This window comes from Sander lucioperca, chromosome 18 (genome assembly GCF_008315115.2).
Source record: "Sander lucioperca isolate FBNREF2018 chromosome 18, SLUC_FBN_1.2, whole genome shotgun sequence".
Lineage (NCBI taxonomy): Eukaryota > Metazoa > Chordata > Actinopteri > Perciformes > Percidae > Sander > Sander lucioperca.
Genome location: NC_050190.1, coordinates 7,909,536 through 7,981,624, shown reverse-complemented (window position 1 = coordinate 7,981,624; position 72,089 = coordinate 7,909,536). Strand labels below are relative to the sequence as shown.

At 40.6% G+C, this 72,089-nt stretch overlaps 2 protein-coding genes and 1 non-coding gene across 9 annotated transcripts in view; 1 reads left to right on the top strand and 2 right to left on the bottom strand.

Moving 5' to 3' along the window:
* Positions 1–11,247, bottom strand: part of numb (NUMB endocytic adaptor protein) — a 53,092-nt gene extending 41,845 nt beyond the window's left edge. For all 7 annotated transcript variants that reach the window (XM_031310246.2, XM_031310251.2, XM_031310253.2 and 4 more), the window contains exon 1: positions 11,051–11,247. The gene's annotated coding sequence lies outside the window, so the exon portion shown is untranslated. The remainder of the gene's footprint in view (positions 1–11,050) is intronic.
* Positions 11,248–13,824: 2,577 nt separating this feature from the next.
* On the bottom strand, positions 13,825–69,902 carry galnt16 (UDP-N-acetyl-alpha-D-galactosamine:polypeptide N-acetylgalactosaminyltransferase 16). Its single transcript, XM_031310009.2, has 15 exons — positions 69,535–69,902; positions 56,915–57,096; positions 54,575–54,673; positions 54,414–54,481; positions 48,737–48,802; positions 41,286–41,407; positions 32,743–32,830; positions 32,315–32,399; positions 30,888–30,991; positions 28,608–28,734; positions 24,682–24,774; positions 24,111–24,194; positions 22,955–23,081; positions 21,292–21,408; positions 13,825–14,714 (listed from the first exon to the last, which is right to left on the bottom strand). The coding sequence occupies exons 1-15, from the start codon at positions 69,736–69,738 to the stop codon at positions 14,571–14,573; spliced, it is 1,710 nt and encodes a 569-aa protein (XP_031165869.1). The 5' UTR covers positions 69,739–69,902; the 3' UTR covers positions 13,825–14,570.
* On the top strand, positions 40,672–40,742 carry trnag-gcc. The gene has a single exon. It is a non-coding gene; the product is annotated as a tRNA-Gly (tRNA).
* Positions 69,903–72,089: the final 2,187 nt, after the last annotated feature.

The window sequence follows — 72,089 nt, the reverse complement described above, 5'->3', positions numbered from 1 at the left end:
CAATATATCAATATTATATAAATATCGACATATGAGGCTAGATCTCGTCTTAGATTTTGGATATCGTAATATGACATAATGTATGTGCTACATTACAGTAAAGTGATGTCATTTTATTTACTAACCAGACTGTTCTAGCTGTTCTTTTATTTGCCTTTACCCACTTAGTTATTACATCCACATTACTAATGATTATAAAAAATCTCATTGTGTAAATATTTTGTTAAAGCACCCATAGTCAAACCTACAATATCAAAATTGAAATTGTCGCATTCTGTCTCCATCTTCAAGAAAGGAAAAATAGCTTATAACATATGATTGTTAAATATTCTTTGTGTGTTATATTTGTACTTGGGTCATCTGTATTTTGTGGTATTTGTCTGTGTTGAGTTTTTAGTGTCTGTATATTCTCTGTTGTATGTTTATTGTTATCGGGCCCCCTCCGAAAAGCTTTTTTTTTTTTTTTTTTTTTACTTATTTGGGGTTCCCCATTTAAAGCGGCCTACCTATAATCATTGTACTTTCTGAAATTGTGTTTTAATGATACAATGATGACGTGTGAATAAAAACATAAAAAAATAAATAAACGCAATATCGACATCGCCGCAATATTGAGCTCTAATTCCTGTGACCACACAGTTTTAAGAGTATCTTCATTCACCTTCAAAAAGGAAGGTGATGCAAAGGGGGTTGTATTGACGTCAGGAACCATCCAACCAAACTGGTCTTGTGAGCATGAATGTGAATGGACCTGTAGTATTCAGTGCGGCGGTTGAGCCGCTTGCTCATTTCAGGAATTCCTTTCACGTACCTGACCTCCGCTCTTTGTACCCTGGTTGGGCAGTCAGGCCGAGGCTGACTGTAGAATACCAAGTTACACAACAGAATAAGTCAAACTGATTGTGCTACCTGGCTATTTAACCTCCAGATTCATGAACAGGACTTCCACGGCAACTTTAATCCTAGGGGAAGTCTTAATGGCTAATGTTGTGTTAGCGCTTAGCGGTGTGGTTAAATTATATTAGTGAACACAGCACTGCCTCTGGAAATACAGGGGACATTTCAAAAAGGTGTAGGAAAATCTCTTTCTGTAGTTCTGTAGTGTGTGTGAAACTAGCCTGGAAAGCACCTGTGAAGGTGTGAGGCTGGACTATGAACTCATGTCAGTAAGAAAGAGATAATATCAAGTTTCACTTTAAAAACACCATGAGTCTTCTGACCTCATAGAGACTAGTGTTTATGTAAGCAATGCTCTCTAAATGGCAGGCAACTTATTCCATGGTGTACTGTTATATCAGTGCCAGGAATAATTCAGCAGTCTTAGACGGCTTCTTTTTTCCAAAAACGTTAGATGACTTTTTGTGAAAGAGTCCAAAAGTAGAAGGCTGTAATATGAACATAAGAAGTGATTTCACTATGTCCATTCACACACAGCCAAGGAGCCGGCCAATTAAGCGCTTTCTCTGCAGCCAAAGATCGAACTCAGGCAGGCAAAAAAAACATTTTACATTTTAGGGCTTGGGCGACTTTTAATGAGGGAGCATGTCAGGCAGTATCATTTAATCATGCTTGAGCTAGTATGACGGTTGTGAGCACATAGGTTTATATTCCCACCAAGAACTAAACCACATGATGTCACTGACCACCACACCTACGAGCAGAGAACAGACACTAATCGGTGAGTATAGAGTTCAGATGAACGGAAAACCTGCATGGCACATGACCAAGGTGTAGGTGTCACACTCAAGGAAGCTTTTCCAAGTCCCATGGCTGTAGGAAACACAATGGCTGCAGGGCTTGAACTTGTGACCTTAGCATTATTGATTTAAAAAAAAAAAAAAAAAAAACTGAGCTCTACCCAGAAACCTAATTTAACAAGGAAGATTGTTTTTTTAGTGGGCAAGGAAAGGGCTGCCCTGCCCTGTCATGTCATGTCTTGAGAAAAGCAGGTATAATAAAGCCAACAGACGCCTTTTCCCTCCTTGGCCAAAAGACGGGGTTGGGGGCAAGCAGGAAGATGCAAAGAGGACTGCAGAGCATCAGAGGATGGAAAATTACCAGGGCTCTACAGTCAGCTGGGCACCTTTGATCAGCCAGAGCCCAGGCGCCAATTACTGTGGGATAATCGGCAGCCCTCAGAGGCCTGACGAGCTGCAGGCACTGTGGGCACAACGGGTCAGTGACCAGCAGGCAAAGGCCTGGTCAACAAGGCTCACAGAGCCAAAAGCCGGCGGTGCCCCTTGCTGAAACGGCCAAACGGACATGCAGCACAGCGAGGCAATTGTTCCCCTCCTGTCGACTCAGCACAGTGGCACTCTCACAAGCCAGACATCCCTCTCCGCAGACCGCTTGGTGGTGGAGGAATGGTGCAATGGTGGGGAGTGAGTAAATCCGCGACTGCATGTGTCTCAGATTCTTCACACACACTCTCCCTCTCTCTGCAATGAAACATATGCAACATACGTAGAACAAATGTGCACACGCATGCTGCTGACACAACTGTCCCTGTAATTATGTGGTAAACAAAAAGCTGCAGCGCTCAAGGCAGTACTTGCTGCACAGTGATGCAACACACAGGAAACACGTTCCTCGCCGCCTGTCTCCACTGATAACCCCTTCGTACCCAGGAAGAAAGGCTTAACTACCTGTCCAAATGTACTTCACATTATCTGAGAGGAATGTGGACTGACAACGCAAAGTAAATGTAACTGTGTGACCTCTCCAACAACAAAAATGTTTTCCCTCTGACTTTTTTCTCACCAATAGTCTGGCATGTGACACAAAGGCGAGCCGGCAGCAATGATTAATAGGCAAAAACTTAGCCCCTCTACGTGAGGCTGAACATGATAGTCAGCTCATTAATAATTGACATCTTTCTTGTGCTGGGGAACGTTCATCATCGATTAGGCGGCTGCGCTGCTCTTCCCTCCGCTGTCAACAATACAGCGATCTGAAAGAGTTTACAGACCTCTACACACAATTTCTCCTTAGTCACTTCTGCAATAATGAAATAACTCTTGAATCGGTTTGCCTACTCATACCGTGCAGTTATCTAACAGAAACGCAGTAGCCAGTGGACTTTGGATCAGAAACACTGCAGTTACACAACAGCCAGTGCCGGTCCAAGTAGACCCATATGGGCAGCATACAGCTTCCCTGAAAGCCACAAGTCAGCAGAAGAGTCGGATCTCTTCTCAAAGCAGTGAGAAACAAGAGACGTTACACTAGAGGGGAGAGAGCTTGTGTATGAGACCATTTTGATAAAAAGATGGATGTCAATTGAAATTTTCAGACTGGGTTAGGGTTAGGGTTTTTTCTGAATCATGCACCCCTAGTAACTAAACATGCTTGCTGTCTGGGAGTTCCGGGTGAACTCATGAAAGACGGTACCGTACGCTGGCTGTGTGAAAGACGGTACCGTACGCTGGCTGTGTGAAAGACGGTACCGTACGCTGGCTGTGTGGTGATGTCAGGCTTCAAAGCAACGGGCCGTGAGGTCCAGAAGACTGACGTTTTCGTTTTTGTAAATCACGCTCTCCTTGCCCCCTCCACTCCACACCATAACAGAAAGTAGAAACTAAAAGAAAACACTGAAAGAAGAGTGACATGACGCTCAGCATGCCACCAGAGGATTATCTTGAAACGTGTACCTAAACTGCACATTTTGGTACAGTTCTGATGTTCGTCTATTGGCATCAGAATCTTTAAACAATTTGCAAGCGAGGAGGGTGGCGATAGTAGGTGGGGCTAAGAAAGGCCAGGAGGAAGCAACAGGCCAGGAGGAAGCAACAGACAGACTGTCTGCTCAGCCATGTAAAGGGGGTAATGGTATCATGGTCATCCATGCTATGGACAGGGAGTTATTAGACATAAACACAGACGTAACTTAGTTTGGAGACAGGGAGTTATTACACCAACAACACACTGAGATGTTAACAGTAGGGCATACAGGGGAACTGAGAAGTGAGATACACCAACATGGTTTTAGAAAGCCAATACCAAAAATCTGATTGTGTGTCACCCACATCAGACAAAGCTTTCAGTCATACTACAAATGCAGCGGCAGGATAAGCCTTGCACATGTTTAGGTAATATGTGGTAAAACATTTTTTTTTTTTTTATCAGCCATTTGGTCAAACAACATAAAAAAACCTCAAGACGAGATCACAAATCTCTCAATTCTATACTCAAACATTGGTGGTAAATATACAGTAGGCCTAGTATTGGTGGACCTGAGAAGCCAGAAAGAGAGAACCAAGAGAACAAGGAAGGGTGGAAAACGTTTTTACTCACAAGCAAAATCCAAAACTGATTCTTCCCTAGTTTTATACCCAATTCAAGGTATTTGTAACCTATTGGTGAGTTTTTGAGTCAATCATACTGTATGCTTTTGGTTAAGGATAGTGTCTTGGTGAGGTGATAAACATACCTCGGCCAAAAGTCTTACATGTCTAACACAGTTACTAGGTTCCCACCCTGTGAGATCCAGCACCGGTCAGCCTGTCCTGGGTCACTCCTAATTAAAGCAGAGATCACAGGACTGAATAAAGTATGAGCTGTTCCAGCACAGGAGGCTCAGGTATCACTCTATATAGGGGCCCAGAGAGACAAAAGGAGTCCCTGAGCCCTACACCATACCCAGGGAGGGGTGATATTGATGCAAACCCGAAAGGCAACTCCTTGCATACAGTGACGCCCCCCCCCCCAACCCTCCCTAATCCACACTTTAAACCGCCAGGGCAAAATAAGGAGCTCAATGCCCCTTGGACCCAATTAAGAACTAAAGATATTGTCCCAAATGGGGACGCTCAAAGAACACCCACTGTTTTTTTTTAAATGAGCACTGACAAAGCCAAATACTGCAAATAAGAAACAACCTACAGATACAAATACTGCATGGTTTGTGTAAAACAGGGAGATTGAGTGCACTGTGGTAACATAACTACTCTTATCTGACAGTAGAAGCATGATTTCAAAAACATCAACACGAGCTATTTGTCCGTGGAATAATGTAAGTCTAAGCACACACTATGGAGACTAAAGTTTAAGCATAAAAAAAAAAAATTTGTTTGGTTCTGGTTGGTTGTCAGTTGAGGTCATGGGTCGATAGGGAATTTATTTTATTTTTATTTTTTTTCCCCAGTGGCAGCAAGGGATAGGTAGGAATTTTTTTTTTTTTCTTTTACAGTAGCGATGGATTTTTTTCATAACATAGCCTACCTACATGTACAGTTGTCGCTTAGTAAATTGAAAACATGTGTGTTGAAAACAACACTAAGTTTACAAGAGTAAACATTGCTGCTTAAGATAAACCAGACTACAAACTGACATCTTTCATTTTAGCTTGTTTGTATAAAGTCGCTATTTGCAGAGTAGAGCTGTGTTTGCACAGCGCGGTGGACAAGAGTGGACAGCGCAGACAGAGCAGACTGAAATATGGGTTCCTACATGTTTATACCTGTAGAACAGGTAGGTGGGTATTGATAAGTATTGACTTTTTAATCATGGAGGGTTTATTGTAGGCTACTTACAGTAACGAGTGTAGCGTTAGTTCATCTGCGCCAGTGGCAGTAAATAATGTATAATCTGTATCGTTTCCAATCAGTTACATGTGCTGCGTGAAGTAACACACACACACATCGGCTCTGGTGTGTGCGTGTGCGTGTGTGTGTGTGTGTGTGTGTGCAGCGTGCGCATCGCTGTTCAGAATCCCGTCTATCTTCCATAATGCAACGCTTGCATCCAAATGAATTGTGTTGCAAAGTTGTCATTAGCTTCACTGCTGTTAGCCACCTCCATTGAGCCACAGGGACTTGCTGTAACGTTAGAGCACTCTAAAGGGTGTTTACCTTTCATTTGATCGTGTTTGCTTGCTACGTTGCCATCCTCTTGAACGACATTAAACGCAACATGTAGTTCATGAGTGGTTTCATCCGCCCTGTTTAACGTGTTGAGGCTCCCCGGCGGCGCAGTAGCGCTGTAGCTGGCCGGTGAGGGCTGCTTGAAGGCGCCGTCCTCACGCTGCTGCCGTAAAACTGGACACGGCAACGTTAAGTGCCGCTGCGGCGACATCGGGTCCTCTTCCGCCATTGCTGGAGGACAACAGGCATCTTGCATCGCAAGAGTGCTGTACAAAAATGGAATTATAGTTCGTCTCAAACTTTTTATTTGGGTATTTATTTAATTCGTTATCATTTCTTCCCCAAGCTCATAAAATAAATTTGGGTCGCACATGAATTGACAGGGTCGGTCGGAAACCGGAACCAAACAATTATTTTTGTTAGGCCTTAGGAGCAGTCAGAACAGTGCAACGAATAGAACCATGTCCGGTTTCCTAACATCCTAACCTAAAAACATGGCCAAAGATGCTCCTTAGTCTTCATTTTGTGTACGTCTGGGTTTGTGTACAATCAGCTTTTAAAACAGACGTTCCATTATGTGAAAAGGTCATGACCAACAGCAAGAATGCCCCTCTGTAGAAGACGATAGGGCTTAGGGTTGGTTGGTAAGCAGTACCAACAAACACATCAAACAAGTTCAGTCCAACTCGGCAGTTCCAGCGGACCTATTTTAGGCTACTTATGTTGAAATGGGGTCAACTGCACATTTGAGATCCTGATTCTAAAACCTCCCCTCTGGTTGAATCTTCTCAGAGTGTCTCTGTTGGATCCAGTCCCAATCAGCTCAGCATATGGAGCCCTAACAAGTGCAGACAGTACGCCTTCTTTCTATTGAGGCAAAGGATACCAATTCCTACATGGAACCGGGTGTTAATGATGCTTACATGTACATTTGTCCTCTGAAGGTATCGTCTTAGATTTTGGATATCGTAATATGCCATAAGTGGTGTCTTTTACTGGTTTTAAAGGCTGCATTACAGTAAAGTGATGTCATTTCTGAACTTACCAGACTGTTGTAACTGTTCTATTATCTGCCTTTACCCACTTAGTCATTGTATCCACATTACTGATGATTATTTATCTAAAATCTCATTGTGTAAAGATTTTGTGAAACCACCAATAGTCAACAATACAATATCGTTGCGGTATCGATATCGAGGTATTTCGTCAAAATTATTGTGATATTTGATTTTCTCTATATCGTCCAGCCCTAGCAGAAATGTTTATTTTGGTGCATTTGTGTACACATTTCATATTGAGTCACACTGTGCACTAGCTTGTGGCTTGCAAGTAGACTGCAGGCAGCTATTTGTTTTTTTTTTTTTTTGTTTTTTTTTTTTTACTAAGCAGTGTTTTGGTGACTTATCATCCCAAAAGGTTAGAGTTTTTGGCAGAGCAGTGTCAAAACAAATCACAGCCTAGTTCCTGTAACTTGTCTGCATTCTTTGTCACAACCCCTGACATTCACGCCATCAAAAACACACACAAACACACACACACACACACACACATCTGGATTACATTCTCACTCCTAATGAACGATAACACTCAACTTGGACGAGAATCTTACTTTCAGGCATCTCACCTGAGTTTACGTGTCCTTATTCTCACCTTCCCCCACTAACCAAACTGAATAAGCAAACAATTGAGCATTGTATTAAATCACTCCGAATGTGCCTAGTGGGCCCTCACTTCTGTTGAGCTGTGATGTTGACAAAAACCACAAGTTGTGGATGACAACATCAGCCAGCACATTCAATGGCCCGCATCGTAACTACGTACATTTACTCAAGTACTGTACTGGGGGTTGGTAATCAGTGGTGGTAATGAGAGGGGGACAAGCACTGCTCTTCCCCACCCAGATTTGATCCTGTTGGTCTGGGGATTGAACCAACGACCTCCCGGTCACAAGCTCGCTTCTCTAAACTTCAGGCCACCACTGCCCCTTGGAAATAAATGTCAGACTGGCTGACGTGTGACGTGCATTCTTCTTAGAAAACAATTTCGTTTGTAGAAATGTCTCATGATGTATTGTCTCTAGAAGTGTATTATTCAACAAGAAGGAAAAGAAAATTGCAATACTCAATACTATCGAATCCCAAGAAATGAAAATCGCAATGCAAGTCCAATCGGCGCCCACATATCGTGAAAGAATCGAATCGGTACAAAAGCATATCCCTAGCCCTAGCGCCATGGCAGAGTGTGTAGATGAAGGGTGTGTGGCTTATAAATAAAAATGTAACAGGATGCGCGTGCAGTCAAGAGCTGGACACAGACAAATTGTCCCGATCCAGACCGTTTGGTGTTGTAAAAGAACTCTCCCGTTCTTGTCCACTCATATCTATTTAGTTACCGCTGGACTGAAAGCTAAGCTGACATTGATGCTCACTCTGCTTACACCCTAAGTGGCAAGAAGCTGGACTATCTCGCTGCTATCAGGGGACAAAAGTGAAGCCCTTTGATTGCGTCGTCATCGCACAGCAAGTTTATCTACCCATGTTGCATCGCTACTCAGTATTCACATGTACAGCTCACTGCCAAGAAAGGGCCTCTCCTCTGAGAACAGTGTGAGCCGCTGAGAGTAATGCTGGTTTCTCCCACAGACTGAATCACAAAGCTTTAGATAGAGACTAGCTAGCTCTTGCATTCGCCTGCTCTCTCAAACAGCTGACAGACTTGCACAGTGGGTTTGGTGGCAGATAGCCAATCTTGCCTCCCTCATTCTGTTAGATGAGTCAAGCCACGAGTTACTTTTTCAAATTTGGGGTAGAACGAAATCACTCTTATCTCTTTGTATGGGAGAGACGTCAAATTCCCTTCCAGAAGACATGTATACAATTTCCAAATGGTCCGAAACACTTTGTACTAGGGGTGCACGATTCAGAAAATGTCACGATTCAATATCGATTTTCAGGCTCAAGATTCGATTCAAAATCGATTGGAGACATAAAATAAAAAAAATAAAAAATATGACTCGATTTTTGGAATTCTATGAATCGATAGCGCTTGAATCGCGATTTGAATGTGAATCGATTTTTTTGCGCACTACTTTGTACTATAACCGTAAATACTTAGCGACATTAGAGAACTAGTCATTTCACCCATTAGTAGATCACCAAAAAATGTATCTGCAACTATTTTGGTACGTAATTGATACGTAATTTTCCAAGCGTAAATGCCAAATATTTGATGGATCGAGGCTTTCCAATGTATGGATTTTATGCTTTTCGTTGTCATATCTGGTAGGAAATTAAATATATTCGGGGTTAGGACTGTTGGTAGGATTATATAACAAGCGATATGAACACCTCATACCTGGCTCTGGGACAACGTAATGTGCAATTTTTCACAATTTTCTGACATTTCCCAGCCAAAGCAATTAGAGAAAATAATTGGCAGATTAGTCGATAATGAAAATAATTTTTGGTTGCAGCCCTATAAAACTGTACCATCAGTTTAATAAAGATTAAAACTTTCAGATTTTCTCCTCACAATGGAAAGAACAAAACAGTGGCGCGTACCTAGTGTTTTACATACCTTACGATGTCAAACGGATAACTCAGATTGTGTTATGTAGGTCACAAACATCACCTCCACCCCATTAAAAAAACAATAAAGTAATGACTCGACAATTATGGCTAATGAGAGCATCCGAATGTGGTTGCTGTCCAAAAAGCGGGATGTTTCAGTCAAACGGGCGAGCTGCTGTGGCTAATACACAATCCATCACAGAGCTATCTTTGTAAAGTCTGCATGTGGAAGGTAATCTGACCAGTGATGTTTATCTGATCAGGGATGGCAAACCAGATGGGAAATCTCTTGCTCTGTAGTTGTGCTAAGAAGTAAACTCCCATAAAAGGTATGATATCATTACCATATAAGAGTATCTGGGGCACATGATCACACTTTACAAAAATTCAGAGTGTTATAAACTGTGAGTCACAGTTTATATCTTCGGGGCAATCAACCTGTCTGATGGCTACATGCTGAACATATGAGCAGCTGTCTTTTCTTTTTAACCTTACGTTTCCATTGTAACTGCGTTGTTGTGACACATTTTTACAAACGTACCATGTCACGAAACTTAACTGCAAATGAATACACCTTGTTAACGCCAGCCTGCATTAGTGACGATGATATTACACAAGTGGTCCGTGTAACAATCTAAGAATGATGTGACGAATGATGTGCTAGCTCGGTGGTTCCCAAAGTGGGGTCCGGGGACCCCCCAGGGGCCCTTTAGGGGGTTCAAAGCAAAAAAAAGAGGAAACATTTATTTTCACTATAAATTCCATCCATAAGTAAACCAATGACAGAATGTATTACTAGTATGGCCATGGTTTTCATATAGACTTGCTAGCTGAGAATGAGGTTTAGTTGTTGTTGAATTGTCCTGGTTACGGGGACATAAGGAATGTACTTTTTTACTACAATGACTGATTTTTTTGCCAAGCTTGGAAGAGAAAACGGGATACTTTAAGAACGAGCTGTGCAATAACATATCATTTCGTGAAATGTAATAAAATGTTTAACTGCAACTGAAATGTTGGCGTCTTATAAGCAAAGGGCTGGGCACTTCGTATGCATGACACAGAAATAAACAAAAACAAATCTAATCGATCATACACTTTCTGTAATAAAACATCTTACAAAAATCCTATCAGATGGGGGGGTCCGTAGTCTTTATTTGTGACAATTTAGGGGTCCCCTGACGTGAAAAAGTTTGGGAACCACTGCGCTAGCTGATAGCTAGTTCATCATTTTAGTCTGAGTTCGGTTCATTATTTTTTGCTGAGTAACGTTCACCTCTCAAAGTTAAACAGGTAAGTGTAGCTACTCAACTACCTAACCTTAGCTAGCGAAATAACCTCTTAGCTCATTCGGTAGCGCAGAGGCAGACCTTTTCCACCCCCCGTGAAGGATGGTAAACACCCTTACAGCTTACATTTAGCTCATTCTTTTTTTTCTACTCAGGTTAGCAAGCCAGCTCAAAGCCATGTAATTGGGTCTACGGGGAGCTAAGAGCCGTGGAGCTAACATAGCTGCGTGTGCCGCATCCGAAAAAACACACAAGCTAGTGCTGCTTAGCTCGGCGAGCTAACAAGCATTACCGGGGCAGGCTAATACAAATATACATTTTTCAAACCTACCTGTGATCACCGCTGCGACCCAGAAGATGCACCGTCAATGCCGTCACCTATGTATCACGAACCGTGCAGTGCCGAAATAATTCAAATTCCACAGAAAGAGTCGGGAGAGACGCTCGCAGTCCAATCGCTTCAGCCACTGCCGCTGAATGGCTGCTACACGGAGACTCAACCAAACTTCCTCCTTAGCAACGGACCGCCTCCGCGCGACCTCATTGGCCGGCGCGTGCAGATTAGAGATGATCGATAGTCGGCGGCTCCTCCTGTATCAAACAGGACTTTTACTGCATTTTTGAGCCCAGTAGACTTATTACTGCAAGGGAGACATTAGCTCAGCTGCTAGATTGGGCAAATACCTCAAATGAAATTACTCCACTTAGTGTAGGCCTACTAACTGTGACCTGCTGAGTCCAGATCAAAACCACTATTTGATGCTCCATAAAAACAACTTATCAAGGTGCTTCCTAACAGGTTGTCCAATTTTGGAAGTGGGAACAATGTCACTTAAAAGATATCTGGAAGTTATCGTCTGGGTCCTAGCTCCATGCACATTTCAAAGTACATAGATAATGTAATACCATGCAACCAGTGTACGAGGACTGAGTCACCAGAGCAGTGTTAGAACCAGTGGTTAGAACAAGTGTTCACATATCTTAGATCAGTTGTTGAAGAAGTATTCAGATAAATACCACAGTGTACAAACGTTCAAGTCCTGCAGTAAAAATGCAACAGAAAAGTACATAAATATGAGTATTATCAGCTAAAAGTTGCCTACTTAAAGTATCAAAAGTAAAAGTAGGCCAACTCATGATGAAAAATGCCCCCCCTATGAGTGTTAATGTGTAAGTAGTATGCTACTTTTTGAAGATTATTTTTTTGGGCATTTCCACCTTTAATTGATAGGACAGCTAGGTGAGAGAGAGGGGGAAGACATGCAGGAAATAGTCACAGGTTGGACTTGAACCTTGGGCCTCTGCGTCAAGGCATAAGCCTCTCAGTATATGTGCGCCTGCTCTACCCACTGACCCAACCCAGCCACAATTAGCATGCTACTTTTGTATTTGGTTGAGGTGGAGCTAATTTGAATGGCATACTGTACGGTAGTTTTAATCTATAATGCATCAACTCTTATGCTTAAGTTGATATGAAGTCGATCTTTGCACGTAACATCGAAATGCACAGAGTAACTTGTAACTAAACGCTGTCTTTTCTCCACCTACTGCCATGTTTGCCTCCACAGCTTCGTCCCCTGATGATGAAACCTCGGCCCCTTCAAAGGGCCAGAGCTTTATCAGCATTAACTTGCATTCCTCGCATAGCTAAGAAGCCTACTAAGCTGCAGTGTGACGTGTTTTGTGGCCTTGAAGGTTACAAAACCAACAAAGAAAAGACAAACTAACAAAGTTGTCAAGCCTGTTATGCTAATGATTCTCATGTATTTCTTTGGAGGCGTGAATATCTCTCTCTCATAGGCCTACACACACACACACACACACACACACACAGTTGATGTCTCTATCTTCTTTTCACTATCACTTTCTTTTTATTCTTTATTATCTTGAATCCATTCTTCTTTATGACTCTTTCTTTTATACGAAGCCTTCACACATCAACCTGTCAGTGATAAAATGTTGTTGGAGCGCCTCTTACATATCTGTGAGGATATTCTGCTCCCTTGTGGTCACTTTATGTAAATTCAGCTACACAACTGCTTAATCATTTTTTTCTTTTCTTTTTTGTAACCCTGTCTACACTGAATGTGTCACTTTATCATGTGTACTTCATCGGAAATCTGTTTTCATGGTGTTTGAACTGCAGAGGAGTACTCAGATCTTTCACTTTAGTACCAAGTGTAGAAATACTCTGTTAGAAGTAAAAGCCCTGCATTCAAACTTTTACTCGAGTAGAAGAACAAAACGTTTGTAACAAAAGAACCCCAAAATACTCATAATGCAGAATGACTCATTTCTGAATAATACACTGCAGATGGTAAAGGTGGAGCTCATTTTAACTGCTTTACACACTGCTGGGTAGCTTAAACCTATAATAATAATATATCAGAATGTATTTGTTGATTGGATTTTCTATTAATAAGCTAAATTTGCAAAGTACCTAGTATCTAAAGCTGTCAAGTAAACGTAGGAGTAGGAGTAGAAAGTACAATATTTCCTCCTGAAATGTAGTGGAGTAGAAGTATAAAATGGCATAAAATGGAAATACTCAAGTAAAGTACAAGTACCTCACAATTGTAGTAGAGTACAGGACTTATGTAAATGTACTTAATTACTTTCCACCACTGGAACTTGTGAAATAAATGTCTAAATGTAGACACACACACAGTAGTGTACAGACGACGATGGCAGATTCACGTCCATCACTCTTCTGTTAGTTTTATTGAGCGGTGAAAAAAAATGTACACGGTCTTTCATGACACAACAGCACTGCTCAAATTGTAAAGATAATTTGTTTGGCATTTTAGGCCTTTATTATAATATAGGACAGCTTAGACATGAAGGGCCACAGGTTGGAATTGAATCTGCAACTGCTGCGGCAAAGACCTCTGTACATGCGGCCAACGCTCTACCAGGTGAGATATTCAGGCGCCCGAGCTTATGTTGATTTTATGTCGATTTTAGAATGGTTTCTTTGTTACATGTTTGTATTGTGAAGCAACAGATTGTAGCACTATGCCTTAAGACAGATTTCCCCTCGGAGACAATAAAGTGTTTTCTATTCTATAATATTCCAACTTATTTTGCAAAGAACTAGAACAATAATTCCTTTGTTACCACATTTTATTTTTCAAACAACATATAGAGTACTTGACACAAAAACCAAGCCATTATCTGCTTCAAATATTTACATACAATTTTGTAGAGAGACAGAAAAGAAAAACATTCTTTGGGTCTGACCATGCAAAACAATAAATAATGTTCCTGACAGTGCTTTGCATGGTGCTTTCAAGACTGCTATTTAGCAATTAAAAAAAAGAAAAAAAAGAAAATGATTTTACTTGGCTATACATAAAGCTGCCCTGGTCTACACAGTCATAACAAATGCCTCGACCTAAGACTAGGCAACAAGACAAGCACTTACTATGACTCAGAGTCAGGTCCACCTCAACACATTTGCTACAGTACAGTATGCACTTGTTAGTGTTAAGGGCAACCCACACTACTCCAATTTTAAGCAAATTGTTTACCAGGATATAATGTAGATACAGAAATGGAAAAAGTCAGATGTGCAACAGTTTTTCGGTGAAAAGCTTAGATTACGTAGAACTGCAGCATCCTGGAAGGATGAAGCACTGTACAGAAAAGACCTCAGATGTATTTGCTCGACGAGGACTTGAAATGTTTTCAGCGATGCTCTTGTGTCCCCATGGACCAGGAGCTCCAAGTTGACATCACAAAAGTACAGTTCCTTTCATCCCTCAGCACGGCGACAAGACTGTGCAGATGATGATGATCCCAATGAGTCCTTCTGCAGGCCGGGTCCCTCTTCCCCCCTCGTCCACTGTGGCTCAGGTGATGATTTGTGGCTCCCAGGACTGGCTGGCCACCTGGGGGCGACACTGAGTGACGACCAGAGGGCCCGTCGGGGTCTGACTGTCCAGGCACAGGCCACTGACCATGTGCTGCAGAGCCGTGCCTTTAGGCTTCCACTTCTAAAAGAGATTAAAAAAAATAATAAGAGGTAAAAACACATCTGTCACGTCATTTCACAGAATCAAGATTCCAGATTAACTTTATTGTCCCACAAGGTGGGAAATTTGTCTTGGGCACTTAACCCAATGCTGCAGCTGTTAAAAAACAACATATACAACATGATACAAATACAACAAAACAAGCAATAAAATGACCCCAATGGTGTGTAACAAGGAACTGTAAACCTCCTCCTGCCAGAGGGACGCAGCTCATACTCTGTGTGCACAACGTGAGACGTGTCACTGACCATTCTATAGGCTTGTCTCAAAGTAGCCTGTTCATAAATACTCGGCATCAGAGATGTATAGTAATGAAGTAGAACTACTTCACTACTGTACTTAATACTAAAAGGCTGCATCTGTACTGTACTGGAGTATTATTTTTTTTCTCCTACTTCAGTACATATTTTCAATGAGTTTAATACATTTATACATTAACATTAATACATACTCGAGATGGAAGAACCGTGTACATTCCTGTCCTTGTACTGCTGCTACAGCCAAAGGAATTGTGAGTGTCCTTTGGGCTAAACATTTGAAATAATATAAACAATATGATATTCAAACTTTTGACTGCTTTCTCTAATAACTACAAAACACATACTTGTACTTTTACTTTCAGTACTTGAGTGGTACATTTTAAAATAAACTACTTGCAATACTTAAGTACAAAAAATGTTGAATACTTTAGTACTTCCACTTAAGTGTGGCGCTTGAAGAGCACATCAACTTCTACTCAAGTCACTTTTTTGATAGAGCACTTGTACTTTTACTCAAGTCTGGGTCTCTAGTACTTTATACATGTCTGCTCTGCATGGATAAGTGCTCTTTAACACCAATCATTTTCCATGCAGTATGAATCAATCAATCAGAACGGTTTATTCTTTAACTGTACAGAGAGGTTGTAAAACCAAGCTGCGGTACTGCACCTGATTCGGCTCTCTAGGACTGCCTGATAAAATATCAACATACTTTTTTTTTTATCGGCACCATATACTCGCAGACGACGGAAAAAAATGCAACCGTTGCTGTGGTCTGCAACAGAGGCTATCGACACGTGTGCTTATAGAAAGCATACGCGTCCTTCTCTGGTTTTATTATTCCCTGATTATAAATGATGGATATCAGCACAGCACGTTCATGTTAGTCGTGAGGAATGGGCCGAGTCAGACCTGGATAACAGTAGTCAGAGGAACGATTGATTTGTTGAACTCACAGTGGAAAAATCATAGCAGAGCCAGCTGTAGTCACAGCAGCCTGAAGAAACTATTTTTTTCACTGATAAAATGTTCTGTAGGCCATTTGTTACTGAGTTCAGCAGTGGTAGAACGCAACTCAGTACATCTACTCAAGGTATGACAGTACAGTAAAATACAAATGTGTAATACTTTATTTCATATTCCTTTATAATTCTGTCTCACTACATTTATTTTGTTTTAGTTTCTTCACAAATTAAGATTCTTAGATTGAAAACAAAAGATGCACTCTAATAGATTAAACTACCCAATAGTATATCAAATAGTTCAAATAAGCACCACCTGGACCAACAACACCTTCAACATCAGTAATGATCTAATATATAATAGTACAACACTCACAGAGGCCATTTTTCTGTTGTGTACTTTTACTTTTGACTTTTACTTTGAAATAATTCATATATGTAAGTTTATGTAAGTGTAAGAGTGTCTGTATTGTAGCTTAAACAATATGAGATGTTTGAGACCCATAGCGATATGGATATTTGGGAGTTTAAAAAAAATGAATAATATACCAGCTGATGTGTGACCGTGATACGTACCAAGTGGGACATTTGACAGTTGAAAAAAAATCCGCTTGTCGATGCACTCTGGTGGACAAACTACGCGATAGAGACACTGTTTCTGAATGACCTAGAACCAGTTTGGCATTTCTGACTATGTTCTCACACATTATTTATTCATTTGTTTATTTACATTATAGTGGTAGTATTAAATACATATTTGCTTCTTCCCATTCTTTTTTGGACATGTTAAGTTAATATATATATTTTTTTACATGTTCAAAATAAAAGCATTCATTCATTTATCAGTAATAATAAAATATACCGGCCGATATATATTGGCCTGAATTATTTATCACTCAAGCTGTATTCTGTATATGTACAGTATGTGAATATTTGTGTGTATGTATATATAATAGTTGTATTTTTTATGTGCAAACAAATACATGAATACTTGTAATAGAGTATTTTTACTCTCAGTTGTCAGTTTATTAGGTACAGCCTTGTAGAAGGAATCTAGTTTAATATAATGCAACAGCCATTAAAAATCCTCCCTTCAGGTGTTGGCGTTGACTGGAGATTGTGGTATTACACAGAGAAGTGTTTCTGTTATGTATTCCACCCTCACTGATATGAAAGGGTTTGACAGAATATTAGAAACACTTCTCAGTATGACGCAACATAAATCAAAAGCACCACAAACGGCAGCCTCCGAAATGACCATGAAGTTGAATCAACACCTGTCTTAAATGGGTCCAAACTAAAACTGAACATTATAACCTTCATGAAGGGAGGATTTAGGGGCTGGGGGGTTCTGCATGACGCTCCCTGTCTCAGCTTAGCATGCTGCTTGGCTGGCCCAGGGAGCATTATCAAGAGCGTAGCCATCAGCGCCAAGCATAACTGTTTCCATTTGTGATGAATGGTTAAATCTACGACGGGAGTGCTCCTGACTGAACTTCAGTTAAGGATCTGATGAGACGTGCTGAAGCCAACAGGAGTCAGAGTATCACCAAAAGGCCACAGACTCATGGCTGGGGGGGGAAATGGTGTTGTATTTATTTTTTTTATTGTTGTACTTTCCTCTAATATCTATATATGGTCATTATTACATCAGGTACACAGATTCACCCTATCTACAAACCACTCACAGGATACTGTCATGACAGGGATTCAGACTCCAGTTCATGTTATGATTTTATATTGTAACAGGAGTAACAAGTCGGGCCGGATTTCTTTAATTCTCCATATATTTTCAAGAGAGATTCCTCAGGGTCTCTAGTCTAGAAATCTAGACGCACCGTAGCGGCAGCAAATGTAATTTGCAGCCAGGGTCAGTCTGGCTTGCTTGCTGGAAAAACCAAATTCTGGTCAGGCCAATCACATCGTATATAAAGTCGGTGGGCGGGCTTAACATAATGACGGCAGAGTTGTGACGGTTCCGCGTGAATTCCCTGCTACTTGAAACAAAGAGATGGCTGCTGGCGAACAGCGGTCTTTCGAATCGGCTTTGGCCGCGACTCTGGAAGATTTTCTTTGAGAAAAGAACAAAGCACGGCACTGAAGTCATTCTTAAAAAAGTTTTGCCGACCGGATACGGCAAAAGTTTAATCTATCAACTAGCGTTGCTCTGGTTGGCTATGAGTGCAGAGGGGATTTGAAAGACAACCGTTTATCCCGCCCCTCGGATTGAGCCCTGCCAATGGTGAGTTCCCAGACCCAACATCTTGATGTGGGTCTGGCTTGTCAGGCTACAGGGTCTCATCACCGTCTGTAAATGTGCCGGAGCAAGTTCAACAAGAAACTTGAGACTGAAGTGAAGAGAGAGAGAGAGAGAGAGAGAGAGAGAAAGAAAGACAGAGAGAGAAAGAGAAAGAGAAAGAGAAAGAGAGAGAGAGAGAGAGAAAGAAAAAAACAGAGAGAGCGAGAAAGACAGAGAGAGAGAAAGAAAGAGAGAGAGAGAGAAAGAGAGAGAAAAAGACAGAGAGAGAAAGAGAGAGAGAGAGAGAAAGACAGCGAGAGAAAGAGAGAGATAAAGAGAAAGAGAGAGAAAGAGAGAGCGAGAGAGAGAAAGAGAGAGCGAGAGAGAGAAAGAGAGAGAGAAAGAGAGAGAGAGAGAGAGAGAGAGAGAAAGAGAGAGAGAGAGAAAGAGAGAGAGAGAGAAAGAGAGAAAGAGAGAGAGAGAAAGAGAGAGAGAGAAAGAAAGAGAGAGAGAGAGAGAGAGAGAGAGAGAAAGAGAGAGAGAGAGAAAGAAAGAGAGAAAGAGAGAGAGAGAGAGAGAGAAAGAAAGAGAGAAAGAGAGAGAGAGAGAGAGAGAGAGAGAGAGAGCTCCCCATAAACAGGCTGTCCATAAATCAGCAGGTAGAAGTGATTCCTTGATTAGCCTGCTGATTAAATAGTTACAGCTCAACTTAAAGCAGCAGATTTCCATATGGAGGCTTAATGAAGTGTGGAGGTGAATGGGAGGTTCATCTTAAAATCCCAGAGGGAGAATGTGTGTGTGTGTGTGTGTGTGTGTGTGTGTGTGTGTGTGTGTGTGTGTGTGTGTCGCATACTGTAAACATGTATTGTCAAAAATGTTACTTAAGTAAAAGTATGTGTCATCAGGAAAATGTACTTAAAGTATTAAAAGTAAAAATAAGCAGAAAAATCCTGACGTTTACTGGAAACAATCAAAACCATTCATTTCAGCTGTACCTGTAGGCCTGTATATTGTTGGGTAGTTTAATTCATTAAAAAAAAACATTGTATTTTATAAACTACATGTTTTTATGTGCAAAAGTCTTAATTTGTAAAGTAACTAGTAACTAAAGCTGTCAGATGAATGTAGTGGAGTAAAAAGTACAATATATCTCTCTGAAATGTAGCGGAGTAGAAGTAGAAAGTAGCATGAAAAGAAAAGACTCAAGTACAAGTACCTCAACATTTGTACTTAAATACAGTACTTGAGTAAGTCTACTCAGTTAAATTCCACCTCTGGTGGTGTGTATGTTTGTGCAACAAAGACAAGGAGGAAATTAAAAATGAAGTGAAAACGTTAAAGAATTTAGTAGCAACGATGAGTACTCTGTTTTTTGTTGTGTGACATGAAGTGCCGTTCACGTGAGGTTCAACTGATAATGATTTGTGATAAAGTTACAGAGTTTTCTGTGTCCTGAAATATGGCTCATTCATGCTAAAGAAATTCCAAGTATTCCGTTACATTTATCCATATTGGACAGGCTTCTAAATCAACGTTTAGACCAGCATTGGGCATAATCTCTCCAGTGAAACCCTAACTAATGAAAATTCTTTCAGGATTATATCAAGAATTTCTAAATAAAAAACCCAGAAACTTTCAAAACAATAATGCTGAGAAAATAAAACGTCGCGAAGCTGTTCCAGACTGTTTTAATGCATCAGTGATCAGGGAAAAGCCTCGGTCATATTGATGATGGATCGGAAAAACTCTATCCTTCTAACCTTAGTTTTGGTTTGATATCATACGTATTTACATTTTTTAAAAATGGTGCCAGCCTCACTTGTTGCTCCAAGAGTTAATCACTTCAGTACTCTTTCATTTAGAGAGCAAAGTCAAAAACACATGTATTTTTTTTCCTTCAGGGGATTGAACACTCAGGACAAAGAGGCCAAATGTCTCCCACAGCCAGAAGTGGTTGCTTGTTGATGGGCAGGTTTCCAACAAACTCTCAAAGGATGGCGACGGGGCCTGCAGAGAGATGAGAGGATGGCCTGGCAAGAGTCCCGCGCACTCATACACATGGTTCGAGTTAATAACTCCCTCTTCGATGTCATAAATCAACTGTGCAGCCAGCACGGGTCCACATGGGACGTGCGTGTTCGACATTCACAAAGGGGAGATCTAGGAAAGAACAGGGTGGGGTCTGAAGCTAGGGGAGCGCTTGTTCTACTGCATCTATAAAATCAACTGCTCTTGCAACAAGGCCACTCAGATGGTCTTCTGGCAGCAGCAGCAGCAGCAGGCGGGCTGCTCTGCATCTGTCCTGGAACCACCTCTTATCTCCAAATCTTCCAAGTCTGACTTTCAACATGTGAGTGGCACATTAAGGACAAATGATTCCAAAATGAGATAATCATTTGGAAAAAGTAGTCCTACTGTTGAAAATGACTGATAGTGCAAGATTAAAGCAAATTCCATTGTCTTTTGTTAACCCTTAGCTAACACAATAACTTCACAGTACACCTTGTTTATAAAATAAATTAAATTACACTTTTTTTATGTCTTTTTGGCATTCTTTAAATGTATCGTGGAACTTGAAAAAGGTTCAAAATGGCACTTAAATGTACTGTCTTTTGAAAGGCTAATGGTTTTTGTCCGGTGTTTGGTGTTTTAAGCCTCCAACGTCGCCTTCCAGGCAGCGCGGCAATGGTTATGTTTAGGGTTAGCTGCCTGGAAGGCGACGTTGGAGGCTTAAAACACCATTGAGCTTTGTGTCCACTGTGGTGTTTTTTGACAGCAGGGATCGCCCAGCTTCCCAGAATTGGACGTTTGGTGGGCTTGCCACTAGCAGTTCTAAGTTTCAAACAGGCGTCAGCCTCCTACAACCCCCGATGGCTGCGCCTGATTGGACAAACGCTTTACAATTTACATAAAGTAGCCTGGATTCAACCTTATGCAAATTAGGAGCGGGCACGCTTCTCCAAAGTTGCCGTGACACTACCAGAATGCGTTGCCCGGCTGCTCACATAGACAACGAATGGGAAGCGGGAAAAAGACGCTTGACAGTGGACACGTACCGTAACACTATTTCTTCTTACCTGTCTGGGCTCTTTTGTGTTGCAGGTCTCCATCTTGACCTTTGACCCTGCTGTGAAGGCTGAAATGGCCAGACAGAGGTCCTGCTGCCGGAGCAGTGGCTCTATTAGTTCCCACCTCTGCAAAATACAGAAAAAACTGTTGACTGTGGTAGCTGCTATCAAGGTTCATGTGCTTTTCACAGAAACTCTTGGTTTCATTTATTCTTTTATTATGTATAAGTATTACATTTAACATCAGTGCTTTTTACTAAATGTACTGCAATCCAACAGGTTTTGTTTAAACACATGGTTTCCAGCTACAGTATATGCAACTATCTCAAAAGGGAACTGAGACATATAACTTTACTGGATTCCAGATGTCTACAGCTATCAATCAGAAACCTCAACTGATTTAAAGAGATGCAGTCTGAAATTGGCAAACTTGGCTGCGTTTACTTCCTGGAAAGGGAAGGACTGTTCCAAGGTTTTCTCACATTGAATCCCATTTCCTTGTTAGCAACATACTTGTGAATCTTTTTGTATCACCTGCTGGCTTTAATCTGAGCCACAGGCTGCAAGCATAACACCTAATACCTGTGATGTCCAGCTGAGATCATCATGAGTAATACAATGGTACAATCTCTACAGTGACTAATGCTGATGAACGTGACTAAACGTAAATTAAGGTGTGGCATGCAGTTCCTCATGTGATATTAATAACATGTGTTTATCACCTCTGTAACCTAGCAACAGAGGGACATTTTTTTAGGCTACAGAGGAGGAAGACTAAAGGATTGTGGCGTTAACATGTTGATAAAAGTCATATTTTACACAACAAAAGCCATTTATGTTACCATACTGTATGCTAATTTGTCAGATAAATAATAGTCTGGATCAGCGGAAGTACATTGCCATGATAATTGCCTGATGCGCCGGATGTCCCTCGCCTTCCGCTCTCTGTGGGTCGCCATTCTCAAACTCCGTTATCTTCGGGAAACGACGACAAACTTCCAGCTAGCAGGCTACACGCTGAAAATGGCAAGTTTGGAAGAACATTTGGATCGTGCATCAAGGCAGGTCTGCTTGGTTCTTGATGATTGTAAAGATTTATAAAGAATATGTTTAGGGCATTTCCTCTCTAACTGGGACGTTTTGGGACCGATTGGTGGGATTTCTGTGGACGAAGTACACACGATGATACACTGGTTAGAGCAAATGACGTTCATTAATATTGTATGTGGCGTTTACTTTTTCGGGGTGCAAATGTTCCACCAAAACAAGTTCTTTCCCGAGACTATTTTGCAGAGCCACCGGCGCTGCATCCGGAGCTTAGCGCCGCCCAAGACGATTCTGATTGGTTTAAAGAAACGCAAACAACAGTGTTTTTTTCTCCTATCCAAGAATGTATGTGTGGTGTAGCCAGACCTTAGTCCACAGGGCTGTGGCGATAGGGCTGGGAATGCGAGAGTAGATAAATAACAATACTATATACTAAATACGTGTAATTTTTCACGTCTGACATTCACATCATCACTAATGCTTGGGCCCCATTGCACATAGTCCCTGTGCCTTCTATATACTTACACCTGAGTCATCAGGGTGCACATATTCTGGCAGTAATTCAGACATTAAGTGTGCAACCCACAGTCACTAGTCACTAGCCCACTAGTGGCAGAGGACTGACCTGCGACTGCGGCCTGATGGCTCCGATGCCCCTGCACTCTGCCAGGCCGAGGGTGTCTGTCCCACGGGTCTCCAGACACAAACCGCCTTGTTTCAGCACACTGGACACTGCTTCCTGCTCGGGCACCCTGAGGGAGCCATTTACAGAGAGGAGAGACACAGGGGTCAACGAGAGGTCTTATTACGGCAGTAAATAACAGATGGGTTGAATTGACTGCTTGCTTTATTGTGTAACTGAATCACACCACTAAGTAATGCGCCCTATTACAACACATACTTTTTACTTTTCTTTCAAAATATACAATTGCAATTGGAGAAACCACAGAGATTTGGAAGAATGACAGAGAGCAGATACAGCCAGAGAGGCAGGGGCGTAGGAAACAAGCTGCTGGGATAAACATTGATACCACACTCGGATGTTCCCATCCATAGCACATATATTTAGATCATTGGTTCTGAACTTGGGGGTCATAACGACCCGAAGGATTTGCAAGATCTTTACTGATTTAAGTGCTCGGGAGGAAGACATTTTGACTGCATTTATGATTGTGTCTTTTCTTTCTCGAAACGTGGCTTTTTACTGTTTGAAATGAAAGACAGAAACTCTGTTCAGCCTCTAATAATCAATCAAAAGAAACACAGCCAAATGCATTTTTTCAGTGTATATTCAATTCACGAGTATTTTCAATTGGTTGGTTTTTAATGGTGTTTGATAGGAAAATTTGGCCCTCTTGAGCACAAAAGAATAGTCACAGATCAGGCATAAAAGTTGTCCACGAATTCCAGGATAATCTGCAGACATACCGTATACTTCCACTCAAAAATCTAACTTGCACTCTCTGTGCTCACCTTAAATCTGAGTTTAAACGTGTATGTATGGACTTTATATTGAAGCAGGAGACACCTTCCATCCAGTTAAACTTTAAAATTAAAAAATATTTGCATATTCATAAATTCTGGATTTTTCAATGTGATGAAAGAGTAAGATACAATGTTATGAATTATTAACAATTCAACTTTATTGTGGGAAAAACAAAACACACCAGACTCACATAATTATTCTAAGTATGTATACATAGACAAGGCTTTGACAGAGAGCATGATTCAACCTGTTCAACATGAATGACAGCGATTGCAGCTCAGATTGAGTGCCGTACCTCAGCTCAGGATAGACGTTCTCCATGTACCAGCGGAAAGGTTTGCAGTTCAACTTCCGCCGCAGTGTCAGGCGGTCTGCAATGCTACAAAAAAAACGCAACACAAGAGAGAGACACAGTAGAGAAGAGAAAATAGAAAAGGGATATGTGGAGAATATGAGACACAGTGACAGAGAAAGAAAGATGTTAAAAAATGAGACCCTGATGCAGAACTCGGCTGAACCTACAGACACAACTAATGGGGATCTTATAAATAGTGTTATGGAAATTATGAGCGTGGGTTAGAACAACTATTTTAATGAGTTTATCTGTGTTTTAAGCCTCCAACGTCTCCTTCCAGGCAGCGCTGCCTAGAAGGCACTAGGATTAGGCAATGGTTAGGGTTAGGGTTAAGGTTAGGTGCCTTGAAGTCAACGGTCGCAGCGCTGCCTGGAAGGAAACGTTGGGGGCTTAAAACACCATCAAGCTTTTAATGATCACCTGACTAATACATTAAAGGATGTATAAACATGGTATCCGAAGAAATACGTTAAAATGTTGAGAGAAGAGGGTGACAGTATAATGGACTGACCTGCCAAAGGCCTTGCCCTGGGCTGACGGCCTTGCAGAGTAGTAGTACTGTTTAAACTCATCCATCCACACCTCAGCAGCCCGCCGGGTATTCCTGCGTGGACACAGACACACAACACCTGCTCAGACACAGTAATGACAGTGCTGCTGCCATTCCTGTAGGCAGCTCTAATGATAGTCTATCTATCTCTCTCTCACACACACACACACACACACACACACACACACACACACACACACACACACACACACACACAAGCCTTCAGATGCCACAATATTTCCCCACGTCTCCAGCAGGAATGTCATCCTCCTTAAAATCTAGATGTATTTGCGAATGAAGACAAATACCGTAGGCAGATAGACAGTTTGGTGTGTTTCAGACTAGCAGCAGTATCTCTTAGACAATATGTTTACACAAAACAGTAGCAGTATTTACAGCCTATATTGATATTTAAAAATAAACAAATAATAGACCTTTAAGAAACCGATATCATGCTGAATGCTGAAAGGTGGGGGTGACTAGTTGCCTTGCCAACTCTAGTTAAATATAAGTATAGTGTTCAGTGTGACAGTGAGCCAGCTAGGAAAAATACAGCTCCGATCACAACTTCAAACAGCAAAAATAGCCTATTACGTTATAGAATTTTTTTCAGTTTTGTTGCCGGATCACGTTGTTTTCTTCAGCGTTCCATTCAAGTTCATCCAGAGAACTTTATAATAGAAAATATTAAATATATATAATATAAATATTAAAGCTGGATCTTTGTCAGTATCCTGAACACTAAGAACAACTATTTAAAGACTGAGGAGTTATTGACCTCTCCTGGAACCATCACCTTATCGTGGTGGAGAGGTTTGTGTGTCCCTATGAACCTGAGGGCTGTGTTGTCTGGAGCTTTGTGCTCCTGGTAGGGTCTCCCAAGGCAAAGTGGTCTCAGGGGAGGGGCCAGACAAAGAATGGTTCAAAAACCGAATGCGCGGTAACCCACGAACACCGTGGTGGACACCGGTGGTCAGGGAAGCCGTCCGACTGAAGAAGGAGTCTTTCCGGGATATGTTATCCCAGAGGACTCCGGAGGCAGTTGCAAGGTACCGAAGGCCCCGAAGGGCTGCAGCCTCTGCCGTGAAAGAGGCAAAGCAGCGGGTGTGGGAGAAGTTCGGAGAAGACATGGAGAAGGACTTTCGGTCGGCACCAAGGTGCTTCTGGAAAACCGTTCGCCACCTCAGGAGGGGGAAGCGGGGAACCATCCAAGCTGTGTACAGTAAGGATGGGACGCTGTTGACCTCAACTGAGGAGGTAATAGGGCGGTGGAAGGAGCACTTTGAGGAACTCCTAAATCCGACTAATACGCCCTCTATGGTAGAGGCAGAGCTGGAGGATGATGGGGGATTGTCGTCAATTTCCCTGGTGGAAGTTGCTGAGGTAGTTAAACAACTCCACAGTGGCAAAGCCCCAGGGATTGATGAGATCCGTCCAGAAATGCTTAAAGCTCTGGGTGTGGAGGGGTTGTCTTGGTTGACACGCCTCTTCAACATTGCGTGGAAGTCGGGGGCGGTGCCTAAGGAGTGGCAGACCAGGGTGGTGGTTCCCCTTTTCAAAAAGGGGGACCAGAGGGTGTGTGCCAATTATAGGGGTATCACACTTCTCAGCCTCCCCGGTAAAGTCTACTCCAAGGTGCTGGAAAGGAGGGTTCGGTCGATAGTCGAACCTCAGGTTGAAGAGGAACAATGCGGATTCCGTCCTGGTCGTGGAACAACGGACCAGATCTTTACTCTCGCAAGGATCCTGGAGGGAGCCTGGGAGTATGCCCAACCAGTCTACATGTGCTTTGTGGATCTGGAGAAGGCGTATGACCGGGTCTCCCGGGAGATACTGTGGGAGGTGCTGCGGGAGTATGGGGTGAGGGGGTCCCTTCTCAGGGCCATCCAATCTCTGTACGACCAAAGCGAGAGCTGTGTCCGGGTTCTCGGCAGTAAGTCGGACTCGTTTCAGGTGAGAGTTGGCCTCCGCCAGGGCTGCGCTTTGTCACCAATCCTGTTTGTAGTATTTATGGACAGGATATCGAGGCGTAGTCGGGGTGGAGAGGGGTTGCAGTTTGGTGAGCTGGGGATCTCATCGCTGCTTTTTGCGGATGATGTGGTCCTGATGGCATCATCGGCCTATGACCTCCAACACTCACTGGATCGGTTCGCAGCCGAGTGTGAAGCGGCTGGGATGAGGATCAGCACCTCTAAATCTGAGGCCATGGTTCTCAGAAGGAAACCGATGGAGTGCCTTCTCCAGGTGAGGGAACTTGAGACCCCAAGTGAAGGAGTTCAAGTACCTTGGGGTCTTGTTCGCGAGTGAGGGGACAATGGAGCGGGAGATTGGTCGGAGAATCGGCGCAGCGGGTGCGGTATTACACTCAATTTATCGCACCGTTGTGACGAAAAGAGAGCTGAGCCAGAAGGCAAAGCTCTCAATCTACCGGTCAGTTTTCGTTCCTACCCTCACCTATGGTCATGAAGGCTGGGTCATGACCGAAAGAACGAGATCCAGGGTACAAGCGGCCGAAATGGGTTTCCTCAGGAGGGTGGCTGGCGTCTCCCTTAAAGATAGGGTGAGAAGCTCAGTCATCCGTGAGGAGCTCGGAGTAGAGCCGCTGCTCCTTTGCATCGAAAGGAGCCAGTTGACGTGGTTCGGGCATCTGGTAAGGATGCCCCCTGGGCGCCTCCCTAGGGAGGTGTTCCAGGCACGTCCAGCTGGGAGGAGGCCTCGGGGAAGACCCAGGAGTAGGTGGAGGGATTATATCTCCAACCTGGCCTGGGAACGCCTCGGGATCCCCCAGTCGGAGCTGGTTAATGTGGCTCGGGAAAGGGAAGTTTGGGGTCCCCTGCTGGAGCTGCTACCCCCACGACCCGTTACCGGATAAGCGGAAGAAGATGGATGGATGGATGGAGTTATTGAGTTATTTTTATGTTACATGGTGTCTGGGTTAGTGATAGACCGATTTTATTGGCCGGCCGATATATCGGGCCGATATTTAGTTTTTACGTGTATCGGCATCGGCTGATAGTTTTTTCCCGGCATTATTTACAGACAGGCGTCCACAGGCAGCTCTGTGTTGCTGGAGACGCTGCAGTTCATGTGCAGACCATGCGCTGCCCCTCCCCCACTAGCAGAGTGCTGGTGCTGGAAGCCTGGCAAGCTTCCAGCACCATGCCAGTCTTAAATTACAAATCAAGCACTTTATTTCAATGGCTACTTTTCAGGTTTATTGTTTTCTTATATTATATATATGTGTTGACAAAGGACATTTAGTGATGACCTGATTATATCTGTCTTATAATATGTCAGCAAGCAATGCATCATCAAGGCTGTTGTAGATGTTGATGAAAGCCTTTTACCCTTGCACAGTTAACCATATGCAGTGCACCCATCCATATGATGCACATTGCACACATAATTTGGGTGATATGAATGTAAGATGATTGCAGAAGTGACACTGATCTGTGTTTTTGTTTATTATTTTTAAAGAAATGGCAGAGCAGATTCCGAAAACAAATCCAGTGTGTATTGTATGATGTAAATTGAGGGAGAAAAAGCAGTATCGGCTCCAAATATCGGCTAAGGCTGATGAAAAAAAATCGGTATCGGCATTGGCACTAAAAAAATCCATATCGGTCGATCCCTAGTCTGGGTGAAGATGTCCTGCAAACTTTTTCAAAATCCATACCTACTTACTCATCTCTCACTGCCGCTTGAGTCAAAAAGCCAAAACATGTAAAACGTGTGAAGCTCTTTCACTTCACACTGAACTGTGCTGATTCATGTGACACTTAAGGCTGAGTAAAAGACTGTCTTGGCAGTTGGTTAATTGCTTTGCGGTGTAATAACGCTGTACAGCAGACAGGATGTTAGGGTTCTAACTAGATCAACCCACTTACTTAATGTAGGTGAGGGCATTGCCTTCTGGGAAGTCGTATGGGTGCCGTTTCCTAAACACGTGACCCACGCGGCTGCAGGGAAGAATCTCCAGGCTTCCTCCGCACATCCACACCCGGAAAGAAAGCTCTGCAACAGAACAGACAGAGGATGAGGTCAAGTATGCAGGCAGGTAGTTGTTTCTCTGTCAGTCTGTATGATCTGCATCATCCCAATCTGGGCATAGCCATGTTTACCTGCTACATCTTTTAAGCAGCAGGTGCTTATAAGCTGTATTTCAGCAAAATGAAAGCTGCTGTTGCAGATAATCTAACGCTGTGCTGCCTTGCAAATTCCAAGGTCACAATTGGCATTTTGGAGAGCGGCCCAGAGCCAACACGACTCACTGCATGAAATGAAGAAATTAAAATGTCCAGTTTTATGACTTGAATTTGAATTTTTCATTATTATTTGTGTGTTCATGACAGCCGTGTCATAAACAGCAGGTTATTATTATTATTTTTTTAAATAAACATGGCAGTCAATAAGAGGAATAAGCAGGGCTGTAGTCAAGTCGGCCTTTGTCGAGTCCAAGACCAGGACTAGTTGAGACTGAGTCAAGACCAAGTCCAAAGAGGTTCAAGTCCAAATTGAGACCAAAAAAGTTTGAGTCCAAGTCGAGACTGAGTCCAAATGAGAGACAGTCAAGATCGTAGAAAGAAAGGGTCAAATTAAGGCACATTATTTACTTCCTTACTTACTTCCTTACTAAATACAAAATGGAAATGTTCCCATTCTTGAACTTATTACTTGTGCTGAAGAATTCATAGTACAAAGTGCTCGCTGACATTGTGTCTGTGGCCAAAATGAAACAGATTGATGCCTGATGATTGAGGTACAGTATATGATGCAGCCAGGTGTATACCAGGGGACCAATCACGATGCCTGTTCTAGATGGATTTTGAATTAAACTAACACCTGTTTTCTGAACAGCGCGCTTCAGCAATGTTTTTGTTTTGAAGGAGGAAGTTACTTTAGAACAAAAGTTTATTGTGCTGGACTCGGTCGAGACCAACTAGAATATTTGACGAGTCCAATGGCCGAGTCTGAGTCCAAATACCAACGAGTCCGAGACGAGTCCGAGACAACAGAAAAGCGTCTTGAGTCTGAGTCCAGACTCAAGTACTACAGCCCTGAGAATAAGCATTCTTTTCTTCATTGGTTTTTGTTCTATACTAGTGATGTTAATCCAAGTGAGCGCGAGACTCTTTGTTCTTCTTTACAGAGAATAGAAAAATCATTGTTCCTCTAATTACTGAAAGTACACTAATGATTGCCACCAGGTTAAATCCATTTTCCCTCAATTGATTTTCCTTTTAAAAATCAGTGACCTGTGCGGAGTTCAGAGAAGTTAATTATAGGGATTTGATTTAATATTCCAATTCAGTATGCTTATGCTTTGTAAACTAAGTGTATAATCATCTGTCTACCTACTTCTCTTATGGCCAACTCTTGAAAAGTCCACATATCAAAATGTAAATATCTTTCAGAAAAGTAAAGTTTAAGAAAATGTAATGCAGTAAAATTAGAAAATTTGTATTAATAAATATAATTAGGAACATTTGCTATGGAATGAAATGGAATTGCCTCCACACTGCTCTCACAGACTGTTCCTCAATATGTGAAATAAAACAGCTATCAAAACAAAGAACAGAAAAGCTCAGAATACAACACACACGGAGGGAGTATGACTTCATTCTCTGCTCAGAAAGCCATTACTCCACTTTTTCTTTACAAAGTAAACAGTTGTTTGCATAGGCGCTGATATATTTTCCGTGGGTGCTCGAGCTCCGGAGCACCCACGGAAAATACTGAGCACTCACGTGTGCCAGAAGTAGGCTACATTCATTTAAAATTAAACATTGCAGTTGGTGCTAAGTGGAGCATCTGTCATAGTGTGATTGGTTATGTCGCTGTCAGTCCCCTGCTCCATAGCCTATCCTCCAATCACAACTTCTCATCTCCAATCCTATCTGTATCTGTGAGAAGTGGCGCTGTCCCGAGTTGCAAGACAGCCTACTTTACGGCTTTATTATCGAGTTAATAGGCGTGTGTGTTCGTGTCGGCCGCTGTCCATTTCCTAAGGTTCTACTTTTTTTTTTTTAAAGGGCGTGCGCCCGTGAGCACCCACGGAGGAAAACATAAATCGGTGCCTATGGTTGTTTGCTGAATTCCTGCGCATGATGATTAATAAAAAGTCATTCTTCTGATTCAAGTAAAAGTTCAATCATCAGTGAGCTGACCAAAGTTCTCCCCTCCCCAGATGTCCATGTGGGTGTCATACTGGCCCAGGTGGTTGAACCAGCTCTTGTCCATGACAAAAATTCCACCAGCGATGACGGGCGTCCTGCAGAGTAGAGAGGAGAGGAGTCATTTACATCTTTTACACTTACTGTACTGTAGTGTTGTGACCAAGTCATCTTGGCTCAAGTAAGTCTCAAGTCATCTGGTACAAGTCTCGAGTTATTTTTATTGGGGCACCGTTTTTTTTACACCCAAGATAAAGCACTCTTACCTGTAGTATCTGGTCTTTATAAAGAGAAAAAGACAAGGTATTAGTAGCCTATCTAATAAAATGATTGGCTAGTTTGAGTACAAAACGTATCCCGATGAATTTAATCTGTATTATAATTATTAATATTCAGTGCCACAGCAAGGAGTTTGACTGACAGCCAGTCATCCAATCATGACAATCGCTTAACAGGGAGCTGTGTGAGTCGTTGATTGATTCACGGTTTGCGCTGCTGCCGCTGCACAACATACTTCAGAGTTAGACAGAAACATGACAACCTTAACTTATTAGTTTATGTTTAACAGCTAACATTAAAACTTACAAATACGAGTCATCATGCCTCAAGTCAAGTTGAGTGTCAAGTCATTTATTTTTTTGTCCACTCACAAGTTACAAGTCCTCAAGCCCACATCTCTGCTGTAACTGTAACTCACTGTCTTATTCAGAGAGACGTTTTTAGTGCACCCGAGTTTGGGAAGTTTTTATAAGCCTGATGATGATGATTCTAATTCTGGAGAGAAGATTATCATTCGATATAAGTTATATTATAAACATCACCAAAATTGAGTTACAATGGTTTTCATCGGAACAACAACAGATCAAAGTAGGTTATTGAGTCTGAATATTGCCACCATAGTTAGATGTATAATAAGAGCTCCAGGCTCACTGTGTGTTAACTGCTTTGTGCTATTTTTAATTGAACATTTGTTTGGGAATCAAAAATAGTATCAGCTGACAAAATAAAGGCCTGAAGGTGGTTTTGTAGAGGGTCCTTATGTCTATATTTATATGTTAACATTTTAAATGTTGTACATACAAACATGCACAGAGAGCAGGAAGAACACTGGGTTACAGTAAAAGGGGCCAAGCAGCTAATTCTTCCATGGGCAAATCAATTTAATCTGCAAACAACAGATGTGACTGAAAATAAAAGACAGGCCAACAAGGAATTATATCGTTAAAAAAAACTTTTGCAGACGTATTTTGCGCAAGATTGTTTTTGTACTTTGATTTATTAATGCAAATCCATAATATTTCATACCTATACATAACTTATGGCCATGATGAATTTTTCAGGTTTAGAATCAATATTATGGCAATACAATGGAAAGAGGAATAGGGATGATGACGAGCGGACAATTGTAGACATGTAGACACCTGATCGCCTGCGTGGGGTCGCTCCTCGCCATCTTCTGCTCGATGGGAATCTGCTCCCATTTGAAGTGGAGACTCCAGTCAAATCCTGAAGAGAAAGAGAGCAAAATAAGAGATGAAATATCTTCTAAAGAAGAAGACAGAGAAGATTTGGTCTTGATTTGGTGGAACTGATTTCATACCCATTATGGCAACAAGTTCTTACAGAAATCCGTATTTAAAGTTCACTGCCGTTGAATGAAAACCTCACAAACTTTACTTACCAGATTGACTAATTCATCTAGCAATTTCTATCATGAGTTTAGAATGTTTGTGTCAGAGATGGTGATGTCATATGTGGAGGGAGTTTGAGATACAGGGCTTTTCCCCAACTGCTGTCAGCGGTGTGTTATCAGCCGTTACTGTACATGATTTGTGTGTTGTGTCCTGACCTCCTCTCAAGTCAGCGGAGGCAGCCAGATAGGCGAAGTTATCCAGGCTGATGACGTCAATGATGGGGCTGACCACTCGCGTATGGTCCTGCATGGGAGGAGGAGGACACGCAGACACATTACCATCGAGACATGACTGAACATTTGGAACGTATGCCTACCATACACTAGAAGACTCGGAAAAGACTTTGAAAAGACTAAAGTGTGAGTGAAATGGTCGTCATGATGTCAACTTTAGTGTAGACTAGATCAGGGGTCATCAACGTTTTTTTAAACCAAGGACCCCGTAAGTTGCATCTTAAACTGGGCCTACAATAACATGTAGGGCAGCCTAGCTTTTATACATAGCATTTTTAGTACATAGAATACTAAGCTATTAAAATAATAATTTTTGGCATGATTTTATAAATAATGTAATATTAAAGGTGCTTTAAGCGATGTTGGGTGACGGCACTTCTTGTTGACGTTCAAAGTATTTTCAAACAAAACGAGGCTAGCTCGCCCCTCCCTTCTCCTCATCCCGTCCCCTCCCCCTCCCTTCCGTGCTTCCGCGCACTAACCCCCCAAACCCCCACCCCCAAATCCTTCTTCTTGGTTATTGGCTGGAACGCTGGAACTCTATTTGTTATGTTTGGTGGTGCAGGTTGGCACAGTTTGTTTTTGTTGCAGTTTGTGGAGCCTGGGCTGTCTACAGAGACCGCGTTTTTTTTTTTACAGTGTGTTCAGGGGACAGGCAGCTAGCCCATAGTGAGGAGATGTTTGCTGTATGTGACAAAAAATATTGTAGCTTAAAAAAATCGCTTAGAGCACCTTTAAACATACATGTGGCACAGTGAATCCTTTGGAATTACCTGTATCTGTGGATGGCTACCTTACCTATAGACAGGAAGCCTATCATCACGGTGTTTTCACAAATAAGCTGATTTATATTTGTTAATAATATGTTGGATTCATGTTAAGACATTTTAAATTTAGAAAAAAATTTCAAAAATGAATAATTTGGAGGCCCCCCTGCAGTCACTCTGAGGCCCCCCTCGGGGCAGGTTTAAGTCAGTATTTTAATGCATTTTTATATATCATAATCCATTACATTTCACTCACAGCGGTGTTTGGCGGAAAGAATTTCAACATCAAACGGTCACATTTATCCATGATACGGTGTTTCTATGTAAACCAGATTGTTAAATACCTCGACAGCCTTTATGTTTCTGAATAATTAGGACGGGAACTTACAGCCCCCTACTAATAACAGATGAATTGCAGAGAAGGGATTTATGGCACAGCGTTAATTACTACCAGGGTGCATGGAACGGGGAAACAGTCTGAGAGAGGTTAAACTCCTGTAGAAACACATTTCAATGAAATGAAGCATTGCATTTCATCTTTCTTTTAATTAGGCATGGAAGTTATTAAATCCAGCCAAAGAGGTGGTTATGTCAGAAAAAAGAGAGAAGCATGTTGGATTTCTATCTCAAAGGTTTATTTCCAAAAGGTGTAAAAAATAACCTCTAACTCTGTGATTTATCCCCCCTATAGCATTAATAAGCAGTATGGAAACACTTAATAAATGCAAGCAAATGTAATGCCTGTAACTATAACCGCTCTTGTGATGCATCTATAATAATAATAATAAACTTTATTTCTAAAGCACTTTTCTTAACAAGGTTACAAAGTGCTTTCCAGAAAATCTGTAACTAATGTTTAAACAGATAAGTAATGTTTGATATCATAATATAACACAGCTGTAATCATATAATATATGTCGTCATGATTTATTTAAACACATTTATAAACTGTTAAACCCATCTGTGAAAGATTTGTACGAATATGTTCATACACATTGACTGATGCTTCATAGGAGGAGCTATTGTTCATAGATACGTTAATAAACACTTAAAATGTCCTCATATCTGCTTACAACTACATTACAGTGTGTTATGAAACTTTAATTGAAGGTTTATATACTGCTCATAAATGCTAACTGGCGGGGTTAAAATAAAAAGTGACTGGACATATTTATGTTGTTCTAGTAGTTCTTGATTTTCTGTGCTTTTATAATGTTTCTCAGTGCTGCATCTCTTTTAATCTCGTCTTCATGAAGAGCACAAACCGAAACGTGTTGGTCTCACAAGAAATGTGTTCCTAATACTACGAGTGTTGCTGGAGTTTTGACCTCTTCCCAGTAACAGAAAAATTAGCAACCCTGGGCGCCCCGATAGCTCAGTCGGTAGAGCGTGCGCCCATATATAGAGGTTTAGTCCTCGACGCAGCAGGCCCGGGTTCGACTCCGACCTGCGGCCCTTTGCTGCATGTCATCCCCCCCTCTCTCTCCCCTTTCATGTCTTCAGCTGTCCTGTCAATAAAGGCCTAAAAGTGCCCCAAAAATAAAATTAGCAAGCCAAAATCTGAACTTAGTCCTCCCGCTGTTGTTGCATTGGATGGGAATGATAATACATAAAAATAATTATACAATACATACAAATTCTGACCTAGGGATTTAAAAAATAAGGTGCCACAAAACTTTATCTTGAACATTTCAATAAGACAAGAATCTTCCTCAGGATCTTGTGAAAGTTCAGCAAAGCAATTGCGTTTTCTTTGTGTGTGTCAAGAAAATAAATCAATATGTGTCACTGTAATGAACATTAAATGTCACCTCGAGCACTGTGGCGCGATAAATTAGTCTCCCACTGGAATATGTGACACAAAAAAACAGGTTTAATGATTGATTTATTGCCTGTTCTGATAAGGAGAAATGATTACTGGTAACAGCCCACCTCCCTCTTTCTAGTGAACTGGAACAGCCATACACGTAAGTTCAAAGTGGAATTTAACCCTTCCCTTTTCCTGAGTTGTGTGGTGTTGTAAGTTTGTAGTGCCATTTGTGTTATATTATGGAACATTAGAATAAAAAACAGAATAGACTGCTTGTATTGTTCAGAACATAAGCACCTCTGAATTCTTCCCACAGTTCATAGCGGACAGATAAACTCTGAACTTTTAAACTACCTCCTGCTGGAGAAATAACATGGAGCTTAAAGTAAACAGTGCAGAAGAGAACTGTTGATTCCTGATAGCATGCGTTTGTGCATGAGTGTTGTCTGCAGTGGTGGTCTGGTGGAAGAAGTATTCAGATCCTGAACTTAAGTAAAAGTACTATTACCAGACTGTAAATTCACTCTGCTACAAGTAAAAGTCCTGCATTAAAAATGTTCTTTAAGTAAAAGTATGTAGGTATCATCAGGAAAATACATACATTTTAGAAACTGGAAACGATCCAAACACTTAATCATATCAGCTGGACTTGTAGGCCGTTATACTGTTGGCTAGTTTAATTTATAATAAAACATCATATTTTATAAACTACATGTGTTTTGCGTGAAAAAATCTTAATTTGTAAAGTAACTAAAGCTGTCAGATGAATGTAGTGGAGTAAAAAAGTACAATATTTCTCTCTGAAATGTACAGTAGAATTAGAAAGTGGCATGGAAAAAAAAGACTCAAGTAAAGTACAAGTACCTCAAATTTGTTCTTCCACCACTTGTTATCTGCCTCTATATGTGAATGTGTGTCTGTGCCAACAGTGCAGTTTGCCCACGAGGCATCTGTATGTGTCCGTGTAGCCGAACAGCTTAGCATCGGGACAATCCGACTGACTGTTTCCAATTAGAGCTGTCCCTTTCCGCTCAGAGGTTGAACTCGTTGTGAACTTTGTGTTCATTGCACCAAAGAGTGTGTGTGTGTGTGTGTGTGTGTGTGTGTGTGTGTGTGTGTGTGTGTGTGTGTGTGGGGGGGATTTGCTAATGCATGAAGAGGCTGCACTTCCAAAATGGATGTCACCAATTATCTCTCAATATCTCGACCCTCTTTTCCCCTACTTGTTCTCTCGTTCTGCGTCTGAATTTATTACAGTGCCAGTGTGCTGTTGTTTTGTCCCTCACATCTGGTTGCCTTTGATAAAGCTGAAATTTAAGCTCATCATTCTACTGTATGTCAATTTGGGAGAGTGAATCGATTTACCAGACACAGAACAGAAAAATGGAACTGTAGAATAGAATAAAAAGCTTTACCCGACATAACTGGAAATGTGTTTTGTGCACACTGAATTCCACAGTTTCCAAATGTCATTTGGCGTGGGGAGATCTCTATTTCTTTGCTTCATCGCCCAGTAATGTCAAAGCGGTCTCTGAGCAAGAGACCAACAAGAGAATACAGTGTCTAGCTTGGGCTAAAAGGTCAAGACTTTTTTTTTTTTTTTGTGTGCTTTGAATCATGTTCTCTACTGTACATGCTTAATGCTCATACACTTTTTAGAGATATTGTGTTGTTTGTGGTATTTTAACTTCACAAAAACATGGCTGTACCAAAGGCCGTCTATCAGCAGTGATTGTTCGAGCGCATGTCGGAGAACAGCGCGGAGGATAACTAGCCATTTGAGATTGCGTGTGTGCGTCCTTGAGAACTGTAAGTCGTATAACTTATGTTGTCAGTTCATTTAAATTATTGTTATTGTATTAGTCTATAGCTCTTGCAAATTTAAATTAAGTTAACTGGTGATTTTTGTTGTTTGTGTTCTCCACCTGCGAGCTAAATTGCACGTGGCTGTTGATTCGATATAATAGCGATTGCTGAACGCCCTTGCTCGCGTTTCTTTTTATTTTAGGTGCATTATTTACATGCTGAAGTAGTTACACTGCATTAAGATAATGTAATTAATAGTGGGTTTATTGTTATTATTTGCTATATATAATTCCTATGCATTGTGTATGGTAGCCTTTACAATGTTATTTATTTCTTTGCAGAACCACACACACACACACACACACACACACACACACACACACACACACACATACATACACACACACACACACACACACACACACACACACACACACACACACACACACACACACACACACACACACACACACACACACACGTTTGTACTGTTGCTTGTTGTCTCCGTCCGTGTTTTAAGAGAGCAGAAGGGCATCATATAACCAGTTAGGATACATTATTAGCTACTTATCAGGAGTATAACTGCGGTAGCTATATTTATTCAGCTCATTACAATTATTCTCCGCGGTCTAAAAAAGGTAATGACTTTTAAGAATGTATTAAATGTCACCCCAACCTGGAGAGTGTGTGTATGATAGGCTTACATCTCTAATCCCCCCAACATCTGTGAGTGGAGAGGTCTACTTAATTGCTATGTAAATTTGAGTGCTTTTATTTGCTGCTCTGAATTAACAAATGAAAGGTGTCATTATGTTGCATTACTGAACATGGGCGGCGATCCTTCATCAGTATTCCTGCTCTCAGAGGCCTTCATCAACCCAGGGCCGTGGTCTGGGGAAGACTAATCAATCCAGGACGGGGTGCAGCCGGACCGGGCCAGAGCTGCTGAATTATCACTGAGCCCGGCGCTCTCATGACTGCCAGACTGAAAGATTGTAATGCAAGCTGGATGAGTCATAGCTGCCAAGAGTCAAGGCTGTACAGTAGAGACTTCTGAATATGAGTTTTGTTACATGCAGAGTTTTTGAATTAGAGTTTTTTTTGGGGGGGTTATTGTCTGGTGTACTTTCTGAACAAAACAGCAGACTTCTGTCCTTCAGCAAAGTACAAATGCATTCTTTATTCTTTTCAAGGAATAGTTGAACATTTTGGGAGATGTACTGGCTTTCTTGCTGAGAGGTAGATGAGAAGATCGCTCCCACTCTCATGTCTGTACACTAAATATGAAGCTACAGTCAAGAGACTCTAGACAAGAGCTTAGCATAAAGACTCTGGGGGAAACAGCTAGTCTGGCTCTGTCCAAAGTTGACAAAATAGACCTACCAGCACATCCAAAGCTCACTTATTAAGTGTAAAAACAGCAATTTCGAGAGAAATAATCCAACACATAATCATGTGTAAAACTGCAAATCATAATTTTAGCACTTTAGGGTTTTGTACACATGAAACAACTAAAATATAATGTGTTAATTATTGAGCTTTAAAGGTGCTGGTGGGAAAATAGTGTTAGCTTCCCTCTGTTTCCAGTCTGTATGCTAAGCTAAGCAGCTGCTGGTTTTAGATACCTGATTGACCGTACGTGAGCGTGGTATCAATCTTCTCAGCAAACCCTCCTCGAAAGAGTGACTAAATGTAGTTCTCAGAACGTCAAAAGATCTAATTAAAAGGCAACATATTTTCTGTGCGTTGACAGGATTGGAGAAGCTGCTAAACAGCAGAGGAGGAAGAGGAGAAAACGTAGACAAGATAGCTCAATGTTTGTGAATAAAGTTGTGAATAAATAGCATAGGTGAATCTAGGCAGTTGAGCCAGACGCAGCGCTTCCTTTAAACCAAGGGAGTGGATGAAAATGTGAGGCACACTGGGAGCTCTGGCAGCTCTGTCTGAGTGTCAGACCTTAGTGGGAGGACACATGAGGGAAGAAGTGATTACTTAGGAAAATATGAAATGAAATCGCTCCTGCTGCAGAGTTGCAAAGTTTTTTTTTTGGGGGGGGGGGGAGCTGCTGTGCTGATTAGAGCCCAGTCACAGGTTAGTAATGTCAGGGGAGGAAAGAGACAGCCAGAAAACAGCCTATTACTCATTAGCGAGTGATGAAGGTTCCCATAGCTACATCTCCCTTTATCATAACACCAGACATGTCTCATGTCTTGGTCAGTGCAAGCGCTCATCTCTGCAGACAATTAGGTGTCTCTAAATCATATATTTACATGCGGTGTGCGCGTTGCTTGTGTGACTTTGTGGAAGTGAGACAGAAAAGCCGACAGAAACGGTGAGGGCTCACAGCCCAAATGCAATTTAAGGTTCACATGAAAATACCATGAACATTGAAAATGCAATGAAAAAAATCCCCCTGATAATGAAAAGTGTCTGTTTTCGCATTTAATCCCGTTTAATCCCGCACATTTTTTTGAATTGCGAAACATTCATGCGTGAATGTGATTGCTACATTTAATTTGGAGGATGCGGTGAAAGGGGGAGAATCTTCCCACTGCATGTTTTAGATTAGAAAATGTATCCAGCATGCAGCCTGAAGCAAGAAGAAACGCTGTCACCATGCACAACAACACAAACCACCACAGAAAAAACACAAAACAGACCACCTAGTGCAGTAAAACCCTCAGGTGGAAAACAGATTGTTTGAAAATAAGGCTTCATGCTCTTTCCAGCAGTGGCAAGGGCTGGAACTAACGATTATTTTTATTGTTGATTAATCTGTCGATTATTGTCAGAAAATGGTGAAAAATGTCGATCACTGTTTTCCAAAGCCCAAGATGACATCCTCAAATTCTTGTTTTGTCTACAACTAACAGATATACAGTTTACTGTCAGAGGAGTGAAGAAACTACAAAATATTCACATTTAACAAGCTGGAATCAGAGTTTTTTTCATAAAACATGACTCAAGCCGATTAATGGATTATGAAAATAGTTGCCGATTAATTTAATAGTTGACAACTAATTGATTAATCTTTGCAGCGCTAAAGTGGAGTGTGATTTGTATAGTCTATATCCACGATGTTCCACTTCCGGGATTGCTCCGGTGCCGCTGGAAATTCCGCCAGATTTCACTCTTTTCGGCCGGATGTCAGTTACCTTCCACTTTCTTTGTGTTGTAATTCTAAACTCCGTGTGGACTATGGTTAACTGCGCCTCAGATCTCAGATTCTAGCTAGACTATCTGTCCAGTCTGAGTTTTCTGTTGCACGACTAAAACAACTTTTGAACGTACACGTTCCACCAAAACAAGTTCCTTCCTGAGGCTATTTAGCAGCGGCACCATCATTGTGTCCGGGGCTTGTGACTGGTTTAAAGAAATGCCAATAAACCAGCGCATGTTTTTCTCCTATCCCAGAATGCTATGTGGGCTAGCCAGATGTTCATGTAATGGCTACAAATGACTAAGTAAGCATTGGTGGTTCAGTGGTAGAATTCTCGCCTGCCACGCGGGAGGCCCGGGTTCGATTCCCGGCCAATGCAACATTGTTTTGGGTGGCTGTGACTCAGAGATAGAGTAGTTCAGCCCTCAACCACAAGTTCCTTCCCGAGTGTATTTTACAGTGGTGCAGTGGCTCCGTCCGGCGTTTAGCACCGCCCGAGACGAGTGTGATTGGTTTAAAGAAATGCCAATAAACCACAGCATGTTTTTCTCCCATCCCAGAATGCTGTGTGGACTAGCATATAGGTATATTATGACTTCAATCTGAAGAACAACAAATTGAGTTTTTATTCAACAATATGCAATGCCAACGTATTACATCACAGCCAATAAAATCTACCCTGAATAGGAGCAAAATCCCCTGAAGCGTTATATCACATCACAGGGCCAGAAAAAGCAACTGTTCCACCTCCAAACTGTGTTGCGTGTGTATGTGACTGCTCTGTGTGTGTGTGTGTGTGTGTGTGTGTGTGTGTGTGTGTGTGTGTGTGTGTGTGTGTGTGTGCGTGCGTGCGCGCTGCACGTATTAAGTGTCTAATTGGAGAGTGTGAATGACGGCAGACTGTGAGCCTGTGGGTCTGTACCTCCTTGACTCTCTGGATCATCGGCTGCAGCCAATCAGCGTTGACCTCGCAGTGGCTGTCCAAGAAGGTCAAGATGGAGGCCGACGCCGTGTTGGCGCCTCGCACACGTGATCGGATCAGACCTGAGGGAGAGCACAGGGAGAAAATGACACTGAAGTCCGACACCGGTCAAACATCTACAATTTGAGTAAATTGGATGCTGCTTCACTGCATGTAGGGATGTCAACATTTGTAAAGCCTAATGTTGCAAAGGGACTGCTGGCATGAAACTAAAGCACATTGGAGATCACTATTAAAAAGGTGCACTCCACTGATTTAACATATTCAATAGTTATAGTAAATTTACGTCAGAATGACTACTCCTCTACTCCATCTTCCGTGGCTCTTAAGGGATAGTTCGGATTTTTTAAAGTGGGTTTGTACAGGTACTTATCCATAGTCAGTGTATTACTAGTCAGTACGATATATTCAGAATATTTTCCCCATTTTTACCTTCCCGTCAGACAGCCCTTTCCGACGGGGAATTGAACGTCATCGCCTTTATCTATGCTCTCTTCAAAGCCACTGGACTCCTTTAATAAAAACAGTCATTTTATTTTTCAGAACACAGGAGTTGCCGGTTTACCGCTGCCTCGATCTGTTAGTTTGTTTGTGTTATGTGTAAAATTTTGTCAAAGGAGTCCGGTGGCTTTGAAGAGAGCATAGATAACGGCATGAGCGGCAGTAAAAATATTCTAAATATAGCGTACACTTAAACTGATATTGATTTTTTTTAGGTAGCTAATATATGTTTAGCTGCTGCCCCCATCAACAGCAGTACATGTACTGGTACAGGTAATACACTGACCTCACACAACCCCACTTCAGAATATCAGTACTATGCCTTACATGTCGGATGTGCTTTTTTAGTATTTGACCTGGCCCATATTCACTTTTTGACCATTCTTTTTATAAACCATCCTTTGCAAGTCCCCTAACCTTATAAAAGTACAATACTTAATGACTGGACTCAATTTAAAAGGGGAAAAAAGCACTTTTATCAAGTATTGATTAATGCAGCTGCCCTTCTCTGCCTCGCCTACTTCTACTACAGTAGATTTTTTTGTTATGTCCTTTGTTTTCTAACAATGCCTTTCAAAAGCAACAAGTCAACAGGTGTGCTTCAGCTATGGATTGCATGTATAGGTGGGGAGAATGATTGCAAAAGTAAAGTTGTTTTTTTTCCCCGGATGGCGGCATTGCATAGTCTGCTGAGGCAACTGTTGACAGAAAAATGTGTCTCTCTTCTACAATGGATTTCTCCTTGTTTTAGTATTGGACATCATTGCAAAACAGAAAGCTGCTGATCTTTGATTACAAACTCCATTTAAACTGCATTCAAAAGGTTTTCACAGGTCACATGGTCTCCATTTTTCCTGCAAGAAGATAAAGAAAAATATACTCTACCAAACAGCACAGTGCAGAAATGCAAAATTAGGCTTTAATCAGTGTCAATTTCCATTCCATTTAAGTTCTAAACAAGTTGAAGACCTTTTCTCATTAAATAATTGGAGGGAATGCTCTGCATTTCTGGGATATTAATGTTTAACTGTTAGGTTGAAAAGCTTCTACAGAACTAAAAGAATTTTGAGATGGGGCCGGTTAATTGGATGCGTCTGAAGTAGATACCTGAATGTGTCCCGCTTTTTGCTAACCACTTTAAATTGCTTGTGAGAAAAAAAAAGTGTTAATGTGAAGCCGGAGAGTTCAATCTATTTTAAAAGACACCAAGTTGAGAACAGAATCGCTACAGGCGGTGGAGGAATAGCAATAAAGGTGTCTTTCTTCGGCCATTTGCATTTAACACGAGCAAGTGTGGAGGAGGTAAATTGTCTTTTTTTCTGCAGCATCTACAGTAAACTAAATAGGTGCATCTCATCATCTGAAGAGTTTTGTTCCAAATTCAAAGGTCATTTAAATAACAAGCCTGTGAAATTGTTGGTGTGAAAGTGTTGGTGTTTCTCGGGGTGGTGATGGCGCAGTGGATATGACACGTGCCACGTGGTGTGGGAGATTTGGGTTCAATTCCCACTGCGATACATCAACCAATGTGTCCCTGAGCAAGACACTTAACCCCTAGTTGCTCAAGAGGCGTGTGACATCTGACAAATATATATATATAGCAATTGCAAGTCGCTTTGGATAAAAGTGTCCGCTAAATGTAAAGATAAGTTTTTTTAAGGGCAAAAAGCAGCCTTGAATTCTAACTTTTAGCTAATTATTTGTATTATATATTTTATCTGTAGTAAACCTGGATGAGTAGGTCATGTTTCTCAGATGAATTTAGCTTTTCCTTTTTTCCACCTTGAACAGTTTGCAGCATCAGCAGGGGTGAGGGAAAAAAATCTATTTATTTGTGCTATGTAGAAATATGAGTTGTAGGGAAGGAGTGATTATTTTTCTACTTTTTTTAAATCAAAGTCCTCAGAGATGCACTTAAGATGTGCATGTTACATCACTTAAGAGATGTAACATGGCAGTTCTATCTCAAACAGCCTTAAAAAACGAGCTCATCCAATACATAGCTAACAGAATAAACAGGATTTAACAGACTCTGGTAGGAAAGAGCTTGGCTCAGTGCTGCTCACTCAGTTTGGTAATAAAGCAGTACACATAAAAGGCTTGATATATAACCAGCATTACAGAACAATAAAAGAATAGTTTCAAAGTGCCTTTTTCTAAACCTTTGCCTAAAGCAAGCGTAATCAACTACATTTTCCAAGGGCCAGAAGTTTTCTAAGCAGACACTGTGGGGGCCAGAAAATAAACTGATGCATACCTACTAAGCCCATCATTGTTTGATATTTTCCCTTTCTTACTAAATTCACGTTTTTTTTATTTATGAGTGTATTATATTAATTATGTATGAGTGTGAACAGACTCCTAAAAAACACGGAAGAAATCCATAATGATAACTAGATAAGATACTTAAACTAGAAAATGCTCTCAGATCTCCGCCATGGAGGCAGTTCACCGAGGAGTGATGGTTAAAATCGATGATTACAGAAACGTCTGCAGTGGAGGTGAAAAACACTCGGAGAGCCTGGAGCAAAAAGTTGATGAACACTGGCTTAAAGGATGAGGCTTGCAACCTTCAATATTTTTCTTATTGACAATAAATCCCATGAAAAGACCGAAACTAACAATGTGTTTGTTTGCCTCTCAATGCTTTCTCACTCCCCTGTTTGTGGCTCTGAGCTCCAAGCTAACCTTAAAAAACAGGTCAAGAATAAATCGTTTTATTGTCAGGAAAAGGCTCGGTAATATTCTAATGCAACTGAACACTGTAGTTTTAAATTTTTTTTTTACTCAACCCGGACTATTGTTAGCCATGGATTTGGTTCTCTGGCAACTAATTACAGCAGCAGGATGGTTTATGTGGGATTGAGTGAAAATAAATTACAGTGCCCCTGATCATTGTAATAAAGGAAAATGTCACCCAGTGCAGCAGTAGGGCTCATTGATGCATTTTAATAGGTTTTGGACAATAAAGGAGCTCTATGGCACAGAGGAATACATTATTTAGGCTTTGACTACACAGAAAATACCTATTATTAAGATCAAGAAATTGTTGGTTTTGGTCTTTTCATTGGACTTGTTGAAAATAAGAAAAATACAGACCATCAGCAGACTAACCCTTTAACTGGGAAAGGAGTTTAATTTGGACACTTCATTCATGTGCTCCTCTGGTCACCTGGCAAAATGACCTTACTGAAAACATCAATCCTACATTCATTCTTTAGTACTTCGAAAGTTGCTAAAAAGTTGCTGTTAAAATCTACTAATGATTAATGAATAGTTTCAGTCATTTCTCAAGCTAAAAATGACAAACATTTGCTGTTTCCAGCTTGTCCAATGTGAGCATTTGCTGCCTCTCTGTGTTTTTATAATATTTCTTTAATAGAATTCTCTTTTGTCATGTTGGTCAGACAGAACAACATTTGAAGACCTCACTTTGTGCTCTGGGACATTGTGATAGGCTTTTTTTTATTTTTTTAAAGGCTTTATCGACTAAACTACGGAAGTACATTGAATTCACAAAAGAAAAAGAAACAATTAGCCAGCTTATCTCGTAATTATGAGTTACTATCTCATAATTCACGAGAAAAGATAAGATCTTGTAATTATGAGAAAAGTTAAGGTATATCATCGCTAACCTAGGCTATAGGATAAAAGAGCGGGCAAGGATGGCGCTATCACATTTAATCTGGTTTTATTTCCTTCTCGGTATGAGACACTGGGAAATATTAATGTTACTTAATGTGGATGGCATTATATTTACTTCAAGATCCCTCCATTTTGAGTTGATTAAGTTATCGTCTTTCATCCAATTCCTTGTAATTTGCTTAATCATTGCTAACCCAATTACTAGGAACAGGTGAGAGTCTCTTTTCAATCCCTTCTGGTATTTTCCCCAGTATTAAGATTGGTGGGTCTCTATTTATAGAAATATCAAATATTTTTTTAAGTTTTAAGTTTTTTTAATAACATTTTCCCAGAAACCACTTATAACCTTGCATGACCAAAATATATGACTGTGGTTTGCCATCTCTTTATTTTTTATTTATATTTTAGGTGTTATTTCCTTCTCGGTACGAGACACTGGGAAATATTAATACTACTTAATGTGGATGGCATTAATATGAGTATGTCAACCCTGCGCAAATGAAAGCAGATAAAATGCATCATTGGTTAGGGACGATTTATAACTATACCTCAACTATTAGTTAGCTACTTAGATCTTTTTCTAGTAATTATGAGATAGTAATTCTTAATTACGAGATAAAAGGTGTCTAACTTTTTTTCTTTACTTTTGTGAATGCAATGTGCTTCCGTGCTAAACAATTAACGGACTGCATGCAAAAAACAAACAGGTTAATCAGTAACGAAGAAGATAATCATTAGGTGTAGCCAATACTATTCTTCACCTTATGTGGGTGACAATAATAATAAATATAACAAATCAAAACCTTTTAAAAGATCTAAAGGTTGTCAGACGTTGGATGTGAGATATTTATTGGTTTAGTAATATTCCACAGTTCCCATCGTATAACAACAGAAGCCTGCCTCCCCATGCTTGTTTGTTGTAACTGTCGGTACATTTACTGTAATGCTTCAGTGCTCGATGATCTCAGGCAGCAATTTGACGCCATTAAAGGAGAGAAAGTCAATGATGCCTGACGGTGTGAAACCATCAAAGTGCTCATATTATGATTTTTGGCTATTTCCCTTTTTTGTGCATGTTATAGGTTTACAAAGTGAAAAAGCCCAAAGTCCACCCCAAAGGGACTTACCATCTCCAACAGAAAACACTGTTCACAAACTGCTCCAAACAGCTCTATTGTAGTCCAGCCTTTACTTCAGAGACAAACGTGGTCACTTTGTAACACACGTTATAATGCTCGCCTAGCTGCTAGCGTGGCACGCCCTCATACTCTGCTTCTGACTGGCTAGTAGTCCTTACCTAGCTACTGCGCATGTGCGACTCCCAACAAAGACTGAACAGAAGTGCGATGTCTCACTCTGTAGCTAAAACAGAGAGCTCAACACACAGGGTGAAAAGAGGAGCTGCAGCAATGTGTAGTACAACAAAAATATGGTGTTTTTTTGGAACTTAAACCATGTAAACCTATTCTGATATAACCTCTAAATACAATTATGAACTTGAAAATGAGCATAATATGAGCACTTTTAGAGCTGTGTAAAGTAAAATCAACTCTAAAAGTCACAGGGACTTTGTCTTTTATGTGTGTTGATATAATCTCTGTATTTCTTGGGTCATCCAGTTAACCCACTAGTGATTATTCTACATTTTCACCTAACAATATATATATATATATATATATATATATATATATATATATATATATATATATATATAGATAACAAACAGACATGAAGACATGGATTAGGAGCCTATTTTACAGTAAACTTGAGCTTCATCAGGCTTGTGTATCACCTGGGATGCCAGTTGGGATCCGCCTGCCTAAATTCAATATGCTTATGTTTTGTCAGCATGTGCTTCGTAAGCCCAAACAAAGTCTTCAGCCTGCAGAGAGAGAGCAGCAACACAGGAAGCAACCTGAATAAGAGGGATTATCATTAAGACATCTAAACAAATCAGCAACGCTGCTTCTTTTGGCTTTTACTTTGGCTGAACTTTCTTGTTTTCTAGGTCGAGGATTTAATCTAATTCAGGGATTAACTTCATTCAATTCAGAAACATGTGGGTGATGAAACATTGGGTGTTTTTTTTAATATGGGGATGAAATTGAGAAACCTTTATGGAGTTGATCCAAATTCATTTCTCATGACAGGTTTATGCACCTGTCCACAGGACGTGACAGGTGCATAATAGGACTTTGGGTCATTTGTGTTGATTATGGCTCTTATTGAGGCTTTACAGTCTGGTTACGTTTTTGTTACTGCCGTGCTGAAATTATTAGACGATTGATTTATTTACTTAAAAAATAATCTAACAGATTTTGAGTTTATTTATCCGGCAAGAATGCCATACGGCTTCTCAAGCGTGAAGATTTGCAGCTTTTCTCATTTTTGATTTTTGATTGTACATTTAATACTTTGAGGTCACGTTCAGACAGAATGGGCTCTTAGAACTTGTGATGGGTATTTTCCACTATTCTCTCATATTTTATTCTCAAATCAATCAATTGTTAAAATGAAAAAAGAAAAAACGACAGAGTAATAAATCATTTAAATGACTGTTAGTTGCCACTTTGGTAACTTCACTGAAACTGTATTACTTTGTCTAATTTTTATTTTAAGTCATGTTATTTTACTTTATCTGATTATTGTAATGAATGATGCTGTGCTAATAAACATGCCTTTTTTTTCCCTATATTTTTCTTTATTTAGGATGCTATGATAATTATACCTTCATGTTGGATTGCTTACAGTTTTTTTACAACTGCTTACACACAAAATCTTTACATGTCACATGATTTTTGAAACCTCTCACTCAAAGAGCAAAACTACACACCAAATCTCCAAAACCATATGCTATTTCTCAGCCTTTCACTCAGTTTTCAATTGCATAAAACACAAAAAAAAAAGATTACTTTCACTCTAGGACATTGTATGAAAATGTAGATATACTGTAAGCCTATGAAAGAGAGCTTTAGATTTAGAACAACAATGTGTAGATGGTATATCCAAAGATTTACTATTATGCTTCATTTTGATGAGGTGTTTAGGTTTCATTATGAAGGAGATATGAGGCATTTTTGCATTTTGTGTGTGCAGTTTTGGGCATTGTATGTAGAGTATTAAAAAAAGGAGACATAGCTTGAAAACGTGTGTAAGCAGTACAGCACCTTTATGCTGTACCATCTCTTTTACATTAAGACAGTTTGCCTCAGCCCTCCACATCCACCCAGTCCCTCCACACTCACCCTCTCTCCTGGCGTTCCTCAGGCAGCGCACTTTGGGGATCTGAGAAAGCAGCTGGCAGTCCTCAGCTGGAGGAGGAGAGCACAGGAGATGGGATGTTATGGTGGAAGCAGAACACACACTGAGAAACACATACCTCCTCATCGCCTCGTCTCACACTCTGTCACTCACAAACACACCATGCTGCCACATGTATGTGGACTGAGTGCTTGTACTTAAACACACATAAACAGTCACACAAGGAGATAGTTACACAGATACACACGCTCAGTACAAACCACGCTCACACCACAGTATAAGATGACCTAACACAAGCACAACATCCATTAGTGCTCCATCACAGTCCTGCAAATAATCGGAAACACACATAAACTCAAAAAGCAGTTCAGAGTGACTGAGTGTTCAAACAAAAGAGCTTCATTTCCCTGGATTTCATTCAAATTCTTTTTTCCATAAACACATCAAGCAAGCAGCTAGCTCATTCCCATCATCCACTCCCTTTTTCTACATGAGCAATCTCTGGCGCAGACCTTTTGTTGATGTGTACGGATGGACATCATCACACACACACTCACACACACACACACACACACACACACACACACACAACACACACACACACACACACACACTTGAGAGGATTAGAATTAGCAGCAGAGAGTGAGTGTGACCTTGCTGAGGGATTGTGGGTAGATCAAGCAGACCCTCTCCCTGGCAGCGATACAGCCATATGCTGTTAGAAATAAGCATGACAAGTTGTAATCCTCCGTAATTAAATGTGCTGTGTACAAACCTGTTTGTTTGCATTTACGCTGTCATATCACAGGGGACGTGTGAGTGAGTGCAGGAGTGTATTAGTACTTTAGTGGCGCTCATAAAGAGGGGACAGCTGGTGTGTGTGTGTGTGTGTGTGTGTGTGTGTGTGTGTGTGCGTGTGTGTGTGTGTGTGTGTGTGTGAAGCACTCAGGGAAAGAGTAGAAAGTCATAGGTCTAACTCACTAAGCAGATGTTGCATACTTGTAGCCAGATTTTATGCGTGTGTATGTGTGTATGTGTGCTTGTGTGTGTGTGTGTGTGTGTGTGTGTGTGTGTGTGTGTTTGCATACATTATACAGTTACATGCATATAACTGTAAATGAAGGATCAATTAAAATGCCAGACTCCATACAAAAATTATACAAATTGAGGTTTTTTGTCAATGGGAGGTCCTGTCCCATAATGCAGTGCAGAATGGAAATAAAATAGCTTCTTTCAGCTGAAGAAAACTTAGCTACGTCAATAAACAAATTCTACAATTTCTTCGTATGAATTTGCTAAATTTAATTTTTTTTTTAATTAGCATTATTAGTCATTATTATGGAGTTTGACTGGTGTAATTTGGGCCACAGCGTGCATGATTTCCTGTCATTACAACACGGTAAAGGCCGTTCATTTCTTGTACACTAATTTACCAAAACACACAGTGTTTGTCTTGTCTCGCTGCTATTGGAGCCACATGTTGTCGTCTGGACTCACACTAAAGATCACTGTCCTACACTGAGGACGGTGTCCTTATGATAGGATTACACTCCTGTTGACCGACAACCCCCACCACCTCCTCCAGGCGTCTGCCTGCCAGGTCACATCTACTAACCAATCAGGTCGCACTCTCACTGCCTCAGCTGACTGCCTGTCTAACTCTCTGACTTACAGACATCTACATATTCTATTATGTCTTGCTAGTTATTTGTCTGAATATACATGAATGTGCTTTAAAAAGTACAATGGACAACAAATACAGTACATTACAAAATGTATTGAGAAAATATGTTTTTGTAATTTGGGTGAACTGACCCTTTTAGTTTCTCAACACTAAGATGTACTAACCGGATATTGAATCAAGACTGTAAGATCAATGATTTACTGTATAGCCATATTAAAAATCAGACCTTGAAAAGTAACATTTGTTAAGGTTCGACAGTGTGGGAATCCATCTTCATTTAAATATTAAAATCTTCTCCAGCATACCATGTTTTATTTCTCAAATTATGTCAGCTATTTTACCTTCATCAGGGTACTATCAAGTTGTTTCTGTATCTTTATTTACAACCCATCGATTAGTTGTGTGACTTCAAAAATCCCTATAACATATGTTTGGTTTTAGTAGGGATTTGTTGACTATATGACTAATTGATGGACTGTAGAAACCAGGGGAAAAAAAAACTTTATAAAAGCAAAATAAGCCAAAATCCTTTGGGATATAAAGCCTGGTATGTTGGAACAGAGCTGACACCTCACTGTGTGTGATCCCTAAGAAAAAACAAAACATGTTCAGTTAACATCATGCAGTGATTTGAGGTTTTAGAGAACATGCTCAACCTCCTGCCTTCAAACCGCAACTTAAACAGCCGTTTTATTTTACTTTTCTGAGCAGGGATTACTGAGACTTTAAATAAACTGAGACTAAATATAACACAGCATTAGAAAGTGGCAACGCAGGAAGACCGCATGGAAGAGAGAGCAGGAGGAAACAGAACAGTCGGGTTATTTTCTTCAGTCAGACGGAGTCAAAACTAAAAGCCACAAACCGGAATCAAAGTGAAACATTTCACCTGATAATTATAGCTGCTCCGCAGCGATGGTCGGGGCCGAGCATTTTAAACTCCCAGGGAAGGTGTCCAATTTTGTATAAGATGTGACATCGTGACTGTTAAGCTTTGAACTCGCAATCTTCAGATCCAAAGGCAAACATTGATCTCAGCGAGCTATTATCCAGATGATGACTCCTATACCTATTTGGCCTATATTTTATTGAGTCAGCCTGTGTTGACTCAATAACATAACTTTCCTAAACTGGAACTGGACTGATTGTTAATCAGAATCTGGTGTGTTAATGCAGACACACATTAAAAATATGCAGGGTGGTTGTCCACAGCACAATGCCTGACTAGATATGTGTATGATCATCTTGCAATACCAGGCGCTCGAACTCAGAACCTTTGAGGATGTAGGCAGTTTCTGATCTCAGGGAGCTATTACCCGGGTGATGGCACAAGTGGAATCGCAACACCTTGTAGACAAGGAGCAGGACTGTGTGAAAATGCTGAATTTTAAACTGCTGTAAAAAAAAAAATTTCTCATTAGAAAATTCTGAGAAATTGTGTACTTGGTTAAGACAACATAGAGATGCCTGTAATTTATTTTAACAAAGATCAATAAATGCCAAACTGATGTTTAAAGATGCTCTATTTTGCATTGACTGCAATGCGTAGATGAGGACACAATTCAATTTTTGTGATCTTTGGATTATGAAATTTTTCCATGAACATCAAACATTTAATTTGGAAGAAATTGCAGGATTTGTTTATACTACTGTGTGCAGTAAAATGTTTTAATGCACTGTGGGCTCAATTTATGATTAATCGAAAATCTGAATACTCTTTTTGTCGAGAACAGTCTGGATATAAAGTTGCAACAAAAATGTGGGAGGAAATAAGTTTAAGAAGTTTTGCAGTTTTTACAACAAGTAGAGTGATGGACTTGCCACTAGGTAAAAGCAGAATACAGTTTCTGCTCTATTGGGACTACAGTAAGTCGCAACGTTGTAGCGTGTACGGTTGATATGTTGTGGATTTTTAAAGTTTAGTCAAGTGTTTAATCATGTGTCTGTGCCAAATCTTAGATGCCAAAGTAACTAGTAACTAAAGCTGACAGATTAATGTAGTGGAGTAAAAAGTACAATATTTCTCTCTGAAATGTAGTGGAGCAGAAGTAGAGAGTGGCATGAAAAGAAAAGACTCAACTAAAGTACCTCAAATGTGTACTTAAGTACAGTACTTGTGTAAATGTACTTAATTACATTCCACCACTACAGTTCAACAGGGGTTCAGGTAAACCGCAGCACAGAGAGAACAAACAAGGCATTAGTGAGCTAACAGAGCTGCCGCTGAGACATTAGTGTTAAGATGTCTGGCCAGCTCTGACACCTCAGTGTGTCTCCATGTGTGTGTGCACATAGAGCTTGTGTGTATGTGCCAGTGCCTGAGTCCACAGTGAATGTAGGTCACTGTGCTGTTCCCACAGACAGCAGATGCATGCGGTGGTAATTACAAAAAGCGCTGTGAACAGTGTAAAGCATGAACTCATGTAATTCTTCTGCCTCGTGCTGACAAAGGGGAATAATTTTTCAAAAGTGGTTATCCTCTAATTTCACAGTCCCGGTCAGCTACATAACAAAACACAACCTGCACTTTGTGGTGCTATTAACTAATTTATTTTCTAAATATCAAGGTCAATTGGACTACTAATTCACTTTTTACATAAAAACTAAGCAGGTTCTCATGGTGGTAGCAGCTCCAGCTCAGCCGAATCAAAATTAGGTTTATTGCCAAGTAAGTACTTACAAGGAATTTGCCTTGGTAGTTAGTGCCTACATATATAACAAACACACACATTAAACATTAATATGAAATAAACAATAAATAGAGAAACAAATTTATACAACATAGCTGTTTAACATAAGAAAAAAGAGGCTGAATGGATTGAGTGCAGAACGTGCAAGAAATATATAGTATGTACAATGGATTTCATTTCTGCTTTAGCTGTGTAGTTGACGTATTTTCAGCATAGCAGCATCACTGATCATCAGTGAGCAAATCCTCACGAAGCTCTCACCTCCCGATTCAGTTTCAGATTTTCTGTGATACCAGACATCAATGTGACTCATCTTCAAAGCCACTCCTGTCTCTTGATATTATCCTCGCCCTACATTTTCCTATTGTTTGCTGGAACATTCCTTTGACATTTGCATCACACATATTTAAAAAAAAAAAAAAAAAAAAGCTTAACACCTGGCACTTGGGGCCCAACCAGGATTTTAGAAATAAAGAAGTGAAGGGTCTAAATTCCCTCAGTGCCCCCAAATCATTTTTTGACAATCCACCTGTCTGTCAAACTGTAAAATTCATTTTTCACATCTGATTTACTAATTTTCTAAACTATTTTGTTATACTGTACTTTCTGGAAATGTATCTCCCTACATGATGGTCTAAATACTGTTCTAAAGCCTTCTCCAAACTGCCAGGCCTATAGGTCTGGTGGAGATATTCTAATTCCTTTATTTTGTTCAATTTAATACATGTTCTAACTATAAACAGTAAAATAAGAAGATATCAAGCAAAAAAAAACCACATCTGAATCAGCCTTAAACCTGCAATAAAAGAAACAAGCTGTAAAGACAACACTGACATATCAACTTTTAAGTTGATATGGCAAACTTATTTGCAAGCTCATCCAGCAGACATGGGAAAACTTCCTGATAAATGCAAGTCTAATATTCACTCAACTAACTCCTGAGGGACCTATCTGGCTCTTAAGCAGCTAAATGCTCCACTATGTTCACTAGCTAGCTGCTAACTTTGTCTGGCTGCTGTTTGGCAGTGTGCAGGTACTGTACAGTGTTTTTGTTTTTGACTTTTTCCACTGGAAACAGCTGGCAGTTATGGCTAAAAAAGGGAGCAGAAAGAGTGAACCAAAACAGTAAAGTTCTCACAAAATCAAAACAATGAGCTGTAAGACACTAAAACGCTCCTCAAGTACCCAGAAACAATACAGAAGACAAACCCAGTGTGCTGCTCAATGGCAGCTACACCTTGTGGCACAGCTGTCATCAGAAATAAAAAACAACAACCTGAAACTCACGGTCAGAGCTGAAGTCATCTATCAAGATTATTTCTTGAATCAGGGACGGAGGACTTCGCATCAGGACACTGAGAGGGAGAAAAAGAGAGATGGGGATGAGAAAACATGAGTGAGTGTCGTCGTTCCGGACTAATCGGGCCGTTTGCGTTCGACCTCGTTACCTTTTGATGGTGCGAAGGAGAGTAGAGCGAGCCTCATTGTGGAAAGTGATGATGATACTGGTGGAGGGAAGGTCCGTGTCATAATTCAGAGACGCACACCTACGGGGAGAAGAATTTATCACACATTCATCTCTTTACAATTCACATGTATGCGTTAAATTGGCACATCCGGCCCTTGGACACACACATACTGGGCAGCTGTTATTAGCAGCGGTGTCTTGTGGAGTTGCCTCAGCATTTGTTCCTGTTGTGACATGGAAATAGCTGGTTGCCTGGTAACAATTGTATAAATTTCTGAACCTCTGCTACCTGTTGCCAGGGGCTTTCAGGCCAAGTCAGAAGACATTCAGATGAACCATCCCACGCCACCTTCTGTTATTGTAAACCCATTCACAGTTTGCTTACAGCAACAAAATAATTGTTCATTTGTTTCTTGCCTCATACTAAAGAAAAAAGGTTAAAGTCATTATAACAACTTTGTATGATGCGTCCATTTGCTTTATTTGTAGTCTATATTTTCACGATGTTCCACTTCTGGGATTGCTCTCGTTCTGCCAGATTGACTCTTTTCGGATGTCCGTTTTCGGATGTCCCGTTACCTTTTGCTTTCTTTGAGTTGTAATTCTAAACTCCGGTGGATTTCTGAGGACTATGGTTAACTGCTCCTCAGATCTCTGCAGGGTAAATCCAGACAGCTAGCTAGACTATCTGTCCAATCTGACTTTTCTCTCGCACGACTAAAACAACTTTTGAACGTACACGTTCCACCAAAACAAGTTCCTTCCCGAGGCTATTTAGCAGCTATTTCCGCTAGGCGCCTAGCGCCGCCCAACACGATTGTGACCAGAGCGCGTTTTTCTCCCATCCCGGATTTCTGTGTGAACTAGCCAGGTCTGGCAATGTGAGACTACTTTATTTGTGACTGCATACTGGTATGTACTGATCAAGACATGATGCCATTTAAAATTATATTCATATTCGATTTATTTGGTTTTATAGTGTTTTTTATTCTGCTCTGCTTACGACTCATATTTGTTCTTGTATTATTTCTCAGTATTATATTACATATTATACAACAGGTTGTTACTGTAACAGAGCATGCACACTCAGCCAACCTCCTCTGCTTGTATACATACAGATTCAATAAAAGTTCATTATAGGTTGAGTGCCATTTAGCAATATTTGTCAGCTACTGTACAAAGGAGGTCGGTCAATCCTACTTTATGTGAGTCTTCTAAAGCGATATGAGATCACTGATGGGCTAAATATTCTGCTACAGGTACAGAGATACAGCAGGAAAACAGCAGTATTGTTTTCTATGTAAAGAGGAACAAACTGACCCTAACCAACAAGGACTTTATGTGCATCCCGTATACACTGCAAAAGAGGTTGTTGAATGCTTGAAATTAGAACACAAACTAATATGACACTCCATTGCAGCAGTACATATAATAAATGTCACTTACATGTATAGCAAGCAATACTAGTCACAAAGTGTCTTTTTAGGTTGTTGTTTTTTTAGTTAACCAAATACTAGGCCAACCTAAAGTCAAAAAATATAAATAAAATTGAGCTTGAAGGTTCAGTCTTGATCTTGGAAACAGAAACTTGACCAAAACAAAGAAATGAACACAAGGTCCAGCTTTTTCTGAGCAACTCCATCCGCTGAGGAAGCGCGTAACACGTTATTTGGAATGTGTGTCGTGTTCATTTTTGTTCAAAATAAGCAAAAAATCGTTAAAACGACACAAAAAGTTACAAGCAGGAATGTCACATACTTGTAGAGTCATTAAAAGATTGTGTCTTTGTGGCTGGGTTAGCTCAGTTGGTAGAGCAGGCTCACATATATAGAGGTTTACTCCTTGACACAGCAGCAGCGGGTTCAACTCCGACCTGCGGCCCTTTGCTGCATGTCGTTCCCCCCTCTCTCTCCCCTTTCATGTCTTCATCTGTCCTGTGGAACTAAAGGCCTAAAATGCCCCCAAAAATAGTTGTGTCTTTATCCAAATCCCTCACAAATAGACCCACAATCTTTTTTTATATTTTTCACATGAGACACCTCTATTATAACATATTTTCTCATCATGTGGTGAGGAAGTCATTTCATCATCCACTGTTTGAAACCAGGCGGAGAAAAAGATTGCCAGTTCTTCACGGACACAGCATAGAGTGAACCCAGCAGTCAGGACGCTCAGGTCAACTACCTTTAAAGTGTGCAAGACAGATTTTCCCGAACAACTCCAAATCCACGTGCAACTCAGGCAAGATTAGTCCTTAATCTACTTGCGTGCGGATCCAAGCAGACAGTCCGACCTGGGCTGAGGCGTAAACCCTGCTCACCTGTAGTGCCGGGTGTCTCTGATGGCTCGCTCGCTGCCCAGCCGGTCGCTCTCCTGCAGGTTGAAGGCGTGATCTCTGTACGGGTCGTCCCCCGGCTTCAGCTGCTTCCCCGCCAGGTAGGCCTTCTCATCGAAGGCGCCCAGCAGCTGGCCCGGCTGCTCTGCCCACGGGGGCTGGCTCACCTGCACAGGACACAACAAGCTGTGTTTACATCGGGGCTGTGCAATAAGTTGAAATTTTAATCGCAATTGCGATTTCGCCGTCGAAAAACGATTATTTTGCACATTACGTTTTGCAAGTAAACTCTTATTTTGTCCTGTGTTCTGAATGAAAAAAACTGTTGAAATGGGAAAAGTATTGATAGGGAAATGTCACAGTTCAAGGTTGATTTGTTGAACTGTTTCACTGGTTTTTAAGTTCAAAAATTGCAACATCTTTCCAAAAGTCAACGTGTAATCGTGATTTCAATACTGACCAAAATAATCTATAAAAGTCTAAAAAATAAAAAATATAAAAAATATAAAGCTATAAACGAGCAGCCCTAGTTTTACACCTTCACATCAGCCAGAAAAACAGAGATAACCACTGACATCAAAGGAGAAATAAATTAGAAAAAACTCAAGTCAAAGAAAGAATAAAAGCTTGAAAATGAAGAATGCAGTGGGATTTATATACAGACACACAAATCCACTCCCTGTCGCTCATGTCAACACACACAGAGGTGCAAACAGCAGCACAAATTGGATTTGGTGTCAACACTCCACTCCTTCCCTGTCACCAAACTATTATTCTGCCACATCTATTATTACTGTGAAATGGGCATGCCACATGCAACATTCTCATAAAGGGATGTTTGGTATGTTGTTTTGAACTGTCTATCTATATGTTCTGAAAAAAAAGACAGCATTTCACATTCTAAATTTCACAGTTGATATTGAATACATTTCATCGACCAACTAAACCTTTACCAGAGGCTGAAACACAAACCTTGTTTAAACATGATGTTAATGATTTCCCATGGGAGCTGTTGTGCTACGACTTTACCAATTTAAGGACCTCTCGGCCATGTTGGCATAAAAATTGAAATGGCTTATAGTTTATATTTTATTAGCACTGCATCTAATGATTTTTTTTTTTTTTTTATCATTGATTAATCTCTTGATTATCTTATAAAAAGTCAAAAAATTGTAAGAAAAGCCTCAGCTTTATTTTCAAGAGCCCAAGGTGACATCTTCAATTGCTTGTTTTGTTTGACTAACAATCCAAAAACCAGTTGATATTACAGTGCACTGACTGTGCGGTGTGGTTGAAAACAAGTAAGTGGACTTTGGAGTTTAATTTTTTATTTATTTTTGCCAAACTGCTACAGCTGTAACAAGTAATTTGAGGGAAAATTAATCGTCAACTATTTTAAAGGTGCTCTAAGCGATGTCACGTGTTTTTTAGGCTACAACAATTTTCTGTCACATACAGCAAACATCTCCTCACTATCTGCGAGCTGCCTGTCCCCTGAACACACTGTAAAAAAAAAAGACGCGGTCTCTGTAGACAGCCCAGGCTCCACAAACTGCAACAAAAACAAACTGCGCCAACCTGCACCACCAAACATAACAAACCAGCCAATAACCTACAAGAAGGATTTGGGGGTGAGGGTTGGGGGGTTAGTGCGCGGAAGGGAGGGGGAGGGGACGGGATGAGGAGGAGGGAGGGGAGAGCTAGCCTCCGTTTTGTTTGAAAATACGTCGACAAGAAGTGCCGTCACCCAACATCGCTTAGAGCACCTTTAACAATTGATGCATCTTGAAGTCATTTTACAAGCAAAAATCTCAAACATTCTCTGCTTTCATCTTCTCTAATGGGATAGTTGCTTTTGTTATTATTATAATATCAGTGTAAATTGAATATCTTTGGATTTTGGGTTGGACAGGCAAGATGTCAGCTTCGACACTGGGAACTTGTGATGGGCATTGCCCATACTTTGACAGTTTATAAACTAAACAATGATAGAATAATCCACAATGAAAATACCTGTTAGTTGCAGCCGACAAACGAACAACAAAATCGTTGTCAAGGTCGAAAATGAGCTTTCACGCTTCACAAAGACATTCAAGTTATATCTGTATAAGACACAAGAAGCTATACAAGTTCAGAAGCTGGAATCTTTGGTATTTTTTTTTCTTGATAAATCACTCAAACGATTAATAGATTATCAAAATGGTTGATTCAATTCCTGTAGATCAACTAATTGATTAATGGTAAATGGACTTATATAGCACTTTTCTGCCTAAGCGAACAAAGCCGTTTACAATTCGACACTCATTCCCACACACGTACTATGCCAAGGTGTTGGTCTGGCCGTTGAGGTTCAATGCCTTGCTCAAGGACACCATGTGGACAAGAGGAGCTGGGAATCGAAAAAACCAACCTTGAGATTAATGAACTCTCTCTTCCTCCTGAGCCTCAGCAGCCCAGATTAACCAATAAACTGTCTGAACGGTCTAAAAGCCAAGTACAACAACTCCTCTGCTCTGGTGCTGCACTGCAATCCTGCTGCAACACTGCTCATCTGAGAATTAAACCACGTTCTTCTATTGCACTCACGTTGCAGCCAGTCTGGAGATTAAATGATTAAAATGTAAATGCTACTTTCTTATTCAGGCCACCGCCGTGTCGGTGCTAACAGGGCAAAATGGGATGGGCACTCATCAGATCAGAATACACAGTGTATAAAATCCTCAGTAATTAATGGGTTTCCCCCCGTAAGGAGCTTTAACGCTGCTGAGTGGGAGGGAAAAACAGCCAATGAATTCAGAAAACGAGAAGAGAGTAGCTGTCATCAAACAGGAGCAACAGCAAGATGGACAGATGGGGCAATGTAAGGAGAAAGGAGAAAATTAAATAAAGGATGAAGCGTTGTGTTGCTTTATTACAGTAAAGGTCGGTGTAGCTGGAGGATTTATAAAAAGCTCCTGACCAGATTCAGGTGAGAGTGACCTTATTTTCAGTCCCTCCAGGGGAGCAGTGTGAACGTTTCAAGGTTTCACACATAACCATGTCTACAGTGCACCGCTACAGAGGAAGTACTGTAGATGAATGTTGAGATCACCGTGTTACCTCCAAAGGCAATAACTGTTCCTCTATAAAATGTTACAAAACTATCTTAAAAGACATGTGAGCTGCTGTTTTGCAACTGCTTTTCTCAATGTATTGTTGTCCGTGTGTGTGTGTGTGTGTGTGTATATATATATATATATATATATATATATATATATATATATATATATATATATATATTTATTTATTTTTTATTTATAGTGACATTCACATGCGTAAAGACTGCCTATAAGGTGGCATAGCTAGTGAAAACAAAGGGTTGTACATTAATGTTGCACAACTAAATGAAACAAAATAATCCTTCTGTATGTGTTCACACACACACACACACACACACACACACACACACACACACACACACACACACAGTATTGTGGAGCATTTTTCCTCAAGAGTTGGTGGAGAGCAAAACAGAGCTAAAAGACAACTCCAAATGTTGCTCTGTGTCTGTTGAATGCTTAAAATGGTCAGTGGTGGAAAGTACATTTACTCAACTACTATGCTTAAAAAAAATGTTACTGGTTACTTACTGCAGATTCAGATTATTAGACCATTTTACAAACTATTACCCAAAAAATGTATTATAATTAAGATAAGATTCTATTGATACCTAGGGGAAATTCGCAAGCTACCCAGTAGAGTTTATAAAGTAATTACATTCTGCATAATGAGTATTTTTACTTTTGGTACTTTATTTTGATACTAACACTTGTACTTTTATGCATGACTTTTACTTGCAAAAGAGTATGTCTACACTGTGGTACTGCTACTTTTACTTAAGAACTGAGTACTTCTTACACCTCTGTAAACAGCTAACAGGGAACTGTTTGCTAACAAGTTCCACAATATTTACTTAAGTGACAAAATCAGTAAATGCAGGTTTAAATGGACTTGGCTTGTAGCTGATAACAAACATTTACTGTCTATTTCTGTGGTGAGGAGGTTAAGCGACGTTTATCTCAGGGTTAGCTAACATAGACCACAAGCTAGCTAGCTAGCTAGCTAGCTAGTAGATACATTAGCACTTTAACCTGAGCACTTTTTGGGCTCAATAAGACAAATTAACTTTGTTTCAGTAAATATAATCATCATACCGTGGTGACGACGACCAATTTCCCACATGTGGGTAGAAAACACGGATTTAGGTTGTAAAAAGCATAACAAAAGGTAAGCTAATATATAAGGTTTTTACCTTACATAAACACAACTGTAGAAGGTATTAACGAGCTAGCTTGACAATGGCATGGCAACAGCCTACCTCTATGCAACATTCTCTTAAAGTGACAGGCACACAAAGCTTTTCAAAATACACCTGTATTTTTTTTTTTTTATATTTACATTCTTTACAAATAACTAAACCACATGATATTTTACTTGCTGCTCTGAAATCAGATTTATCAACGTGGATTAAAACACATCTTTTGAACTATACTGTAACAGTAACATGACCAGCTGATGCCAGTGCTGTGTGGGAAAACGGATCTAATTAGTGCTGCTCTGTAAATAGCTGTCCCATATTTAGCACACTGTTGAGGAAAGTCTCTTATTTTCTCCCAGCTCTGTCAGTCAGTCTTTCACACTCACATTATATCAGGCAACTATTTGCTAAAATATCACAAGCAGCGGATGCCAACACATTCCCACGTCCAGGGTAGACAGGAAGTTTAAAGACAAAATATGTTTATATTTGTATGTTGTTCTTGTCATGTTTTGTTTGACTTCTCTATGTTTGGCTATTACCTGAAATTCGTATTGTATTTTATAATAAGCCTATACTGTATTTTATGTGCACCTGTGAAACACCTTGGGGCTTTTGGTTTTGAAAGGTGCTAAATAATTATGGTTGACATTTACTCACTTGCACCCTAACCGGTTTAGCAGCATTATAAAGCTCTTTTTAATCTGGTTTTAGGAAGTGCTATACATATTAAGTTTGTTAAAAATAATATGATCACTTTTTTTTTTTAAACTTTATCTAGTTTTATTTAAAAGAAAAAAAGAAAAGAATGAGATACAGCTCCACCAAATCTAACCTGTATGGTGTAATAGCAGGCAAAGCAATACACAAGGATTCAGTCTCCAGGTACTCTGCCACTCATTTTATGCAACATTTTATTATTATTTTATTATTTATTTATTCCTCATTCGAGGAAAAACCTATACAACATCCAAGCAACACATGCTGGAATTAAGACTATATCTACGATTTCTTTTAGATCAAAGGTGCACATTTAAAGCTAGATTTAAAACCATAATCATTATATATCTATCAAAACCTGTTTATTAGCATTCTCCAAATCACCTAGGACAAGACACTAGCACAGGGGTCACCAACCTTTTTGAAACTGAGAGCTACTTCATGGGTACTGAGTCATACGAAGGGCTACCAGTTTGATTCACTCTTCTGAAATAACTAATTTGCTCAGTTTGCCTTTAGTTATATATGATTATTAATGATTAATGATAGTCATCTATGTGAAGACACTGATCACGTTTATGATTTCTCATTATCAATAATTATCAACAATGACTTAACAAGGTGGGAAACAGATAATATCAATATTCAATTTTCATTTTTAGAACAGGCCTGAGGGCTAATCATGTGGTCCTTGGGGGCTACCTGGTGCCCGCGGGCACCGTGTTGGTGACCCCTGCACTAGCAGGACTACAAGCTTATACAGTATGTATCCAATTTATCTTCTCTTAACTGCAACAAAGAGCACCGAGATGACCGAGTCCAGCTATGAACTAGAAAGCATTTTAAATAAAAAATAAAAGTTGTGATGTGGTTAGTTCCTCTCATCCACCTTCACATTATAATTAACAGTGAACACAGCTATTTCTTCCACCATTCATCAGAGCCACTCACACCAGCCATATAACATAGCAAAGAGGTTTTATTAGAATCTCTTTCCCAAATTGTGTATTTTATATCCCTTGGTAATCCGCAAGTATCATGACGAAATATTAAATGCTACAAAGAAAATGTTATTCTGTGGATAACAAGACAAAAATAACAGAAGGCACTTCGAGGCTTGGCCCACTGAATTAAATATAAAGCTCGTCTGGAAGATGAACACAAGTCTGCTGGCTCCTTCAAGCCGAATCAAAAAGACAAATCACATACCAGTCAAATGTGCCTGATAGGCTGGAGATAAAGCCCTGCATGCTGTGGCTCGGAGGCCGTGATGACAGACGACGGTGTTCAAGACTGTTCATATATTATCTTACGCCATAGTTTCTGTATTGTTTCAAGTTGACACTTTCCTTAGCAAGTTTTTATTTTTTATATTTTTTTGCATAGCAAACCAACAGCTAACAGGGATTCATACGACAAACACAAACAAAGTTAAATTACAAAAATGTATGATGCGTTATTGTAACTCTTTAACTGACCTGCCAGTGGGTCAGGCATTACAAACTCATGCTGTGCAGCTACATTTTGTTCAAACTTGCAAAACTTGTAGTGGAGATCCCAAAGTTTCCAGAGATACTACATATGTCAGACTGAACTTTGAAGGAGTGTGCAAAAAAAATAAAGAGGCACAACACATCCACAATATTTTCATTTGGTGTGTTAGTTTTGAATATTTCACTCACTGTAATCCAAACGCTAAATGGAAATAAAAGGGGGAAACTTGATGTAGGCAAACACATGGAGAGTCAACTTAATCAATGTCAGCATGAATGAGACGCAGTCAGCCGGCTGGCAGTTAAAGCAGAGCATTTATTTATTTTAATTCATTTATTCCGATTCTTTGCTTGCATCGGTCTGTGTATGTGTTTGTGTATGTGTGTTTTTTTTCTCTGCAAAGAGATAACAAAAACTAACCATACATTTTAAACATGGACACAAATTACGTGCATTAAGGACAATCGAGACAACTATAAGGACATCAACTCACAGGACGGACACATCATGGTTGAGGCGGAAAAGAAGGACCAAAGGGAGGAAGGCAGTATATATAGCCTCTGATTGGGCTGACTGATTGCACCTGAAGGGGGTGGTTCCTTCCCCATGCAGAAGTGTTAGGTTTAACCTCCCTGCCACAGGTGTGTACTGTACGTCAGGTGGCCTCTGTTTGGGGACTTTTAACACTTGATGTTAAGTGGTTAAATTCAGAGGCTTTCACATGTCTACTGTCATGCCACTAAACTTCAAGATAACTTACCTGACAGTATTTAAAGTTGTAATGAAACACATCTTCTCCTTGACACACACACGAATGCATTAATTGTGATAGGCTAGAAGGGGCCATTCTAGATTTGTTTATAAAATCAGGTAGCTCAAATCAAGCAATCTGATTGGTTCTTTGCCATGATATAATAACCACAAACAATGGCTATGATGCCAATTTCTTTGCAAAATAAGTGTCACGTTAGACTAACAGACTGATAGCTAGTGCCACGGAGGGAAGCCGTTCATCTGCACACAACACTGCCATGACACAGAGCTGGTTCAAAATCAGCCAAGTATCTCTTAAAGTGTACGCTATATTTAGAATATTTTCACAGCTTTACTACTGGGAACTGAAGCCGTTATCTCTGCTCTCTTCAAAGCCACCAGACCTCGCAGGAAATGGGAGTTGCTCTTCTACCGCCGCCTTGAGCGCTTAGTTGTCTACTGCTGTCTTCGATCGGTTAGTTTGTGCTATTGCGTGCCTGTTACAGTTTTTCAAGCATTGGTGGAGGTTAACAGTAATACATTCAAGGCTTGTATGTATTATTGTAATGGAAAATATAGCTAATGCTCGTTCAGACAAGGTTGTTAACGGCACATTTAACCCAATTCTCTAGTGAAGTGTTTATATGGTCGCATGTTGAATCAAAAACATTGTTGCCAGGTTAGTCAGAAAAAAAGTCTGAGCAATGAAACCAGCAGTCACAGCCGGATCTAAAGACATGTAGCCTTCTGAAAACTACAGTACAGTATTATAACACACAAAAAAATATATATATATGTATAACCTTTACAGTGAGTTGTGTCTGTCCTGGAAAACACTTGACCACACAGGATTGTTACCAAGTGACAAGCTGATTAGCTGGATGTGGATCAGTGGTCAGATGTTTACAACATCCACAGCTGATGTTGGGAGCCATGGCAACAGATGTGCTGATCACTGCCAATGTTACAATCGCGTTCGACTGACAACACACTGTTACCGTGGAAAAGAGACTGGGAAATTAGACCACTCAAAGCAGGAAATGAGAAAGAAAGAAAGTGGAGCCAGTGCTAACAGATTTCACAGATGATGTCATTAGAGAATGAAATGCTGCTAATGAACGGGCTTATGGGAAAAAGAACGAGGGAGAGAAAGACTGTACTGTAAGGTAAGTTATGAATGAAAAAAGAAACAGAAAGAGAGAAGGGCGGGGCAAACCAATGAAAGGAAGAAAAGAAGCAATTGATGAAAGAAAGTAAATAATGAAGAAAGGGACAAAGGAGGTAAGAAAGAAAAAAATAAGGGAGGACAGAAGGGAAAGACAGAATGATAAAAAAAAATAATGAAAATGAGAAAACAGAGAAGGGTGGATAGAGGTAAAAAAGAAAGAAAATGGTAAAATAAATAGAAATAGAGGGAAGGACAGAATGACAATAAAGACCAAAAGGAGGTAGAAAATAAAAGGGATGGAAATGCAGAGGGAAAGAAGAGGAAGAAAGAAAAAACAAAAAGAGATGCGAAGATGAAAGAAAGACAGGACAGAAGGAAATAAAGAAACTAAGGGCGAAAGGATTAGAAAACTAGGAACTAGAGAGGGATAGACAAATAGAAAAAGAAAGAAAAGGGTAAAAGAAAAGGAACAGGGAAGGACAGACGGCTAAAAGGACATAAAAGAGGAAAGGAAGGGAAGAAGGGAGATTGAAGGACAGAGGGATGAAAGGAAGAAACAAAGATGAGGATGGGCAGAAGGAAAAAGGAAATAAAAAGGGAAGATGGCCAAAAAGAAGAAAAGAAAGTATAAAGGACGGAAAATAAGGTAGGGATGAAGCAAAGAGCCACAGACAGATAGATAGATAGATAGATTGATAGATTGATAGATAAATAGATAGATGTATATATATATATATATATATATATATAGATAGATGGATAGATGGATAGATGGATAGATAGATGGATAGATGGATAGATGGATAGATAGATGGATAGATGGATAGATAGATAGATAGATAGATAGATAGATGGATAGATGGATAGATGGATAGATAGATAAATAGATAAATAGATAGCTAGATAGATGGATAGATGGATAGATGGATAGATGGATAGATAGATAGATAGATGGATAGATAGATAGATGGATAGATGGATAGATAGATAGATAGATTGATAGATGGATAGATAGATGGATAGATAGATGGATAGATAGATGGATGGATAGATGGATAGATAGATAGATAGATAGATAGATAGATAGATGGATAGATGGATAGATAGATAGATAGATAGATAGATAGATAGATAGATAGATAGATGGATAGATGGATAGATAGATAGATAGATAAAGAAAGAACGAAAGAAGTTAGGAAGGAAAGGACAGAATGACAAAAGTAAACTATAGGAGAGTAAGGGCAGGGTGTAGACTGGGTAAACCCAGCCCGATCTGCCGGTGGTTTGATTTCTCCCTGCAGCTCAGGCTGGAAACCTGTACGTTTATCTATCCTGCTTCAGTTACAAATCTGCGGGAACCAATCACAAACTGGCTTATCCACCTGGCGCGCTATTGGTGGGTTTACCACAATGACGATAGAGAAGCGACCAAGCTGCTTTTTGTTTACATTCAACATGGCGGCCACCGAAACGCAGCAACCCGTTGATGGCGCTGTCGCTGCTACGTCACCCGGATCATTGGTCTGATTGGTTGAAGGACTATCCAATTGCATACAGAGTCATTTGAACTATGCCCGTTGATCACGCCTCTGTTGCAGTAGAAAATACAGAGCAGACTCCCCAGACTAATGTTCAATCTTAAAAGATTGAGTTGGTCTGGTGATAGCCAGACTAGGCAGGGTGGAAAGAAAGAAAGAAAGACACTCCCCTGAGTGAAGGCCCTCGCTAGTGTGTGTGGTTGAACTGTTGGACTGCGTAGTGGCGAGGCGAGCTGGCAGCCTGACAGCTGCAGGTCACATTACCAGAACAAACTACAGCCAGGGAAAGCTCAGTGTGGTGACGAAGGTGAACGACCCCGCTGAGCAAATCAAAGATTACAAAAGGAAAAAAAAAAGCTCTACTTGGAAACACTGGAATCCACAGCGCACGGTTCAAAGAACGATCTGATTAGAGGTGATGTCAGTTTGTGGTTCACCGGCAGAGATGATATCTCTCTCTTTTTTTGTTTTATTCAAAGTGCTTCCATATTTGTTTACATGCATGTTCAGATCATCACCATATTGTTGGCCTGCGTTCACACACTTATGCAGAGCACACTTTCCACTTCTTTATACGCAAGGTGACCGCTTAAGTAGGCCTGCGAGCTTGAATGCCATAACAGCTCCACCGTTTGGCATTTGCCCTTGAATTATTAAATCCTGTGAACATGGTTTTAATGAATCTGCTGCTGCTGGAGCGAAACATCCTGACATGTTGGCACGCATTCTCGGCCACAGCTGAGATCATTTTATTGGCCTAGTGAATTGTGAAAGAGACTCCAGTGTGTTGTATTTAAACAACAGTCCCTGTCTCCTAGTTGGATATACATATTTAATTAAATTGTCAGTTTTTTTTTATTTGGTTTGGATTGACAGTAGCAGTACACAGCTGCAGAGGGGAAACAGCTACATTCAGGGAAAGAACTGATTCATGTTTTTGTACTAAAAATCTCAGTTACTCTCACTTTTACATCAAATGATCTCTCTGTCTCACCGATTGAGAAATTGAAAATGAACACTTTTTTTTTTGACATCTTTGACGTTTTTGTCACTTATTTTGCTGTTTTTTTTAAAAGTTTTTTTCAATGTTTTTATAGCATTGTTCAACGTTTTCGGCTCTTTTTTCCCCCCCACTACCACCAGCGTACACTAACAACAACTTATTACCACTATTTTTGGAATTTCTGGTCACTAAACCTTATATAGCCTATGAAATTATATCTAACTTTTGAGTTAAAAAAGCAGAAAAGTATGAATTATTTTGACTAATATTTAAGATCAGAGGATGTTGATGGATAATCACAGACTGTCCAAGTTTAGTCAGAATAATGCTATAAAATTGAATAAAACACCCAAAGGTCAATGATAGTAGTGAACTGATCCTTCATTTGACTTGTGAAGAGCGTTTCATGGAACCATCCGTTTGGTTGAAAGAAATCCAAATCCAAATTTCTGCCACAGAAACTTTAAAAACGGGTCAAATTTGACCTGAAGTTAATGCAGTCAGATAAGCATCCAGATCATTTAAGTCAAGAACATGTCAAACTGATGTGAAAATTGCCAATCTCAAGTTTCCAAAGCACAAATCCCAACTGTCCAAAACCGAACACGTTAAATTACCAATGATATAAAACATGACTTGAAATCACTGTTGATCAATTGTCTGTGAATGGACAAACACTTATCCTGCAGCACACCTGTCCCGTTCACTGTATCTCTGGTTAAATGACTAAAAGCACAAGCTACAGGTCTTGCATCTCTTTCCACTTAATGCATCAGAAACCCCTGCAGCCAAGTAGACCACATCTCCTAATCTGAGCTGGCGTGGACCCAGCTACAGTCCCAGCATAGCACACACTGTTCAGACTGTGTGCGCCGTGTTGCAACCTAGATAGGTTATACTGCAAGCCAAGCCTGAAGGCCACCACACCTACAGATACTGTATTTACCAGAGGTTGGTGTTCATTCCTCCGCCCTGGCGCATGCAGGCAACAGCAGGCGGATACAGACCTGAGCTGACAGAAACAGGCCTTTAATGACAGACCGGAGTGCACAGGCGATTGAGCATAGATGCCTCCTCTTGTATTCTTGTGCCCTGCGCGAGCTGAAAGCCTGTTACCCCACCTCGCATCATGTGCATTTCAAGAAAGCTCTCAGCATAATGTGGTTTATAGGCTACGAGGTGTTTGCGCACGACGCACAAAGACTTATGGAAAGCCTCTTACGTGTGCTTGAGGTCCTACCAGGCTCGGGGAAGGCACGGGGAAAGGCAGGAAAACACCGAGAAACATCAGCAGGCAGCTTGTACCCTAGAACAACTAGAATAATGGTACATGGCTGCACGGGAGGAGGCAGAAGAGGATGCGTGTTAAAGCCATACGTGTTCGTGAAAGCAACACAATCCTGCTGTGACACCCAGCTGTGCATCATTACCACCTCCACCACCACCACCACCATCCTCCTCATCATCACCATCATCACCCCAGGTTTCACACACACACACACACACACACACACACACACACACACACACACACACACACACACACATACATCAACATGCAGCACACACTCTCCTGCAGCGACAGCGCCGCGCTCTCCTCTCCTCTCCCCTTTCTCCCCATCGCTCACTCACTATCAGCGGGATGGTCCTGTCGTCCCGGTGGATCTCCAGCCGACCGGGGACCACCTTCTGACCATGGCCCCTGCCGCGGGTCTGCGACGCCGACGACGACAGCGACGACGACTGGGGCTTGTTGTCCTGCCACAGGTAATAAAACGTGCCCAGGATCCACGCAACGGTCAGAATCGCGATGGCGTTGGCCCGTATCCTGCGCATGGTGAGCCCATACGGAGGGGCTCTGGAGGCGAGCCCGGCTGGTTCAGGTCCGTCCTCGGCAGAGAAGGTGCAGTGCAGCCTCCCTCGCCGCCGGTGATGCGTTGAGTCGCAGCGCAGACAGACTGCTTCTGTCTCTCTCTCCGCTCTCTCTTCTCTTCTGCCGGAGCGCTGCCTCTCTGGTGGGATTTGCGCACTGACAGAGCCACGGTCCTAGCGCCGAGTCATACGCAAATAGTGTACAACAGGGTTGAGTTACTTCATACTTTGAGTGCTTCCATTTTCTGATACTGTACCTTTTGCTCTACACACTTTTTTAGAACCATTGTACTTTTTACTCCACTACATTCATCTGACAGCTTTAGTTACTTTATAAATTAAGATTTTTGCACCCAAAACACATGTAGTTTAAATACAATGTTTTGTAATAATTAAAGTACCCAACAATATGCAGGCCTACAAGTCCAGCTGAAATGATTAGACCATTAAACACTTAGTTGATTGACAGAACTGTTTGGTTACATTTTCAATGCATGACTTTCACTTGTAACAGAGTATTTTTACAGTGTGGTATTAGTACTTTTACTTAAGTAAAGGATCTGAATACTTCTTCCACCACCACTGCCTGTTACACTTTACAATCCTCAGGCTTTCAACAGGGACTATTTGTTCTGTAAAAAGAAGTTTCAATGAAAACTGAAATTAAAACCTGGACTAGTACAACTAAAACAATCTGCTGGGTTACATACCATAAAATATGCTAATATCAGTGACCTAACCCTTTCATTTCTTCCATACTCTTCCCCCTGCAGCTGGAATCTGCAACGTATTTATCCTCCCTGTACAAGAAGACTCATTATTCTGCCTATATGCATTTTAAATTATACATTTAAATTAAGAGCCTGCAGCTCACACCGAGCAAATTAAGCAGCTGAATTGATCACGAAGGGAAAAAAAAGAAGGCTTTGCAGTCTTTGAACACCACCATCATGAATATTCATACTCCTCCTGAGTTCCTTCTGGATCTACACAGATGACCTCTGACACTATGACTTATTCCGTGTACGAATAAATCAGAGCCGTGACAAAGAAAAGTCAGAATATATTAGACTAAGAGGACCCTCTCCAAAATCCATAACGGCCTTTAAACGGCTGCACAGAGCAGAGCCGAAATCAGAGTAGAGCAGTAACACCCCAGAGGCATAACAGAGCTGAGGAGGCTGAAATATTCTCATATTATAAGAAACATGAAAACAGCCCACAGCATGAGCTCATCTAACTCCACCTAACAGCTATATACCGTTTGTGTGCGTGTGTGTGTGCGTGTGTGTGTGCGTGCGTGCGTGTGTGTGTGTGTTTGGCGTCCACACAGCTGGTCCGACCACCATAACTTCAGGAAAAAGGAATGCCAAGTTTTCCCTCATCAGTAACAAAAAGGAACCTGATCCAGAGTCAGCGGGGGGAGAAGCAACACTGCTTACAATGAAATCAATCAACGGAGAGAGAATCCATCTGTGATGCATTCAAGCATTTGAATTTTGTTGTCATATGCACACAACCCATACAGAGGAGCAGTCGTTGGCAATGAGCATTTTGGATCTCAGGCTCCCTCTAACATTACTCATTGAATATGTTTTTAAAGAAAATCACACAAGTAGAACATAAAAAATAGAGATTCTGAGAAATAGTGCAGAGGGTTTTTTTTGTGCTGAAACAGTCACTGGTTTATGTAACTTTGCATTTAAATGACATCATGTGCTTTTATTCATCCTACCATTTTTTTTTTAACAAAAGCGAAATAGGAGTGTGGTGTTTGAAAGAAGTGAGCATTTATGATGTTGGGAGTAATGAAAGACGCTATGCAATATGGGAAATGTAGGAGCTGCTGTTTTTGGAGCTTAGGGATTAAAAACCAGGGGTTTTCTCAGGCTGCACTGATTTAATTTTAACCATTCTGTCTCTCCGCAAACTTTATGAAAGTGCAATACTAAGTTGCTGGAGTTCCACTTTAACTTTTAATATACACATTCCCCATTCTCATCTATAGATGTATGATATGATATGAATAATATCTCTCTTTGAGATTAAAAAACCTTGGGAAAGTTTTTTGGATTCAGCTGCTGAAATGAAAGGTGAAGTTTGATGGTGATCGAAAAGTTTGCCTAAGCAAGAGTTGCACCTATAGGTATTTCTTTTCTAAAGCTGTTGAATTTGCTGAATGTGTCAGTGGTATATTCTCTACGGTATGCTTTTTTTCACTGATTTGCATGATTATTGAATGTTAGAGCCAAAATGTTGAATCTAGAAAGAAGCATTTCCTCTTAAAAATGAAAGGAGCACATTATTTAGAAAGG

Excerpts from the sequence above, each read along its gene's own strand:
- galnt16 (XM_031310009.2), bottom strand. The coding sequence starts at position 69,738 with ATGCGCAGGATACGGGCCAACGCCATCGCGATTCTGACCGTTGCGTGG. Across the intron at positions 30,992-32,314 it reads GACCCCACGCAGGCGATCAG|GACGCCCGTCATCGCTGGTG; the intron begins GTGTCTACATGT and ends TCTACTCTGCAG. Across the intron at positions 24,775-28,607 it reads AATGCCCTCACCTACATTAA|GAATACCCGGCGGGCTGCTG; the intron begins GTAAGTGGGTTG and ends GTGTCCACGCAG.